This window comes from Miscanthus floridulus, chromosome 6 (assembly GCF_019320115.1).
Source record: "Miscanthus floridulus cultivar M001 chromosome 6, ASM1932011v1, whole genome shotgun sequence".
Lineage (NCBI taxonomy): Eukaryota > Viridiplantae > Streptophyta > Magnoliopsida > Poales > Poaceae > Miscanthus > Miscanthus floridulus.
The window spans coordinates 120,777,873-120,848,428 of NC_089585.1; the positions used below are offsets into that span (position 1 = coordinate 120,777,873).

General features: G+C 46.3%; 4 protein-coding genes and 1 pseudogene across 6 annotated transcripts; 2 read left to right on the forward strand and 3 right to left on the reverse strand.

The window, feature by feature from the left end:
* The first annotated feature begins 6,884 nt into the window (after positions 1-6,884).
* LOC136459352 (uncharacterized) lies at positions 6,885-14,292 on the forward strand. Of its 2 annotated transcripts, none has more exons than XM_066459217.1 (5): positions 6,885-7,155; positions 7,261-7,361; positions 7,822-8,069; positions 8,593-8,819; positions 12,594-14,292. In XM_066459217.1, the coding sequence occupies exons 3-5, from the start codon at positions 7,853-7,855 to the stop codon at positions 13,245-13,247; spliced, it is 1,098 nt and encodes a 365-aa protein (XP_066315314.1). In that variant the 5' UTR covers positions 6,885-7,155; positions 7,261-7,361; positions 7,822-7,852; the 3' UTR covers positions 13,248-14,292. The 2 variants fall into 2 exon arrangements, with proteins under 2 accessions (XP_066315314.1, XP_066315315.1); XM_066459218.1 differs by having other exon boundaries at positions 7,308-7,361.
* A 1,737-nt stretch (positions 14,293-16,029) lies between these two features.
* LOC136459353 (probable phytol kinase 2, chloroplastic) lies at positions 16,030-18,661 on the reverse strand. The gene is made up of 6 exons (XM_066459219.1): positions 18,242-18,661; positions 17,159-17,226; positions 16,955-17,086; positions 16,721-16,836; positions 16,377-16,491; positions 16,030-16,305 (listed from the first exon to the last, which is right to left on the reverse strand). Exons 1-6 carry the CDS (start codon positions 18,578-18,580, stop codon positions 16,128-16,130), a joined length of 948 nt encoding a protein of 315 aa, XP_066315316.1. The 5' UTR covers positions 18,581-18,661; the 3' UTR covers positions 16,030-16,127.
* Positions 18,662-20,880: 2,219 nt separating this feature from the next.
* LOC136456766 (selT-like protein) lies at positions 20,881-24,179 on the reverse strand. The gene is made up of 4 exons (XM_066456730.1): positions 23,927-24,179; positions 23,755-23,825; positions 22,136-22,451; positions 20,881-21,243 (listed from the first exon to the last, which is right to left on the reverse strand). Exons 1-4 carry the CDS (start codon positions 24,089-24,091, stop codon positions 21,091-21,093), a joined length of 705 nt encoding a protein of 234 aa, XP_066312827.1. The 5' UTR covers positions 24,092-24,179; the 3' UTR covers positions 20,881-21,090.
* Positions 24,180-34,670: 10,491 nt separating this feature from the next.
* Positions 34,671-42,385, forward strand: LOC136456767 (calcium-dependent protein kinase 3-like). 2 transcript variants are annotated; one of them, XM_066456732.1, is made up of 7 exons: positions 34,676-35,507; positions 38,450-38,593; positions 38,671-38,823; positions 39,543-39,658; positions 39,774-39,941; positions 41,637-41,867; positions 41,952-42,385. In XM_066456732.1, exons 1-7 carry the CDS (start codon positions 34,835-34,837, stop codon positions 42,099-42,101), a joined length of 1,635 nt encoding a protein of 544 aa, XP_066312829.1. In that variant the 5' UTR covers positions 34,676-34,834; the 3' UTR covers positions 42,102-42,385. The 2 variants fall into 2 exon arrangements, with proteins under 2 accessions (XP_066312828.1, XP_066312829.1); XM_066456731.1 differs by having other exon boundaries at positions 34,671-35,507; positions 41,637-42,385.
* Positions 42,386-45,735: 3,350 nt separating this feature from the next.
* On the reverse strand, positions 45,736-48,707 carry LOC136461136 (uncharacterized; annotated as a pseudogene).
* Between the last annotated feature and the right edge of the window lie 21,849 nt (positions 48,708-70,556).

Below are 70,556 nucleotides of genomic sequence, written 5' to 3' on the forward strand. Positions count from 1 at the left end.
CATTTGAGTTATTACACATGGATTTGTTTGGGCCAACTCAATACACTAGCATTGGTGGAAATAAATATGGCTTTGTGATAGTGGATGATTACACTAGATACACTTGGATATTCTTTTTATTAGACAAAAGTGATGTGTTTGCAACATTCAAATCATTTATCAAGGGCATTCACAATGAGTTTGAAACAACCATCAAGAGAGTTAGAAGTGACAATGGTAGTGAGTTCAAGAACACTAGAATTGATGAGTTGTGTGATGAATTTGGAATTAGACATCAATTCTTGGCTAAGTACACTCCACAGTCAAATGGTCTTGTTGAGAGGAAGAATAGAACACTCATTGATATGGCAAGGTCTGTGCTTAGTGAATACAATGCGAGTCAAACTTTTTGGGCCGAAGCTATCAACATAGCTTGCTATTATAGCAACCGCCTCTATCGTCACCCATTGAAAGAGAAGACACCATATGAGCTCTTGAATGGTAGAAAGCCCAACATTGCATATTTTTGGATCTTTGGTTGCAAATGCTATATCTTGAAGAAAGACACTAGACTGGGCAAGTTTGACAAGAAATGTGATGAATAATCCTACTTGGATACTCAACCACTAGCAAAGCATATAGAGTTTGGAATTTGGATAGTGGTACTCTTGAGAAAGTTCATGATGTTGAATTTGATGAAACCAAGGGTTCATAAGAAGAGAATAAGAACTTGGAAGATGTTAGAGGTATTCCACTTTCAAATACCATGAAGAACATGGATGTTGGTGAATTGAGGCCTAGACAAGTAAATGATGATGACGATGATCAAGTGCAAGTGCTCTCTAACTCAAATGTGCAAGATGATACAACTCAAGCTAGTACAAATGGCTCTCATGATAATAAACAAGATCAAGTGGCTAGTACATCATCTCAACCCAATGATCAAGCAAGTGTAAGCAATCAAGTTCTAATCCTCCAACCAACCAATATTGCAAGTGTAACAACCCAAAAATCCACACACCAAAAATCATAACTACAAAATTTTTGTTGTTACCCCATGCAATGTTGAGTGACATCTATAGGAGCCAACCCTAGGTGTTGCATTAGTTGTAAACCAACTAAACAATTTCATGAACATGACATGTCATTTGTTAATTATGTTTACTTAAATACTGACAAATACTAACATACGGTTTCCAGTAACTATGCCAATGAGCTAACAAATTATGAAGCATACAATTGATTTATTCTGGGATAAAAGAAGTGAAATGCATATGTTAACATACCATCTCCTCCATTCTCTCTTTCTCATAAAAAAATCTCCACAACGCTTGTCCGCTCGTCTCGGCGTGGGCGCGTGGGCACTCATCCACCTATCGCACTCTGCCCCGCCGCGCTCTCTTCCCCACCGCGTGTCTATCCTCCGCGCACACCGTTGCAAACTCTAGTTTGGTTTTGGTAAATTAATGAAACCCTAAGTGCTAACCTAGTTTATCAAAGTGATCATGAGATAGGTAGCACATTCTAAGTGGTGAAGCAAATGAAGATCATGACATGATGATGGCGATGCCATGGTGATGATCAAGTGCTTGGACTTAAAAAGAAAAAAGAGAAAAACAAAAGGCTCAAGACAAATGTATAAATGGTAGGAGCTATTTTATTTTGGTGATCGAGACACTTAGTGAGTGTGATCACATTTAGGATCGATAGCCATACTATTAAGGGGGGTGAAACTCGTATCGAAATGTGGTTATCAAAGTGCCACTAGATGCTCTAACTCATTGCATATGCATTTAGGATCTAATGGAGTGCTAACATCCTTGAAAATGTTTGTGAAAATATGCTAACATATGTGCACAAGGTGATACACTTGGTGGTTGACACATTTGAGCAAGGGTTAGGAACTTCACCGATGGAGTGTCCATCCATAGAGTGCGGACAGTCCGATGGTGCCACCGGTGCCCAATACAGAAAAGACAGGGTTTCATAGAGTGTAACAATCGTGTCCGGTGGCTAAACTTAGGTGAAAGTGGTCACTGTAAGTGATCGGACATTGGTCTCTGAAGGACCGACGTGTACGGTCAATGACAGCAGTGAGCGTGCGGTTTTGGTCTCATGACCGGACGCTGGTGCAAGAAATGATCGGACGCTCAGGGCCTGAGTCCGGTCTGTATGACGTATGGTGACGTTGAGTGACCGGACGCTGGGTGTATCTGGCTGTTTTACTTCTGGATGCTTACTGAAAACAACTGGACGCTGAGGTCCTACGTCCAGTCACTTTGAAGCAGTGTGTCTGATCACAACTTAAATGTGCTGATGACCGTTGAGATCGAGCGATTAGCATTTGAAGCAAGGGACACGTGGCACACATTGTGTGACTAGACATGGGGGTCTAGCATCCGGTCGATCTGACCTGCTCATCCGGTCGCCCCATGTTCAGTGCAGTGAGGAGCCCAACGGCTCTATTCGTGGGGGCTCTCTATTTAAGCCCCGTGACTAGCTCTAGCTCATCCTCTTGGTCATTTGCATTGACATAGCAACCTTGTGAGCTTAGCCAAAGCCCCCCCACTCATTTCCATCATAGATTCATCATCTCTACGAGATTGGGAGTGAATCTAAGTGCATTGCTTGAGTGTTTGCATCTAGAGGCACTTGGTGTTCGTGTTTCGCTGTGGGATTCACTTGTTACTCTTGGTGGTTGCCGCCACCTAGATGGCTTGGAGCAGCAAAGATCATCGAGCGGAGGTTGGTGATTGTCTCCGGCTCCGATCGTGGTGATTGTGAGGGTTTCTTGATCTTTCTCCGATGGAGAGCCAAAAGGTACTCTAGTGAATTGCTTGTGGCTTATGTGATCCTCATCTTGTGTTGGTTGTACGGCACCCTATTGAGGGTTTGGTGTGTGATGCCAATTAGCGCGTGAACCTCCAAGTGAGTGAATCATCACAACGAGGACTAGCTTGCCGACAAGCAAGTGAACCTCGATAAAAAATCATTGTGTCATCATTTGATTCCGAGGTAATTGGTCTTTATTGGTACTCATTCTTGTTATTGATTGGCTCCTTCCTCGACACAACGGTATAACCATCTTACTCACTCTCTTTACATTACCACAAACTAGTTATCAAGCTCTTTAGTGTAGCTAGTTGTGAGAGCTTGTTAGTTTTGTTAGTGTGGCTCTTTAGTTAGCATTTGAGAGCGCACTAACTTAGTGTAGTGACATAGCTATTGAGTGGATAGAAACTATATAAACTAGAATTGTTATAGTTGGCTTACAATTTTTAGTAGGCTAGCGCAACACTTGCTTTGTCTCATAATTGTCTAACCGGTTTGTTAAGTGTTGTTGTAGAAATTTTTAATAGGCTATTCACCCCCCTCTAGCCATTTAGACCTTTCAACCGTGCCCTTCCCCCTACCGTGCCACACCCTATCACCAGCCACGTCGCACCACCATCACCCATGCGCCACCAAGAGAAGGTTGTCACTGGTCTAGACTTCGTCTCCCACGACTGGCTGAAGATACCATCACAGGAAGAGTAGCCTACGCACGCTAGGTCATTTGCTCTCGACATTTCCCCTGGACTCGAGCTTGCTGGCTACCACAGTCCCCCACAAGGTAGGCTATGGGCGCCGCCGACGACGTGTTTCAAGTGTTTAATGCGTTTTAGACTTATGCTCCAAGTGTTTTATCTAAATGTTGCAAAAGTCGAACTGGGATGTTGTATATGTTGCAATGGCAATACACATATATTGCAAGCCTATGTTTTAATTATTTCATGTGTTTTAGACGTTTGTTTTAAATGTTTCATCTGAATGTTTCAAAAGTTGATCTGGTGTTACATATGTCGCAATGGCTATATACGCATGTTTCAAGCGCGTGTTTCAAGTATTCCATCTGTCTTCAAACGTATGTTACATATGTTTAATCTGAATATTTCAAAAGTAGATCGGGTGTTGTATGGCGCCGATGGATGGTGAAGAGCAGCCTGCCATAGGGTTTCGGCTTCTACCTCACACCTTCCTCATGGCATGCCTCGCCATCTCTTTTCCTCTCCCTCCCCTCGCTTCCCTCCCCTCTATCTCACCGTGGTAGTTCGAGCTTGACCTAAGCAGGATGGGCGTGGGGCGAGGGAGCCGCGTGCGTCGAATGTAAGCGCGGGAGCTCTGTTTGGACGGACGCCGCCTCCATGGGCATGGAGGGAACTACATGCGTCATGGTATGAAACAGGTGCAGGTGCGGACATTCTGGCGCAAGCATTACCATTTATTATTAGCTTTTTATAGAAATGAGATAGGTGATTGTTTGGAAAGCTAGAAAGTCGGCTTTGTTTCCTTTCATTTATTTCCTCGTGGGGGCATGCACCTTCTTTCTCCTTTCCTTCATTTTTGAACAAAGGATCTGTTTGGTTACGAAGGATTAGAGGCTAGTGAGCTTATTTTAGTCCCTTCTAGTCCCTAGTTTGCGAAACTGAAGGGACTTATGAGAGACTAATAGTCTCTAGTCCAGTAGTGCCTTGAGAGAAGTTATTTGGGACTTTTGGCCCAAAAAAGGATAGCCCATACCCCTCCCTCGCTCTCCTCCCTCGTGAAGACTAGAGGCCGGCCTTTTGGTCTTTATTCAGCAGCTTTAATGCCCTTTAATCTCTTTTATTAGTCCCTTGAACCAAATAGGCCAGCAGTACCTCTATTTGGGACAGCTCCACCAAGGTAAAAAATGAATCTGGATCTAGGATTCACCTAGATCCACGGTGGAGCAGTGGAGCTAGAGGTGTTTGGGATAGCTCCACCTTCATCTCTATTTCACTTCCATGTGGGTCCCACATGTTAGCCTTTGAAAGTGCAATCAAGCCCTAATTATGGGTTTTGGTGATAATGACCACGCAATTAGAGAACTAATGAGTTTTATCGAGATGATAGGCAAGGAATTTATGTTCGAGGATGCTACATGAAACGGAGGAGCCTTCAATTACAAATGCAGATGGCTTCAAACTCAAAGACGGTTTAAATTCTTTTATATTTTGAATTTAAGTATAGGAAAAGCCGCACTATAAAGGGGACACAATGCTTAGGCTAATATATGCTACCAAGTGCTCAAACATACACATGCATCCTTAGATTCACAGCCAAGACAGTCTACGCTCCACTCCTACCCTTGATGTCTTACGTGGTGCGGCACTGCCACATTTGAGCCGTGGCACTGCCATGACTTAAGTGACCATTGGAGGCTGGAGGGTATTTATACCCTTCCCCTTTCTCCGCAATGGCTCTCTGCCTCTTCTTTCTCACTTCAGCACGTCCAAAACAGAGCAAGAGCTCTCTCTCTCTCTCCCTCCATTGTAGACCTCAAGTCTCTAAGCAAATCCATTGATTTTTCCATCAATCCTTGAGGGAAAAGGATCAAAAACTCGATTAGAGAGCAACTCCATTGATCCTCCAACTCTAAAGAGCACTTGGTTCATGCTTTGGCCGATGGTTGTGTTTGTTACTCTTAGAGCTTGGCTCCTAGCTGGCTAGAGCATCGCTCGTGGAGCTTGCCAACTTGTGTGACAACCCTAGAAGATTTGTAACCATCTCTTGAAGTTAGTAAACTCATCTCTCATCTTAAGAGTCAAGTCTCTTGATTTGAGAATGAGGAAGGGTTGGAAAGCCTTAAGCCTTAGTGGCTAACCTCAACAATGTGGAGGTAGGCAAGCCTTGATGGCGAGCCAAACCACGGGATAAATTATTGTGTCACTTGTGTTTGATTTACATTACTTGCATGAAATATTATGGTTGAGGTGATTTCTAGGATTTCTAGTCGATCTACTTGTGTGTGGTGTTCCTACTATTTCTAGCTGTTGATCTGTGATTGTCATACCTGTAGTAAGTTAGGAAATTTCTCCGATCTAAGTTTTCGTTCATGGATTTTAAACCGTGGTTCGACGACAGTGCTGCCCTTTAGAGCGATAGTGCCGCAGTGTGAATTTGATAAAAGTTTGAGTGGTTGTTTTGACAGGCCTATTCACCCCTCTAGGCCAACCAGAGATCCTATAGCATTCATCCACTCTATCTTCCTCCTACGGATCGAATCAGAGCAAAGCATCGCACGTTGAGGCGGAGCAGAGCTCGCTGTCTGAGCTCATGGCCGGCGTCGGGGGGAGGGGGTAGGGCCGAAGGCCGTGGTCGGGGCGTCGACGTACTGCCGGAGCAGCGCCGCAACATGGCTGGGGTGAGGCTCGAGGAGAGACGCGTCGGAGCGGAACTTGCGGCCTAAGCTCGCAGCCGGCGTCAGGACCTCACGCGCGCCAGGGCGGGGCCGAAGACCGCAACGGGGGCGGGTGGGCGGCCTTCGGAGCTCTAGTGGCCGACCTTGGTGCGCAGCGCAGCGGGGCCGGAGGGCTCACGGGCGGGTGCGGCGAGGCCAACGGACGTCGTGACCGTCGCAGAGCTCGTGACCGGCCATGGCGCACGCGCCTGGGGAGCTCGCGGGCCGAAGGTGGCAGGTAGGTGCGGCGTGGTCTGGCAGAGGTCACGACTGTGTCGTGGCAGGGCTCAAGCGAGCGAGATGGCCACAGGCTGGTCTCTGGCGACCTCCGGACGGGGCTCCGGCACGGCCAGGCGCGGGGATGTGGGAGAGGAAGGGGCGCTCGCGACGGTAAACATAGGTAATTTCTCCTAACTTCACCAAAGCTAGATCCGGTGGAGCAACTCTTGAGGAGATCCACCAATTTCGTGATCTGGGCACCATCTGGTGGAGCATCTCTTGAGGAGATCCACCAATTTGGTGATCTAGGGTCAGATCCACCAATTTGGTGGAGCAGATCCACTAGTGTAGCGGTGTTTGGCAAAATTTTTTGAATCTAGATTTAAATTTGGTACATCTAAAGCTTTTAGTCTCTGTAGTAGTCTCCAGTCCATGAACCCAAACAGTCCCGAACTCCTTTCCTTTGTTGGCCGCGCCACAAACCACCGCCGCCGCGCCCTGAGCTCAGCTAACCCTAGAGCCGCCGCCCGTTCGCTCGCCGAGCACCTCCACGCCGCGCCCTGCGCCGTCGCACCGCCCTCACCGTGCCCCACGCGCGCCCTGCGTCGCCCGCCGCTCGTGCCTCTTCACGCGGTCGTGCACTCATGCGCGGTCGTCGTCCTCCTCGACTCCGGCATCTCTGCGGCGCGACCTGGCTGCTGCAGCTCCCCTCTAGGGTTTGTGCTCCCCCTGCAGCTTCTTTATCTCGTTCAAATTCAAATCATTCATGAGCCAAACCCTAGCATCTTTTCACCTGTCTCGGCACTCTGTTCTTCCTGCAGTGACTCGTGTGCTTGTTGTTGCTCATCCTGTGCCGTTCTTCCTGCAGTGACTCGTGTGCATGCTTGCTGTTGCTCTTCCCTGTGCCGTGCTCTTCCTCTTGGTAAGATAGCTATGCCCCTCGTTTCAATTCTTAACCAAATTGCTTGTTGTCTAGGATATTCGAAATCGAGCACCCAAACCCTAGCTTAAGCTATTTCTATTTGTATTCAGATCTGATGTAATCCAATTACTTAAGGGCTTGTTTGGATGCCCATGTATTTGCCTCAACCCACATGTGTTGAAGTGGAAATTAAACTATGTTCCACTCCAATCCACTCCAACACATGTGGATTGAGGTAGATACATGTGCATCCAAACAAGGCCTAAGTGTAGTATACATATCCTGTTCATAGAAACTTTGATTCTGTTTTCTTTTTTACAAATTATTGGGTGTACAAGTGTATACCCATGTCCTTTACTGTATCTGCCCGTGTATTATGGATACCAACTTCGTTTTTTGCTAACATTATCGGGCATACATCGGTGCCCTATACTGGGTCCACTCTTGTTGTGGCGGCCAGGTTTTGAAATCAGGTTAGATCTGCACGCGCGATGGAGACTGAGGCGGTCTCAAACGATTGCATGTTGGGTCCTGTCACTCTCAAAAAGAGAAGCAGCATGAAATTGAAGAATAGGATGATGATGAAGATGAAAAATCTATCCTTTCTCGATGAGGAGAAGTATGGCGAGGAAGATAACGAAATCATTATATTCCGTCAACACTGGGAAAGACGTTATGCCGATAGTTACGGTTCGTTTGAGAGCACTAGTAAGTCAATCAAACTCAGTCTAATTACAACTCAAATATTTAATAATATTGCCTATATTGATTTATTTAGTTGAGGGGTTTTCTAGTTTGATCTAAAGGTGACTTTATATTTATATTATACAAATGACATGTGCTATTTTCTATGTATATGTCGGGTCTAGAATGAAGGGCGGGCCTAGTGCAAGCGGTAGAGTCTTACCGCCTGTGGCCGGAAGGTCCCAGGTTCGAGTCGCGGTCTCCTCGCATTGCACAGGCGAGGGTAAGGCTTGTCACTGACACCCTTCCCCAGACCCCGCACAGAGCAGGAGCTCTGTGCACTAGGTACGCCCTTTTATGTCGGGTCTAGCATGGTTAAACTTATTTTTACAACATTGTGCTTGTGTTTCTGGGGTTCTCTACAAAATTTTCTTTTTGGCTAGAATATATTGTTGTATGCAGAATTAAACATCCGCCTTAAGTATAAGTGATATTTGATGCACCTTTTGTATCAACAGACCCTTAACTTATGGAATCCTTGTTGTAGCTGTTGTGCCCCCCATGCTCCACACATTTGGATCCGTCCCAAAATATGCTATCCCAGACAATGGAATGCAGATTTTCTATGTTAAAGTCGCCCAGATCAAAGAGGAAGAGGGTCTTCACTGGCCACGACATGTGTATGGCTTGATTGCCACCAGGGATTCTATCGATCCTAGACGCAATCTTATTTTCCACCGCACTAGGGATAACTGCCAAACTGTAACTGAAGAGGTATGTGCCATCTAAGTTTCCTTTTCTGCTTCTCAGTTTTATTGATTCTATTATATATTTTGTTTTGTTCACCTCTGTATGTATTTTGCTTGTTAATAATTGTCGCACTTTTTTCTTTGCATTTGTATTTGCATGAAATAATTCAACTGATTGAGCATGCACACAAGCGTCCACCCATGATCCGATCCGACTAGCGACTACAATTTTTTAAAAACCAGACTGCACGGACGTTGTGCCCACCATAGGCCGTGTTTTTTTTCCCAAGCCCTCACCACTAGTTGGTTTTAATTTTGGGATGGGTGGACGACGTGGAGTGGGCCATGGCTGCTAAACCGGAGAGAACATGCAGTTTAGGTTTTCTTAGTCAATGTAAAGATTGTTAGAGGTAGATAAGGCAACAAAAAGTAGTCAACTAGATTGTAAAGATGTCCAGCGCATATATAAATTACAAAGCAGATGCGTATTAATACACAGTATTCTAGTTAGTTGATGATATCCTAACAAGTATAGTATACGTTTCTTTATTCAGGGAAAAATATAATTGTTTCTGCCATGGGCCATGACATCAAGATTTATAGTTCCCTTTTTTTAAAAAGGACCTATAGTTTGAGTACTCATTTGTGAAAACAAAACAACTAGTCCAAAGGCATAAAAAGTAAATGAAGTGGTCTGATCACACAAAAAATAACATGTATGGGCACAAAAAATGATAGTTTGATCACAAATAATATTATGTGTCAGAAAAAGTTCTAAAAAAATTTGTCCATTCACAAATAATATCATGCCCGAGCACAGAAGGCTTTTTTCATTTTTATGTCCAGCACAACTATAAAAGGCTCTCTACGCAACCACAAATATTTGGATCTATCTATCCGTCTCCCCATAAAACCATACTCCAGGCCCAGGCACCAAAGCAGCCATGTGATTTCTCCATTCTAGCATATTACTGGTCTATGTTTCCATTTAGCAGATCAACCCTGAATGACTTTCTGTTGACACCATCAAATGTGCTAATTTAGCACCACACAAAACTTCCTGAAACTCAATATGAACAATCCATCACTATTCACTTCCTTTGGATCGACCTACCAGAACAAACATTGTTTATAGTTTATATACAAGAAAACAACCAAAAGCATAGGGGAATGTCAGAAGCATTATATAGATGAAACAGGGCATAATGTTCAGACAAACTTTGTGTCATGAACCATATTTTTTTTATGTCCAAAGTTTCAGAACATTTGGAACAACTAGGAAAGTATATTGATCCGGACATATTTTCTCATACACCAAATTATCATTCACCACAAGAATTCATTTTTAACCTACAAATTTGTTTTATTCTAACCATAAAGAAACATTTCTACAACACAAATCCTAGTGATCGAATTTATTTCTAACCACATAATTTTATTGCTTGAACAACAAATATTGTTTCTTGTCAAAGATACACATACTTGTGACTATGTGTATTGTTAACCATAAAAATTCAATTTTCAAACCACATTGATTCCTGAGTTTGATCCACAAATACTTATGCCCAAATTTATTCTTACCTTTAAAATTCATTTGTCAAACCACAAGTATAGATTCCATCCCAAAGAGTACTATCAAATAAGTAACGGTGTGCTTAGTGGCTGCTTATCTGATAGACTGATACTTGTATGGACCTCGTAAGGGAAGATATTACAACAACAACAACAAAGCTTTTTAGTCCCAAGCAAGTTGGGGTAGGCTAGAGTTGAAACCCAACATGAGCTCCTAGTCACGGTTCAGGCACGTCAATAGCTGTTTTTCAAGCACTCCTATCCAAACAAAGATCTCTAGGTATATCCCAACCCTTTAAATCTCTTTTAATTGCCTCCTCCCATGTCAGCTTCGGTCTTCCTCTACCTCTTCTCGCATTGATATCTTGACTTAGAACTCCACAACGCACTGGTGCTTCTAAAGGCCTCCTTTGGACATGGCCAAACCACCTCAACCGATGTTGGACAAACTTTTCTTCAATTGGTGCTACCCCTAGACGGTCACTTATATCATCGTTCCGAACTCGATCCATCCTTGTGTGACCACAAATCCATCGCAACATACGCATTTCCGCGACACTCAGTTGTTGGACATGTCTTTTTGTAGGCCAACATTCTGCTCCATACAACATAGCGGATCTAATCGCCGTTCTATAAAACTCGCCTTTCATCTTTTGTGGTACCCTCTTGTCACAGAGAATGCCAGATGCTTGGCGCCACTTCATCTCTGCATCAACATCTCCATCATTCTGCAGCATCGATCCTAGATAACGGAAGGAATCTTTCGTAGGCACCACTCGACCTTCCAAACTCACGTCTCCCTCCTCATGTGTAGCGTTGCCAAAGTCGCATCTCATGTATTCTGTTTTAGTTCGACTTACTCTAAAACCTTTGGACTCAAGGGTCTGCCGCCACAACTCCAGTTTCCTATTTACTCCTGCCTGGCTTTCATCAACTAGCACTACATCGTCTGCAAACAGCATACACCAAGGGATATCCCCTTGAATGTCCCTAGTCACTTTATCCATTACCAAGGCAAAGAGATACGGGCTCGACCCTTGATGACGTAAGGGAAGATATTGTTGTGCTGAAAATTTTGAATATCAAACCTGAAACAAAAAATAAATTTTTTTCCAGCCCCAGCTACCTGCTGCCTGCCTGTGATTATGCATGAGGTCGTAGGTAGAGTAGTACAATAACCAGCAAAAACTGCAACAAGCAGCATCTGGATAGGGCCCCGTTTAGATGCGAATTTTTTTGGCTTTTGGCTACTGTAGCATTTTCGTTTGTATTTGGTAAAAATTATCCAATTATGGACTATTTAGGCTTAAAAGATTCGTCTCGCCAATTACGGGCAAACTGTGCAATTAGTTATTCTTTTTACCTACATTTAATGCTCCATGCATGTGCCGCAAGATTTGACGTGACGGAGAATCTTGAAAAATTTTGGATTTTGGATGGAATCTAATCAGGGCCTAGGCCTCGACACAATATCAGTGGTTCTGCAACTTCTGCCATGAAATGTTTAGGATCTTATCAAGATAAGAACTGTACATGGTAGGCTCAGAAATAGGATAAGATATATCTTATATCTATAGGTCCATTGGTCCAGTTACAAAATATCATCTTTACTAGTGCGAAGTCAACAAAAATAGCAGTTCTAGTGGCCGTTTGGTGGGGATTCGCCAATAGCTCCTGAAGCTTTTTTTTGCCTCTTTACCTACCAAATGGCTCAAAACCTAATCTGCTCATCCCGTGAATCTCCTGAATGCACGGTGGCACAAGGCGGTGGCGTCTGACTGACGAAGCAAGAAAACAGATCCACCAGCTCACTCGACTCGCCTGCAAGCCAAATAAAGTTTTGCTGTCTCGCCGGTGCTGCAGCGGGGTGGCGGGGAGCGGAGCGTGTGCTGAGGCGAGGCGGCGACGGCAAGCGCGTTGTCCCGGTGCGCCACCCGGTGGCGACGAGTGGCACCCAGGGTGGGACCGGGCTGTGACATAACCTAATTAAAAGTGGTGCTTCTAGGAGCGGAACTGCTGGCACCCCAATGTGCCATAAAGGTATCTTCACATCATATGCTCCTTATTAGTTTATTCTTTGTATGGTCTACCAACTTTTTGTTTGTTTTTTCTTGGAATAAACAAAACATCGCTAGTTAGTACTTTTTGTAAGAACTTGCAGGAGTGCTAATTAAATTATTAGAGATGAGAGAGTTATCAACTGATTAATAATTGATGGTGCTTGCAGGTTCCCTTTTTGCAGTTAACTGGCCCATCCCGTGCAGTTGTGTTAATTGATCCAGTAAGGTTTGAAGTTCAACTGAAATCAAAGGGCAGGACTGAGTCTGAAGATAAAGTGATCTGCTTTGATATCTTGAATTCTCAGCATGCTTCTGGTTATGTGGGATATTGTCGTCCTAGGATATTTACAAGTCATTTACGCTGCAACCAAAGCAAACTTGAGTTTGCATTTGCAGTACTTGCTCGATCAGTTGAGGCTACCATCCGTGTTGAAATTGTTGATGGTGCTTGGCCAGAACATCTCGGGGGACGCGTAACAACTCGCACTACTAGTATCCATCATGAGGGTATTGTACTTGCAGATTCTGGAGGTGGAAGAATGCCTGTCAGTGGTTCTGGTGTGATTGAGCTTACAAGACGGGTTGTTTGTGTTGAATTAAGTGGAGAACTGGAAGTTGATGTTGTGGCCTTTCGAGTTGTTGATAACATTTACTCAGATGCTGCAAAAGATTCGGTTGTTTTCACGCCTAAAAGGGCCGCAATCAGTTATGACACATGTGACCTGGGCTTCTGTAAGCTGGGAGTCACCGTTGCTTGGTCTCTTCTCGCACAAATCGATGATATGCCATGGGGTCGCACTGCACGGGGCTGTAGCCATTAGCACGCTACTGTTTCATCCAAGTGCCCGTTCAGCTGGACCTAATCTATTTTTTTTGGTGGTCATAGGGACAAATAAATTTTCAGATGCCGACGAGCCCCGCCATGGACTGGAGCCCGACGAACGTGGCCGCCACTAGCTGCCACGCGTTGTCGGCGTTGTTCTGTTCAGCCACGCCGGCACCGCCGGGAGGTTGGGAATGTACGGCCCGGGCTCCGGTCGACGTGACGTGCATTTGGCTAGGGGGGCTAGTGTTCGAGCAAGCTTTCAAAGAGTACGTGAACAACGGCGCGCGAAATGACTGATAAAAGGAGATGGGCGTTTAATAACCATCGATTCCAAGCTGAGATGGCGAATTTAGGGCTAATGTGCGGGTTGAGTTTGATAATGTTGGGGCCAGCTCGGAGGCGAGCTCGTGAGACGTTATGCGCGCTCGGATCGGTGTATGGTGGGAACGAAATGTGCCGCAACATGGCAGCTCTGACGCGGACCTATTTCTTCCTCAAAACTTTTGCATTCGTTCGCTTGAGCTGTTCGTTTCGGCTGAATTGGCTTATAAGGTCATGGCTGAAGTACTGCTGGCTAGTTTGGTGTGAGAGAAAAATACTCTTGGCTGGCTGATAAGCAAGTCAGATACAGATAACAGGCTGAAAGACGTTGCTGCTGCAGCTAGAAGCTGCTGCTACAGTGATGATATACTGAAAGACATTGCAACCGTAGCTGTAGCAAAAGCTTTAGGCCTTAACCGGGTACTAGTCGGGGAGATGCAATTGGAGTCTCGACTCTGGAGTCTGAAGATTGGTACCTTTGGAGACGCAGCTGGAATATTCAGTAAATATATTCCACGTTCAAAGATCATCAGAACGGAGGCCTCATCTTTTTATCGTAAAAAGCATTGGAGTGTGTTAGGGTGAGCATGAAGAAACAGCTAGGGCCTAGGGATTGGCAGCTTGTTAGGCTGGGCTTATACGATCATATACGATCGTGGATTATAAGCTGCAACAGTATTTTTCTCTCACACCAAACCAACCAAACCAGCCAGCAGTAAATAATCCACGATCGTTTACGACGAAACGAACCGGCTGTGGATCTCATCCGGCACAGTATGTCACCATTATGTTTTTTTGTAACCACAACTTGGATTATGTGAACTATATGGTACACAAATGTAGGTTGTGCCGAAGTCCAAGGAATTAATTATGATAGGGTAATAATTTGATCCGCGATCCAACAGAAATATGCGAATGTAAAATTCCAACAAGCCAACATGGAGTTCTTAATTGATTAGCCAGTTTACTGAAATGCTGGTATGTATGTCTACCTTCGGTACAGCATTCCCGGATTAACAACCTACCAAGTTGAGATAAACGCCTGAGTCATCATCATAAGGGAACTGATTGCACCCATTAGTATCTCGCAGCATCCAGTTGAAAGAACCTTGTCACTTGAGAGTTGACAAAAACAAGAAACTAGATTTCTCGATGAGGGGAACAGATGATGGTTGACCAGAACGAGTGCCTAGAGAAGCAAGGATAACCTTGCCCTTTCATCAAGATACTTGGGCTTGTTTGCTTTAGTTCATTATAAGGTGAAATAAATACCTTTTTCAAACAAATGAAATAATCACCACTAATTACATCCTGACATTTATTTGGAGCAATGTGATGGGCTATAAGATGAAAAGAAAAGGACCTCAAAACTATGTGGGCAAGCTTGCCTGATTAACGAGAGAACTAATAAGATACCCAATATGACAAAGGATCATGCTCGCTCAGGGCTCCCATACAGGTCAGTATTACAGACAGCAACACGGCAACATGACCCTCAAAAGGCAACTCTGGTTGCTAATTTATTTGGTAAGATAGTTATACAAATGAATATAAGCAATCTAACTAATTAAAAAGAATGTAAGCAGTCAGTTTAAAAGTTTGACCGCATTTATGTCCAAAAGAAGACTCTGTGACTGGATATATTAAAACATTTACTCCCTCTGGAAGGGAATATAAGTCTGTTTATGAACGTCTTCAATATGACACCTCACTAGTTATTTCTATTAAGTTATACTTTTCTAAATAAAAAGAGTTTGTATTAAAAATCATGTAAATCAATTTACGACTTAATCCCTGTACATATAAACTTTTTTCCTTCCTTAATTGAGAGGCGGAGCTCCTGCCAGGTTAAAAAAAAGACTTAATCTACATAATTATTTATATACAATGGTAAAATTTGAAAAGTTTGACCACCACATATTCTAAAACCATAGTTATTAGGACCGGACCGGACACCGAGCCGCTCAAGCCCTCAGTTCACGGTTTGATTGGTCCAAGCTGGTTTAATCCGATTCAACTAGAATGAGTAACGCTACTAGAACACAAATGATATTATGGCGTAGTGGTGGACATTGAGCCGATGAAAACAGGCCGGCCTGGACCTATGCGTGGGTTTGCATCGTGAAATGGGGGGGGGGGGGGGGGGGGGGGGGGTGAGGAGGAGAGAAAATGAGGCAAAACTGTGTAAAAAGTGTGGCTGCAAGGAATTGAATACTGGTCCCTAAGGTTGGAGAGTGAGTTCACCACTACACCACAATATCATTTGTGTTTTAGTAGCGTTCCTCATTCTATTTGAACCGGATTAAACCGGCGGTTCAACCAGTTGGACCAATCAAACCGTGAACGAGGGCTTGAGCGGTTCGATGTCCGGTCCGGTCCTAGTAACTATGCCTAAAACTGACTTCTATTTACAATCCAAAGGAGTATAACACTGGATGATAAACAAAAGTGAACTCTAGGTACAGATTCTCACAATTATAGTATTATTTTAGTAACGTTTTACATAATTACAACAGAATGGAGAAACATCTCATATGTCCTTTGAGGCTATACATCAAAAGATGAGGCTACCAACTAGGAATGATGTTAAAGGAACAGTCAAATTGTCATCCAGTTCTGTGCTGATGGGGTGTGATTCAACGAGTGTTGCAGCTACAGAGACCATGAGGAAGCCTAAAGCCATGTACCATGTTTCCTCAATAAAACCAAAAGTGTGGAAGTAGTGCATATACCTGAATAAATGAGACTGAATGATTAAAAAAAAGTTGATGCAACTGTGAATTCAGTAAAGGTCAGACATTACCCAACTGAGGCCAGAAAACCAGCCACCGCCATTGCTATGCTTCCAGCATATGATTTGTTGGGATTGTATGGAAGCTTTTCTTTACCTAGGTGTCTCCCAACAACATCAGCTATACCTGGGAATGCATAAATCAACATCAGTATGGCAGGGCCAATCAATTAACTCTCATGTTTGTAGTATGAAACTATCTGGAATATGCAGAAAGAGAACGATTTTTTCCTTTGATAAAGGAAATAGGAGCAAATTAATGACATACAGTTTCCAGTAACTATGTCAAGGAACTAAAACATTCTGCTGGGTTTATTCTAGGATCAAAAGAGTGAAATGCAGATAAATGAACATACCATCCCCAGCACATAAGTTGCATATAAGTGCTATAGCAACAGGTGAGGTTCTCCATAATACAGACGTGGCTAAAGTTACAGTAGTAGCATAATACAGTGGGCCCTTGAGAAGTTCCCTGTGTTCAAAAGAAAATTCAGTTACCAGAGTGCCATGACCTGAAGCATCAAAGTAAGAACAGGAAATTTGAGCATAAGCAGTATCAAATGATCAAATATTGGTATATGCAAGTGAACCTGTAATCTCCAGAGCGGCTCATTGATTTAACCATAGCCTCATTTTTCATAAGTCCCAGCCCCAGTAGAAGCATCCTTATAATGTTAACCCCTGGTGCTAGCGCAGCAAGGAAAGGAGCATACCATCCAGAGCTGCAATAAATGTCAATATCTGACACCAAAATGATGATATACAATGACTGGGGCGTTTCAGAATCTTATTACCTAAAAAGAGGCCAAAAAAGCAAGAACACCAGCCCAACGCTTATATGAACAAGTTTCCTGCTGAGTTTCTGCACAGAAATAAAGTGCATTTTAAAATACAGGCACCCCTTTGACTTCAGCCTGGAATTGCTCATAAATTGAGTTACTCCGACAAATGTATTGTTCACAAATTTTTTTGCTAGAATGCACTATTTACTCTTTCTAAATGTATTGAATAACAGATGCTGAACTCTCACACATTTAAAATTCATTTCTCAGTATTGTTCAAACTGAAAATACATAGACCTAAACTCATAATTTGGCACTAAGCAATCTAAGATATTTATGTGGGATTTGGCTACTAGTTCATCAATCGTCACCAATTCCACCTAAAATATCCTATCTCACAGTAATAATGCAAAAAACACTTCTGAAAGGCACAGCTAATACTTAGCATTTGGCATCCTGTAGCTCCTCTCCTGTGTCACTTCAACACTAGTACTCACTTCATCCATAGCCATTGAAACACAGGAGTATACTGCAAATCTGCGATAATACCTCATTGCAGTGATCTCTAAACTTTGGAAGGAGCAAGGATAACTTTTGACTCACTTCATCCAAAGCCATCGAAACACTTTTGACAAGCACAGTTCACAGGATAGTACCGACTCCCAACTCATTATGCCACAATTCATAGATCAACCAATGCAACAGTGGCTTCCTTACTCCTAGAATTAGTTAGAGAAGATTCTGACGCTAGAACCGGTAGCACCTCATTGGACTGCTAGTGAGTAGTGATGTTGTGAATCGTAATACTCTCAGCTTCCGCAAGTGGGTTCAACAACAACGAGCGACCACAACATTGAGTAGTTTGAACATGCAAATTGTACTACAGACGAGCACATTTCATATGATAGAAACTATTCCCAACTCGTTTCTGTTACAATTCGTTCACCAGGGTAATGCAGCACTGGCTTCCTTAGTGCTAGTACTCTAGTGAAATTCTGACGCTACTACTAGTAGTCTCGTAGTCGCGCTAAATCGGCGAAGATAAGCGCAGAAGGAAGGGGCGACGCGATACACGAAGGGCGTAGCCGGTCTAACCTGCTCGAAGACGCCGCGCTTCGCGAGCTCCTCGAAGAATTTGAGGAGCGCGAGGGCGACACCAGCTGTGACGGCTGCGGACCCTAGGTCGTGGGCGAGGCCCCCGCCGGCCTCCAGCGAGATTGCCGCGGCCATGGTAGGCCTCCGGGTCCGCTCCGCTGCGAAACGGCTGCTCCTGCGGCGGAGGAAGCAGAGTGAGCGAGGCGCGCAGGACGCGGCCGCGGCGCTGGCGGGGGCAGTGGGTGCGGGAGAGAGTCGTTTGGATTGGAGTAGGGGAGCGTGGTATGTGGAGCAGGACAGCGGCGAGATGTGGGCGCCGAGAGGCCCGAGACTGAGCATCCCGCACTCGTGCTCGTGGTCTCGTTCTGACGAGTGGCGATGGCGACGACCCTGGTCCCTGGAGTTGCAGTCTTGTAGATGCGGACGGCGCTCAACTCCAGAGAACCAAAAGATGGGCGATCTCCGAATCTTGTCTTTGATGGAAAAATGGAGAGAAGGCCTGAAATGCACAGTACTCAACTCCAACTCCAACTCCAACTCCAACTCGCTTCTTTTCTAGTTGGAACAGTATTTTTCTCTCCCAACAAATCAGACATAACAGTGTTTTGCTTATTTTTTCAGCGAAGCGAACGAGGCCATACTTTTAGATATAGAAAACGGATTGGATTTATATTTATACGTAACGTAATTTTACATCCTTCCCGAGGAGAGAATTGAAAAATAGAAGAAACCTCGGAATGGAGGAAAAATATTGAAATTTTGAAGGAATCTAAATCCTATAGTAAAAATTCCTATAAGGTCCTTTAGAACAGAGGAATGTTTCCTAATAATTTTTTTAATTCCGATGGATTGGACCATTGCGAAAGAATTTTGGAGGAAACTAAACATGAGCTTCAACCTCATTGTTTTGTTTCCTGTGCTTTTTTCTACATTGCTTCTAAAGACATCTAAAACACCGTAGGATTTGAAGTGTTAGGACATTTCATTCCCACATTTTTCTATTTCTATATTTTGTAAATCCTTTGTTCCAAAGGGGCTTTAAAGGTTGGGAACCTGGCGTCGTGTGTGCGAACACATGGTGGAGATGTTCCCATGTGTGCGTTAAATGTTGAGTGATTGTTAGGAGATGATCAAGCTTTGATTTAGTGTGGAGAATAACCATTGCGTGAGTTGGTTTTGTACGATATGTCTCTTGTCTTGTGGTGTGCAGGTGTGGAGCACTGAGATCGATGGCAATGGGGAAGGTGTGCAAGTTCGTGCTAATGGACCGAGAGCAGTGAAGAACAGACGTGGTGGAGGCTTGGATCGAGGGACCGAGGGGGTGAACATACCGTGGATGGTTGTGTCTCAAACCTGGGACCAAGGCCCGGTTTCTCTCGGAGATATTTTGATTCGGCTCCCATTCACTCTCTCCTTGGTCACCAGCTCGGTCCTTCAATGTGGCCTACATGTGAGCGTAGATGTGCACATTCAACAAGTCCATGCATCCATTTATATGTTTTGCAACTTGTTGGACTAAAGTGGTGCCACCATACAAGTTGTTGTATGGGTGCGAAATAGCCATATTCGTCCTTAAACTTTTATCTAAAGCACAAATTTGTCCCTCAAGTATCAAAACAGCCGATTTAGTCCTTGAATTTGCAATTTCGGTTTCGATCTCATCCTTTGTCTGACACAGTAGCTCACTCCGTCAGCACAGTTATATTGGGAGACAAAAAGGTGATTGAAGACCTCACATCCATGAATCAAAGCTTGACACAGTTTGTATATGCATGCAGCCAGACAATGGGGTGATATGTATGGTGAAACAAACCTAAAATTACCTCATTTTCAGGATGTATGGGGTTCTTGCATATCGAATCAGTATTGACCAATGCAGCAAGCAGCAAGAGCTGCCATTGTTCGAGTGTTCTCACTTGCACTTATAGAATATACACAGTACACATAAGAAATTTACCAGCACCACACAGGTGGAGACCAACAAAAACGTGTGTACAAACAGCATGTTCCGGACTCGAACTCGTACGGCGTAAAACTTGTATTGTTTGACGAATATACTATACTGACGCGTTTCTTAACCGTAACTTTTGTACCATACCGTACGTACGGAGAGGCCCCTTGACCAGCCATCCAAACTTGCTCTATATATACACATCGCAACTTCAAAGAGTCCACACACTGCATTAGTGCATTGCATCGAACATGTCTGCCAATTTCGCCTTGTGCACCTGCAACGTTGAGCAATTGATCACTGTGATGATCAACAATGAAGACAACAAGGTGGTGAAGAAAGAAGAGTTGGAGAAGAGGAAGAGGAAGAAACCAGGATGGCTGACAAGACGAGTAAGAACCAAGGGCAATTGCTTCCTCTCCATCTTCCTATGCACCTGAAGATTTGAGAAAAATTGTTGTAATTCATATTCTCCATCAACCTGAGACAACGAATGTATAGACATTGATTTATTTCCCGACTTCATGTGATACTCCAGTTGTAGTTTGTCTTCGTTCAATAAATGACATGTGATCTGTACGCTGTCAGGACCTGGTTATCTCAACCGAGCTAGCACCTAGCACACTAGCATTTCTGTAGACAGTGCTAACCCCAGGTGTTATCGGAAGTACTATGGTGCAAGTCTGTATCCTCTTTAAGCAAATAATGAGCTATTGCAATCTGTGATAGTTCTGAGTTCACACGACTTCAACAGAAAATTTTGTTATTACATAGCTATGGTATAACTATGTACATACATAAGTGGGGAAAATAAAGTTTAAACTATAAGACAATGTGTGTTTGACAATTAAGTTGTGAAACTCTCAAGTTCTGTCTATTTAGTAACAAACAGGCAAAGCTAGTCTCTCATGGCATCATCAGAATCAGCATCATCTAACACCAGATCTTTTTCCAGATTTTCCAGAATCTGAGAATCCGGTATCCTGCTGCCAATGAGCTCCTGTAGCTCAAACTCACTAGGAAACCTCTGCTCAGACAGTTTGGAGAAAACCTGAAAAGTGGAGAAATTGCTAGCATAAGCAAGACAGATCCAGGTCGGCTGCATAAGAAATTCAGTTACGGAAAAGGAGAATCCAGGAATGGTTCAAACACTGCATGTGAAAAAGAGTAAGACTATAGTTCCACTTCAAAGAACTATGATTGTTCATCATATTTAGCATTTGCATAAATGGTCCATATGGACTGCATATATAAGAAAATAAGCTTTCTTGAAGCTTGTGATTCTATATGAATGGAAAGACCTAGATCCCAGGCTATTTTTACAAACACCAACCACTTGTCATTTTGGAATGGCCTACGCAGCATAGGCATCTACTATTACGGACTCAACAATTTCCCCTACTTGGTTTGTTGCATTTATAGTACCACTTTCAGTCTCATTGTTTGGCTATGGCTACAGTACTATGCAGCATAAGTACAACTAATACACACTTCAGTAATGATGACATAAGAAAGTTTGGACAGATTAGTACTTTGACTCCACCAAGAGAAAGAAAAGCACAGATGCCATACAAACAAACATAACAAACCCTGCTCTCTCATCTGTTCCAGAATAACTTGCTCTTTTTCCAAAGCTTTGCGACCAACAATTGATAGTTGTACCAACATATGAAGACATTGTAAGCATAAACATGACCTGACCTCCACATTTCAGTTTAGAGATCCAGGAAAAGGAACTAGTTTACCTCAGGTTCCAAAATGTTACTAGCTTCTATCAAGAGGAAATAAGAATAGCTCACTGAAGTAAAGCACAGGAAGCTTCAGTGCCCAGCAAAGTGCAAGCAGTTGACAAGAAATGATTCCGAGAAAATATAATATTGCAAATAAAAGTAAAGTACTGCAGAACGATATTGCAGTAAAATTATGTATTCATAGGAACCTACCAGTTGCCCATTGCAATAAACTTCAAAGGCACCAGAACTCTGTAGAAATGAATGGGCGAAATTGCCAAACAGCCAGATTGATGCCATGGTCCCAAATCTATTAGCACGAAGTGAGTAGTACCAAGGAGGTGGAACCATTCCAAATCTAGGGAAGATCTGATCACCAGCCATTAATGTTGCCATCGCTCCAAACTGAAGAAGGGGTACAGCTTTACTGAGTGCACGTTTGGGGAACGGTGGAGGATAATTTTCCAAGACAACATGAATCCCAGGAAATGATGTTTCCAGCACCCGTTTCATGGTCATTGCAGTCCCCCTACAAAATTTGACATGAAATCAGCAATCTCTCATACAATATATACACAGGGTCATTCTTTCAATAAGAAAGCATGGAAGTTTTCCTTATCTTGGAAGGAAAAGCATGATGATTGTAGAAAATGACAGCAGCATAAACACAAAAAGCATACTACTATACTCTACAAGATTTTTATTAAAGCATGTCAATAAAGAGGTTTTGCAGTTGAACTTGCACCAACATCTGTAGAGCTGTTTATAATACCAAAAGAAGGTTCAATGTTCTTTTTAAGGGATGGCATGAGAACATACGTTCATCACACATTGTAAACTTTTATCACATTTTATCTTAGCTACAGACAGAAGACAATTAGGCGACTAGAATGAACAAATGGCATACAAATGCATGTCCCCTCTTGTTTTTTAATCACTTTGTCTTTCCTAGCACAACCAGTATGCACCATCAAGGCCAAAAACCCCAACCAAAGTACATGAGGAAAAATCATTCTTGTTTTTTTTTCTGGAACAAGTAGTTGTGCATTGCTTTTACAGCCCATATAACCCATCAGCACAGTTGGATTAAGACCATGGAGGAGAGTTAGAACTAAGAAATATCCGATTGATCCATTCCCCAGAGAGCAGTCCATGCTGTGTAGACTCTGATGCTCGCACCAGACTAAAGAGCACAAACAAAAGAGTTAGAAACTAGTGTTTGAAAGATATGTTAGTTGAGGTGAATGCATTGAAATCAGTATCCTGGCTAGCTGGTAACCACTGGCAAAGTGGCAAGCTTGTCGTTTGCAGCCATACTGTACTGTTAGATTATCTTAAAAGAAAAACATGCAAAGGTAAGTTGGGATTAGAACCTCTCTTTTTGATCACCTACTTAAGAATTTTGGCTAGTCCCGTAGGCATGGTTATCTTACCCCCACCCCTCTTCTTCTTCCTCATCTCTCTGCCAACACCCGCCCAAGCTCATTCCAACAACGATAAAGCATTTAAGATCTTAGACCATCATATAACTCCAGCAAAGACAAGCTTAATTAGTTAATTGTCATGTTGTGTCATGGGTAACTGTACAATACAAATTCTAATAGTTCATCTTTGGGGGAATTGTACAATACAGAGGAGAAGTGGTAGATTTCAGCATGGTCAACAGCGTTACCCATGCTTGTGTACCTACACGACCTTCCAGCTTAGTAAATCAAGCAAAATTTCATGGATTTGACCACCCATTCAGTAACTAATACAAAGAATCGTCATCATTATCGGTTCCTCCAACTCCATGCCAATTAAGAAAGCCAACACTAAGTACACAGAATCACCTGTACGAGCATGAGGCGCAAAACTTCAAGTCGACGGTGGTGCCGGAGCCAGGTCCATCCACCTGCGGCTCCTGCGAAGGAGAAAGCCGAAGCAAAGCACAAGAATCGCCATCAGCTCAAACAGTTAGATCGGGCACCAAACCACTCAATCAGGAGCCGTACTAATACAAACCACGTGTGCGGAGGCGTCGGCGGCGGAGGCGTCGCCGGGCTGAAAAGCGTGGGGAGCCTTGTCGGGCTCGGGGGCCGCCGGCGGAAGAGGCGCGAAGAGGGTGACGACGTCGGAGCAGAAGAGGAGGATGGGGAGGCCCAGGAGCACGAGCTGGACGCGGTCCATCGCGGCTGCGCTGCTCCTCCTCGCTCCTCTTCGGGGGAAGGAGAGAGGTGCCCAAAGGGAAGGGGGGTTCGACGACGACGGACGACGACCACAGGAAGCTAGGAATTTTTTTTATGAGTCGGGCCGGGCTAAGCGGTGTGAGTGTGACACGGGAAGGCCGATGCTGGGCTGCTGGCGGCTTGCCGCGATCACTTCAGAGACTACCCAGTAGGCCACTAGGCCAGTACCTCGGCTTTGCTGGCTGGCCCAGCCCAAAATGGCAATGAGGCAGAGATGGATCGCCAATGCCAGTGATTTCACTTTCCGACATAGTACTGTCGCTGTCACGATAAGAGCAAGGCTAATGGATACGCCCGCTCGCCGGCTGCAAGAAGCTTCAGATCACCCGAGCTGCAGAGCAGTGGTGGCGGACTCCACCGATCTTTAATACTTCGCTGCGACGTGGAAGAACCGGAGTGGGGGAGCGGCAGCCACAGTGCATTTCGCCCGCTTTTTACCGACGTCTCGCGAGTCGCCCGCTTTCTTCTCTCTCCTGCTTTCTCTCTCCTACGTCGGATTTCGCCAGCTCTTCGCCGCTTATAATACTCGCTCTAAGTATATGGATAGGAGTTGAAAGTGGCGTTACAGCGAATTCCTAGCACCGAGAGATCACGTCGAACAGGGACACTACGGACGAACTTGTCCGACAAGCGTACGTACTTAGGAGTAGGTTCACAAGGGCTGGTGAGTGGTAACATTGCTACTACTCTCTCATGGTCATGGGCATTGGTACGTCCTATCGTCGTACAGGGTCACCTCGCGCAGGCAGCAACGCCCGTTTCGTTTCTCACCACTAGGCGATCGATGCAAGTCAGCAACAGAGCAACCCAATGATTCGAGCCCGGCCGCGCCCGGCGCCCCCACCCAGTCCAGTCCGACGGCGAGTGCGCGACGCAGCATTGCCACGAGCTCGCCCTGGAATTCAACTGCGAGGCATTCATTGCCTCTGCGTGCGAAGAATCGCCTGTAGCTGTAGGCCTGTACCGTGTGTGACGCACCCTGCCGGGCACGGACGGCAGGAACAGTGCTTCGTTGTACAGTTTCGCGCACATGGCGGGCTCCTGTTCCGGTGGACGAGCGAGCGCCGCTGGCCACTGCGGCGCCACACCACCCACCGCCTCGGGCCCCCCTGCTTTTAACCTTTCCGTTTCACGACGTCAGAACGGTACCGTAGGGGCTTTGATGCGCCTCCTCCTTGCCGTTTCCTCCATGGATTTGACTGTTTGATTGAGTTGCAACGGCACCTGCTTGTGTGTGAAGTGTGAACCTGAAGTGTGGCACGGCAGACGAGCGGAGGATACGATTTCGCTGCCACGCGGCATCGAAGAGGGCCAATGATTAGCCCCTGTTCGGTGGATCGTGAAGGATCTTGATTATAAGTCAAAACAATATTTTTCTTTCACATCAAACTAACTAACAGTAATAATCTACGATCGTTTCAGCCGAAACGAAACAGGCTGTACGAGGAGGAGACGTATTGGACACCCTCGACCTGGACTCCTGGTAGAGAAGGGAAGTAGGACAAGTACTAGTAGTGTACTGTAGAGCGAACAGGATTGTATACTTGCATGCATGGAGCATGATGGCATCCAAGGGAAAAGGGTACACCAAGTGGAGCCCCAGCCTGCTGCTTTTTAAGCAAAGGTTGGTGCACACCAGATAGGACTTCCCTCTCGCCGAGATCCAATTCCGCTAGTTAACGAGCCCACGACTAGTTCATTACTGGTTATTGGCTGTCACCTGCCGAGTCGCCAAGCAAGAACGGATCGCTTCCTCTCCTGCCTGGCTGCCCGGGGCCTGAGTGCCTGACCTGCCCCTGTACTGCTGCTGTACGTACACACATGCGACGGCGGCAGCAGGCCAGCAGCCAGCCTTGGCGTCTTGACTTCTCCACGATGGAGATGTGACTGCTGCCGCCGCCGCCGCCGCCGCCGAGGCTGGGTCCTGGTGACGCCTGTGGGCTGTGGCCATGGGCGGTCAGGCCAGTACGTAGCGTACCCAGAACAGCTGCCGCGCCGCGCCGCGCGGACCCGCACAATCTGCCTACGGATGCAGCCGATGATTTTAACCGGGACCGACGGCGATGTTTCCCTGCCGCTTTCGAGGATTTCACTGTGCCCCTCTACCCAAGATCGGCCTGCCTTCTTGCACTGCTTTCTGGTTCGTTTCAGCTAAAATGACAGTGGATTATAAGTCACAAGTATTATTGACTGGTTTGATGTGGAAAAAAAATACCGTTCCAGTTTATAATCCTCGTATAAGCCGAAACGAACGTGTTGTTTACCTGTAAGTTTCACGCGTCGCATCGTTATGGAAGCGCGGCGTGCTTTCGTCGGGCATTAGCTGTCTCTGTCGCCCTCTCCCCCTACTCCCCTAGCGTCGGGAGCATGGCATTGGCAATTTGGCATGGCTACTTCTCTGTCGGAGCTTGCAGCTGCGCTTACCTGGATCCCCAGGTAGGCTCTGGCTCTGATTGTCATGGGGAGTCCATGGGTATTGAAATATGACGCAAGACCGTATAATAATACATAATCTATCCGCTACCGATGGTGGTTGGAGAAAGTCCGTGGATTTGTTGGGATTTTGCCATTTTCAACAAAGGAGTTTGAATATATAGCATAGCATATCCACCGATTGAGTCAAGCGGTAGATAAACTAGAGGACGCCAAAGTTCAGGTTCAGGTGTGGTGCGCAAGTCACACACGGCATTTCATGATTTTTTTTGGTATCATATCTGAAAATACTATGGTGTGAATTGAAAATTTACCCCCTATGCATTTGAATAAGACCGCTAATTAGAAAGACAACGGATAGGGCAGCTTCTGCAAGACAACATCTGCAGACATCCATGGGATATTTAAACAAGCACCACGCTTTATTTATTTATTTATTTTTAAGAGGAGATCATGCGTGAGTTTTCCAACTTTTTTCGAGTAACGATTATCAGCCATCCAGTAGAAAAGCCAATAGCCTAAATTTACTACTTCTGCCCCTGCCGACACCACCCTGTGGTGCTAGCGCTAGTGCCACGCTATGCCTCTCCTAGTGTACATTTGCTTCTTCGATTGGACAATGGATGGGAATCAAAGAGAGGGTAATGGAGAAAAAAAAAAGGCAGAGGGAAACACAGAGAGAAACAAAGTTCCTTTTACATGAGAAGAAGTACATTTATATACCTAGCTAAATTGAATAAACCTAAAACCAAGTTTCACTCTAACTGACCCAAACAAACATTTCCAAAACACAATTTAACAAAAGCGACTGACTATAGTTAGCTTTTTTTTTAAAAAAAATCCTTCATAAACGTGTTTTATAAGAACCATTTACTTATCATGAGATGCTAAGTTTTTTTTTTAAAATATTTCCAAACTTAACTTAGAAAGGTTGAGTAGACACGATATAAATCAATGTATATTTAGAAAAAGGGATTTGCTATTTTCATATGCCTGAAAAATAGCATCTATTTAGGCAACAACGGTGAGCTTTTAGATGAAGATCTAACGGTGCTAGATTATGATCTAAATTCACACAACGACAATTAACAATAAAAAATTCATTAACAACAAATAATTGTTTCTATAGTAAGACAATTACAAAATTTTGATCTAAATCGATATAAAAACAATTAACAAGTAACACACTGAGTAGACACAATTCTTTAAGCATGATTGACGACCACACATGTTATCGGAACGAAAGCCTGATTTCAGGGCACTGTTCCTTAGCAAAAGTGTTAGAAAAACATTACTCTAGTGGACACGCCATTTTCCTATCGCCACGCCGTCCGAGCCAGGGCCCAAGTGAGCGTAGTCAAACTCCCCACCAGCCACCACGACGGCACCACCCACCCTGCTACTGCCATGGGCTCAGCCGCTCACGGCGTCGCAAAACCCCAAATCGCACCCAGAAACACACCCCAAACTGCGCAGCCCACAGGGCGGTGACCTGTCACGCACACGCCGAGATGCCACGTGAGAATGTTCCCCTCCGCCCTTCCCCGCCTTGTCCTCCTCCATTTTTTTTTTATTTTTAACACTTTTTTAAACTAATTTTAAATCTAATACTGTTTTATTTTTTTTTTCTAAAACTAACACTTCTGGTCGTGACGCGGCGAAATACTTGTGCTGCGCCGTGCATGATGGCGCGGCGAAGGGGATGACGCAGCGACGACCAGGACGCTGACCGGTGAAATGGCAGGTTCTGCCGCGCCACTGATCTTGGCGCGGCAGTGTCGCGCCATCCCTAACGGCGCAGCAGTCCCAGGTAAATATCATCCGCGAACCGCCCTCCCTCTGTCTGCCTGCCCGCCGCCGCGCACGCCCGCTCGCCCGTCCACCGACAGCGCCTGCCCGCTACGCTGGTCGCGTCACGCACAGCGGCGCGCCAGTCCCGCCGTGCCCGCACACGCCCACCAGCCACGCACATAGGTATTTGTAAAATTCAGCTAGTTTTTGTAAAATTCATATAGGTATTTGTTAGGGATATCAACAGCCTCGTGTGCAATGAATTATGCGTATACGTTTTGTTAAATTTCTTTTGTAAAATATATTCATCATCTTTCGTTTTAGAGTTGGCAAAGAAGCTTTTAGTATATATATTGTTATTGTGGGGCTATGGTTATTTTTCTATATTATTTGTATCTATTTTTATTTTAAAGTTAGCAAAAAAGCTTTTAGCATACTCAGCGGCACGAGACCATGGTTTTGTTTTCCTAAATTGTCCATAGATACGTTCACCCGCCCATAGATACATTCATCCGTTTTCGTATAGCAGTCAGTAACGTAACCTCTAGCATACTCATTAGCGCGGTGCCGTGAATAGCTTCCCGTATTATCCGTATTCATTTTTATTCTAAAGTTGACAAAAAGTTTTTAACGTACTCGCTAGCGCGAAGCCGTGGCTTTAATTTGTCTTTTCAAGTTGGACGTAAATGCTTAAACGTGAAGAGCGAGTGGGGAAAGGCCATCACTTCTGGTGGATGAAAACAGGCTATCATGAGAGGAAAGAAAGGAAAGCTATATAGCAAATGCAGTTATGATATCTCCCTAATTATAGATTGAGTAAATTATATACTTTAAACCAATAGTGCAATGAAAAAGAAAAGAAAGCTATATAGCAAATGCAGTTATGGCATCTTCTGGTTATCTTGTGTCTGAACAGCTATACATAGAAGTTGCTTATTTTTCTAGTGAAGTTGTTTAATATGTCTGTTAATGTTACTTTGAATATATACATGTGCTTTCATATTGTGTTCGTATTGCATAACAAGTAGTTCAAATTTTACAATGCTACATAATGTTAATTTGAATATTGTTAATTTGAATACTCTAACCTTTTGTTTATCAAATTGTAACAGGATGACCCTTCCCACGCAGCACCCGTTGTACCCCTTTCTTGAGGTGGAGTACGACGACCCGCACCGAGCGCACTTCTTGACTGACACCGATGCAGAGGTGCTCTTGCCTTCTTTGAGATCTCGCACGCACACCAGGGTGCACCAGTGGGACGAGCATTACGCGTCGTACATACGATATGCCGGCTTCCTCAAGCTTATCGGTGTTGTCAACTACGGTCTTCCGCCCATTGACCCAACACTACTTACTGCAGTTGTAGACAGGTGCGAGTGCCTTCATTGTATGTAAATATTCTTATAACAAATTTGAGGTAACTAATAGTCGTTCTATTTTTATAACAAGTGGAGGCCTGAGACCTATATGTTCCACCTACCTTACGGCTAGATGACCTTAACCATGCAGGACATGAAGGCTATCTTTGGCCTTTGGTTGGGGAGACTTCCAGTGACAGGTATAGTTGACAACGATCACTGGAGAGAGCTGGTGGCTCAGTTCACTGGCTTTCTTCCACCGGACGACGAGGTTTTCAAGAAAAATAAGGGAGCAATTCAAGTCTATTTAATACTTGCATTGCTTTTCTACAGCCATCGGGTCTTGTTTTCTTTGGTGAATTTCAGGAAAAGTTATGGTGTTTCATCGTCGTGGATCACAGAGCGCTTTGATTACTTGGACCCACAGGCTGATGAATCTCAGATTGATAGATTCACTAGAGTATGGCTCTGACACTTCTTTGGTGCTTTTCTATTCCCAGACGCCTCAGGCAACACCATCAGCTGGATCTTTCTTGACATTCTACAACAGCCGTTGAAAGCTCTAGTTTAGTTTTGGTAAATTAATAAAACCCTAAGTGTTAACCTAGTTTATCAAGTGATCATGAGATAGGTAGCACATTCTAAGTGGTGAAGCAAATGAAGATTATAACATGATGATGATACCATAATGATGATCAAGTGCTTGGACTTGGAAAGAAGAAAGAGAAAAATAAAAAGCTCAAGTCAAAGGTATAAACCATAGGAGCTATTTTGTTTTGGTGATCAAGACACTTAGAGAGTGTGATCACATTTAGGTTTGATTGTCGTACTATTAAGAAGGGTGAAACTCGTATCGGAATGCGGTTATCAAAGTGCCACTAGATGCTCTAACTCATTGTATATGCATTTAGGATCTAGTGAAATGCTAACATCCTTGAAAATATTTGTGAAAATATGCTAACACATGTGCACAAGGTGAGTCACTTAGTGGTTGGCATATTTGAGCAAGGGTAGAGAAGTTAGAAGTGAAAACGAGTAAGTGTCGCTGGTTATACAGTGACCGGACGCTAGACCTCTGAGGGACCGACGTGTCCGGTCATGTGTAACAGTGTGATGCTGGCGTCGATCAACTAACCGGACGCTGGGTCGCTCTACGACCGAACGCTGAAGGGTTGCGTCTGGTCGTGTTGTCGGTTAGCACAGTAAGAAGTCACAATATGACCGGACGCTGGCAGGGTCCGGTCAAGCTTGACCGGACGCATCTAGTCGGCAAAAACACATTTTGGACCCTTACTATAAACGATCGGACAATGAGGGTCCAATGTTCGATCAGCTCTGTTGGAGCATCCGGTCAACATGTCGACCATTGAGATCAAACATTCACCATTGAATGCAAGAGACACGTGGCCGCCATCGGACGACCAGACGCTGAGGAGCAGCGTCCGGTCAGTAGGACCGGAGCGTCCGGTCACCCCGATCAGTACCCAGTGAAAGGGTACAACGGCTCTATTTCGTGAGGGCTTCTATTTAAGCCCTATGATCGGCTGTAGCTCAGAACCTTTGGCCATTTTCATTGATATATCAACCTTGTGAGCTTAGCCAAAGCCCTTCCACCCATCTTCATCATTGATTCATCATCTTTGTGAGATTGAGAGAGAATCCAAGTGCATTGCTTGAGTGTTTGCATCTAGAGGCACTTGGTGTTTGTGTTTCACTATGGATTTTATTTGTTACTCTTGGTGGTTGCCACCACCTAGACGCCTTGGAGCAGCGAGGATCGTTAAGCGGAGGTTGGTGATTATCTCTGGCTCCGATCGTGGTGATTGTGAGGGGTTCTTGACCTTTCCTCGATAGAGCGTCAAAAGGTATTCTAGTGGATTGCTCGTGGCTTGTGTGATCCTTATCTTGTGTTGGTTGTGCGGCACTCTATTGAGGGTTTGGTGTGTGAAGCCAATTAGTGCATGAACCTCTAAGTGAGTGAATCGCCACAATAAGGACTAGCTTGCCAGCAAGCAAGTGAACCTCGATAAAAAATCATTATGTTCATCATTGATTCCGAGGTGATTGGTCTTCATTGTTATTCATCCTTGTGATTGATTGTTTTCTTATCTACACGGCGGTATAACCTTCTTGATCACTGTCTTTACTTTACCGTAAACTAGTTGATAAGTTCTTTAATGTAGCTAATTGTGAGAGCTTGCTTGCTTGGTTAGTGTGGCTCTTTAGTTAGCCTTTGAGAGCACACTAACATAAGGTAGTGTCATAGCTTTTGTGTAAATATACACTATCTAAACTAGAATTGTGGCAGGTGGCTTGTATTTTGAGTAGGCTAGCGCAACACTTGCTTCGCATCATAATTGTCTAACCATTTTATTAAGTGTTATTGTATAAATTTTTATTAGGCTATTCACCCCCTCTAGCCATTAGGACCTTTCAGTCGTGGGATAACATAGCGGCGTATAGTTGGGGCAGCACAGTCTTAACATGGATGTATCGACAGCTATACGTTTCCTGTCATCGCACCTCAAGGTATGCGAACCTTGGAGGTTGCTCCTTCCTACTCTAGGTTTTGGTATTGGAAACGATGGCCCGTTAGGAGGCCTCTTGTTACTGGTTTCCCTATAAGTGTTTCGGTTCACTATATTCTTCGAGGTAGTTACATATGATGAAATTATTAATGGCTAATTCATTACCGTATTCAATGCAGCATTGGAACGGGCAGGATACACTCCCTACAACTCTGTATATCTGGACGCAAGTAGAGTTAGTTAGAGGAAATGCGAGGCGTAAGTACAGGGAGTACACGGACTGTCTCAACGTCCTGACACAGCACCAAGTTACGCTATCTTTACTATCATACATGTGTCTTGTTCGATGTACACTATATCACAACCTAACTCAATTACGAAATATTTAGGTGCATCAGTGTCCTTAGGATGCTCCGGAGCTCCAGGACTATCTGAGTCCTGTCATTAGAGATGAGTCAGACGAGTATCGCTGCAACGTCCCTCTTATTTTTCTTCCACATGGTCGAGATTCACTTGCTCATCAGGGTGTGTAGGTAGTTTGAAAGAATGACAGGCTACCTAACACCGTTTTACTCCACCAACCAAAAATTACACGGGTGTGTTATCGATTAATAACAAAGCTACAATTCAAAGGTATGTATGGTACAACTAACAATTATTTTATTGCAGGTATGATCATAGAAAGAGGTACAAGACCAATGATTGGCGCGTGACACACAACGCGTACATCTAGTTGTGGCAGACCAGGGACCGGTAGTCGATCGATGTGAGTCCCCCACATGACCAACACACCTTCGACGAGTACCTGCGGTGGCTTCACAGGTCTACGAGGACACATATCAAGCCCCCGTACACTGAGGAGCCGATTAACGAGAACGACGAGGAAGATATGGTCGAAGATGTATACGACGTTGCTACTAGGGACGACACACAACTACAGAGAGCCCCGCTTCAAAGATACGTGGTAAGATACTCGAATGGTATAATTTGTTATCCATTTGGTATTAAGTATGCGTACTAAAATTATCCAACCGTGTTTTTGTACCTAGGCGACACAATTGTCAAGGCTGTCCAACGAAGCAGCGTTTCGGCTTCACGAGTCTAGAGGGCAGCGGCCAGACGTTCTCGAGGCTTTTGTGGAGGTAAACATAAACTTGTCCGTTCCAAAAATATTTCTTTAGTGTATATGCGTTTGGGAAATGCACTAACTTTAACATCTATTTATGCAGAAGATGAAGCGGAGCTGCAGGAAGCTAGCTCAGAAGTTGAGCTGCATGGACACTCCTTGGGTGGAACCTGATTACCCGACGTGGTCGGGTGGCACATCTTCTGGATCTTTGAGGACACCAGCTGGCTATTCTCAGCCAGTGACAGGTACCGCTTCCGCAGTGCGTACACCACCACATCATAGCGCTGGGAAGGACCCTGCAAACGAGGACGACGATGACAACGACGACCTCCTAGGCTTTCACATACAGCACCACCAGTGGGACGATTGGCAGCAGGACGGGATCGACATGTCTCAGCTACGTGGTGTCTCGCTTGGCCCAAGGAGCCTCACAAGTAGTAACAAAAGTAGTTTCTTTAAATACGTAGGCTCCATAAACTAACGATCATAAATATTATAAGTAATCGTGCATATCATATACTTGCAAGGGTACGAGCCGTTTGCACCGGCAACGCGACCACACCGACGTTGGCTACACTCCCAATGTGTTACCTATAAATCCGAAGAGGCAGAGGCGTCCGAGGATCCTTACACTCCTAGGACTTAGTTGGTTATGTCGAACTTATGTCGAACGAATATTGTCATCCGAAATTTGCAAACTTAGTTGGTTATGTCGAACTTATATTGAACCAATGAAAATGTTATGTGACAACTTGTCAACTTGCGCACGGACTTCATTTATTTACTTCATATTCGTTTCAATGCGTCGCGACATTTGTAGTTGTTCAGCTCCCGTTCAATTGCAATTGAGGCTGATTGGCTTTTGTTTGCGTCCATGTCCTACCGCGCCGTGGGCCTTGGCGCATCAGTGCCGCACCGTGGGCTATGGCATATCAGTGCCGTGCCAAGATCGGTGACGCGGCAGAACCTACCACGTCACCGGTCAGCGTTCCGGTCGTCGTCACGTCATCCCCTCGCCGCGCCACTATGAATGACGCGGCATAGGTGTTTCGCCGCGCCATGAAAATAGGCGCGCAAAAAATGTTAGTTTTGAAAAAAAAATAAAATAGTATTAGATTTAAAATTAGTTTTAAAAAGTGTTAAAAATAAAAAAAATTCTCCTCCTCGGCCTAAAGTCTACCGCCCGCGGATCCCCGGCTCCGCGTCCCCAGTTCGTCGTCCCCAGCACCTAATCCATACCGTTAGCCCGCACAGCAGTTTTTACTGCTCTGTAGGCTGTGTAGGCTCTGTGCTCTCCTCTACTTCCCCCTCTCCTCCGCCTTCTCTCTCTCCGCAGGCCGTATCCTTCCTGCCTCGGTTCCTCTCCTCTCCCCCTCCACCCCAGCGCCCCAAATGCCGCTCCAACCCTAGCGTCCCGCCCCGCCTTCTGATCTCGGGCGGCCATGGGCAACTGCTGCCGCTCGCCGGCCGCCGTCGCGCGGGAGGACGTCAGCTCCTCGCACTTCCCCGCATCCAACGCGAAGAAGAAGCAGCACCAAGCGCGGAACGGCTGCGCCGGCGGAGGAGGGGGAGGAGACGGCGTCGGCGGGCAGAAGCGGCTCTCGGTGCTGGGCGACGAGGGGTGCGAGGTCATCGGGATCGACGACAAGTACGTCCTGGACAGGGAGCTCGGCCGCGGGGAGTTCGGGGTGACGTACCTGTGCATGGATCGGGACACCAAGGAGCTGCTCGCCTGCAAGTCCATCTCCAAGCGCAAGCTGCGCACGGCCGTCGACGTCGAGGACGTGCGCCGGGAGGTGGCCATCATGCGCCACCTGCCCAAGAGCCCCAGCATCGTGTCCCTGCGGGAGGCGTGCGAGGACGAGGGCGCCGTCCACCTCGTCATGGAGCTCTGTGAGGGTGGCGAGCTCTTCGACCGCATCGTCGAGCGGGGCCACTACACCGAGCGTGCCGCCGCCAATGTCACCCGCACCATCGTCGAGGTCGTCCAGCTCTGCCACCGCCACGGCGTGATCCACCGCGACCTCAAGCCGGAGAACTTCCTCTTCGCCAATAAGAAGGAGACCTCACCGCTCAAGGCCATCGACTTCGGCCTCTCCATCTTCTTCAAGCCTGGTGAGTCACCCCAACCGAGATCCTTTCCCAATTTGGGAGAATTTTCTGCGCACTTCCGTGATTTCTGGTTTTAGTGGGGGTGGTCCGGAAGAAACTGGGCAGTAGAGCTCAGAGTAGCAAAATGTACTTTTTTTTTCTGCAATCCATAAAAAATGTGGTTATTACCAGCCCTGCAATCCGGAAAGAACTTGGTGGTTCTTTCATCGGTAATTGGCTATTACTAGCTGCAAGGCAGTATTTGGTAGTGGTCCGGTGGATACTGTTAACTCCCTTTTTTTCAGGATAATATCTAGCCGTACTGACGATAATTTTCAGGACATTGGTTCAACCGGGCTCTTTCTTCCTTCTTACAGAGCATCTTGGTTTGATGAAGAGTGAACATATCGTGGTGGGCTCAGTGGTTGCCTGGTTGGTACATCAAAGTGTTAGGATGTTTGTAGTGTGGCACACTATTATTGGGATTATGATGAACAATTCGTGGTGCATTAGTTGTGAAATTCATTTTATATCACATTCATTGTTATCGATACATTATTTCTTTGATACTAGCATGTGAATATGTCACAGCTCAGTTTCCGCTGCTGTGTAGAAGTTATATAGCACTGAATTGTTAGTATTTCGGAGTGGATGTGATGTACATTCTTACACTTGCAGAATTAAAATTCATGAAAAGTTTACTAGTATTTACTCTCGACAGAGTTCCCAAATACAGTATACAGTATTTGCTTGATTTACATCAACTTATCAAGTGAGCTTAGCAGTCAGGATTTGTGATATTGATAAGTAAGATAAAGTGGTTCTCTACTGTGATGCTGCTGTGGATGTTTTCTTTTGTGACAGCGAACTCTTTATAGAGGATTCCTGTCAGGTGCTTCTTTTCTTGAACATTCTCTGTGTGTTTTTGGTTTTGGACCCCCACTCCCCACACCCACCCACACAAACAGATCTAATTAAGAATAGCCCATGTGCCATTTTATCATTTGGATTTGCAACCTAAATTTTGATTCCTTTATGAAATAGTGTGTACACAAGGACAGTCCACTCTGACTTAACTTACTGACTCACTTGAGTACTCAGCTCATGGAACAGATTTATCTGTCACTGTGCAGACTTTGTTTTAAGGAAAAAAATGACCTTATGCTGCTGAAAAGTTGTCACTTAAGTTATATACCATAGAAAGAAATTGGTACACTCAAATACCATCCAAAGCCCTCTCAGTTTATGCTTTATTACTCACGTCAAGTTAGGGCTGATCCTGGTAACACTGATGGTTTGCCCTTCCACCCTTCCATGAGGCCATTCTCTGTCAGCATGATACCGCCCCCCCCCCCCCCCCCCCCCCCCCCCCTCCCCACCTCCATCGTCTCCCACAGTTTAACTGCTCGTAGTCCCCTGCTGTGGCCTGTGTGAGGCACCAGTTATGGTAACCTCCTTATAGCATTCAAATTTTGCCCCCAAATACTTGACATTCTCACTTCCTAATGCACATCTCTCTTTTCCCAGTACACTTTTCTCTTTTCCCGATACATCTCTATCTCTACTCCTTGAGGGTCATTTTGGTATTTTGGCTTCAGCGTTGGTTTCCATGCGAGATCACAAAACGTAATCTAATATGGAACGGAGGGAGTAGGTGTTTTCTGTTGCATGGGTCAAAAAAAGTTGTATTCTAATTTCTAAAGATTCCGTGTTGGCACGTTGTGCTTTTGGGGTCCAATTAAGGCCTTCTGTCTGTTGTTCTGCATTGGTAGCTGACTAGCTGTGGATATATTGTGTGCATGGCTCACTTGTTTAGGGGATTCGGACGGACTGCTTTGATCTTGCCAGAGATGCAGTTTGCCTAACTTCTATAATAGCAAGAGCAATTGATTGTATAAAATGGAAAGAATGATGTTTCAGTGATAGTTAAGTGTACAGATGTCTTTTGACAGTATGTAACTAAAGCGACGATCTTCTGGTTGCGTGAGACCAAACTTTCCTTTTTTGAATACCTATTATTGTCTGTCTGGTTACTTTTTGCTGTTACAGAATTAAGTTTTTCATATTCTATTTAAGAACTAAATTGTTCATCAATCCGCTAAGGTTCTCTTGGTATGGTTGCAGTTGGTACTATGATAGTTCATTCAATGCTGTTTTCTTGACAGGCGACTTCTTCATTCTTCTAAACCACTAATTCTTCTCTTCTAATAGAATTCAAAATGGAAACCTTTAGTTCAAAAATCTACTGTTCTACATTAGCTCTATGCCGTGATTTTAGTTGGCTTTCTACACGCTGTTCAACACTACTACCCTTAGATCTTAAGACGGCGACATCATACAAAATTACAAACTATAATGGCAAAACAACGTTGTGGAGTAGGAAGAAAAAAGAGTAGTAGTAAAGGGGCTGGCCCAGCCCATATGCCCTCCCCTTCCATGACGTGTACCATCTGCATAGAGGCTATCCTGATGAGTCATCCAGTGGCACCTCCCTCAGCAGCTTCCCTTCCCTCACTGCTCTGTGCCTTCATATCAACCACTGCCACTGCCCCCTTCCAGACCGTGCCGCAGCTGACCAGAGCCAGAGCCAACGGGGACGGCAGCGGCTGCAGCCCCTTGGCCTTGCTGGCCAACTCCCCTCCCACTCTTCATCTCTTCCTATCCTCTCCCTCCGCAACTCTCTTTTAAGGATGTTGTGGCAAGGCAACCGAGACACCCAGGCGTAATCACTAAATCACTAACCGAGATTCACGAGAAAGTGTTTCTTTTATCAAGTTTCCATGGAAGATTAGTATCTAGTATAAAAAATTTCCTTCTTAAGAAAGATGAAAAAAATACTGCATTTAAACCTCAGGACTGGCATTGTGACGTTGCTGATTTGCAATACTTGCAGGACAGGCATGCGTACTACACAAGTAAACTCTAGTTTTATCTGGCGTTTTCTCATCTTTTGTTCTACTTTTTAGGTGAAAAGTTTTCAGAAATTGTGGGAAGCCCCTATTATATGGCTCCTGAAGTATTGAAGAGAAACTATGGGCCAGAAATAGACATATGGAGTGCTGGAGTTATCCTATATATTTTATTATGTGGAGTTCCTCCATTTTGGGCTGGTAACTTCTTTATTGAACCTGTATTTTTTCATTAAATTTACTCTACTTCAGGAAACCTGACCTGGAAAAAACTGCAGAGACTGAACAAGGGGTGGCGCAGGCTATTCTTCGTGGAAATATCGATTTTAAGCGGGAACCCTGGCCTAATGTTTCGGTAAATGCAAAAGATTTAGTTCGACGCATGTTGGAGCCTGATCCAAAGCTCAGGTTAACTGCAAAGCAGGTTCTTGGTATGTCATCACTGATGCTAGAAAAAGTAGGCCTTAAAAATGTCACCTGCATAAAGCTTTTCACAACCTTTTTTTTTCACAACCTATTATATGACACCTGATCCAAAGCCCCTATTATATGACACCTGCCTATTTCCTTGAGGACTCTTAAAAATGTCAGTTGACCAGTCCCCGCATAAAGCTTTTCACAACCTTTTTTTTTCCATTCCTCCAACAGTAAAAAACAGTGATGGTGTCCAGTTTGATTTGGCATTCCTGCTGTATTTCCATTGCTGAGGTGGTCACTATGCTTAGTAAACACTACTGTTGTCCTATTGTTCTGGAGCATCTGATTGGGATATTTTCAGAGTTAAATTTTGGACAGTATGATTGAATGATTCTATTCTACTTTATCCCTAAAAGAAAGAGCTATTTCAATTCAATGAGGTGCCAAGCTATGTAAAAGATGAACCATGCTTAGAATCTGAAATTAGCTTTGAACCTCTACCTGTTTCTGAGACGGTGCAGTTTGTGACATATTTGGAGGCCAAATGCAGCAATGTTGTGCACTGTCATTGTTTTTAAATAGAGGTTCCATCAAGAAATGTTTGGATAATACTTTAGCATAATTCCTTTCCCCCCAAAAAAAGTCAAACCACCCCCCCCACCCCCTGTATAATCTTTTTTCACTTTGTCCTTTTTGATTGAGGAATGTTGACATTTTTCCCCAAAAAATACAGAACATCCTTGGCTTCAAAATGCGAAGAAGGCTCCTAACGTCCCTCTTGGAGATATTGTAAAGTCAAGGCTCAAACAATTTTCTAGGATGAATAGATTCAAAAGAAGGGCTCTAAGGGTCTGTATCTTGCTCTATTGAACCTTTTCATCCTGGTCTGATATTTTATTCTCCCTTATCTCTGCCATAGCAATTCAGGATTGACTGATAAGATTAGGTGTATGTGTTTGACTAGGTTATTGCTGATCATTTGTCTGCTGAGGAAGTTGAGGACATAAAGGAGATGTTCAAGACTATGGATACTGACAATGATGGGATTGTATCTTATGAAGAACTGAAGACCGGAATAGCAAAACTTGGTTCCCATCTTGCGGAATCAGAAGTACAGATGCTCATTGAAGCTGTAAGTATTCAAAGAATCCTCCTAGAAACAGATAAGATAGAGTTCTGTATTTACTATTTACTTAGAAGTCTTAGGTGGTTAACAAATCACCTGTTAATAGAAATGGTACAAGGAAGATGTGATGCATTGAAGGACAAACAATGGTAATTTTCATGGGAAGATACATTGAACCAACTTCATAATCTTAACCCTGTGTCTAGTACATCCCTTTTTATGCCTTGATGGCATTTTCCACTTTATATCCACATCAACCAAATGTTCCAAGCACCTGGGGCATTTAATGTGGCGCAGATTTTCCAGGGTGACTATTATTCATCTTTGATATATGCCCCAGTTATATTCCATTAGTGTCAAATAGCCATCTAGAAGGGCGGGCCTGGTGCAAGCGGTAGAATCTTACCGACTGTGACCGGAAGGTCCCGGGTTCGAGTCGCGGTCTCCTCGCATTGCACAGGCGAGGGTAAGGCTTGCCACCGACACCCTTCCCCATACCCCGCACAGAGCGGGAGCTCTCTGCACTGGGTACGCCCTTTTTAGTGTCAAATAGCCATCTGACCTGACCATACCCTAGTGAGGTCTAATAGACCAATTCGTTCAGTTAGACGTGTCCATTTTCCTTCTATTTGCTTAGGTGTTAACATATTGTTTCATTCCTGCTGTAGTTTAGACTATGCATGCCTGTGGGCAATGGAATATTGTGTGCTGTGTGTTAGGCACTCCTTTTGAATGACATGAAAATTCCCCTGCTGATCTCGGTTGTCCCTTCTAGCTCACAAGAGCTATGGTGCCATAATTGGGAATGCTTTTTCCTACACTGTATTAGGTAGTAATGCTGGTGCCCAATATATAGGAACTGAACCTCAACTAGGTGACTGCTTACTATCAGATTTGAGGCAATAATGGGATGATTTCATCAATGAAATGCACGCCCTTGTCTCATACCAGCAACGGAAAAAAGGTACTGTGTAGTGTAGCAGCAAAATAGGCCTGTTTGGCAGAGTTTCGAGAACAGCCTCTGGGCTGAATCAAGGAGGAGCTCTGCCAAGCCGTTTTCTTTAACAGAAAAGTGATTCTATGCTGATTCCATGAAGTGATTCTCTGAAATGAACTAGGAGGCTTGGAGTTGAAAAAGTAGCTTCTCTTGATTCACTCCACAAACAGAATCACCTTTTACATAGAATTTATCCTAAAGAATAAAAAATAATCACTTTCACCAACGTAACCACTTCTCTTGGAGAATCACTCCTCAGTCCTCACAGAACCAGGAGTGCAGGAGGAGCTCTAGTGCTCTACCAAACAGGCCTAATAAGAGAACGGAAGTTATGGGAGTAGTGTTGCCTACTTGTCTTACTCTCATTATTTACTTTTCTCCAATGCTCCTTGAGCGCCATTGTTTACTTGTTTTATTAGGAAGTTTCTTAAGTTTTTGTTGTCGTTGTTGCAAGTTTTGAGTTCTCTGATGGATTCAATTTGACCATAGATCCAAAGTGATCTGCGGTATCACATGAGGATCTTTGGCTTGTATCAGTAGGATAGTTTGCATTTATGTAGCTTGATCACAATGTGGCAAGAGGCAGCGAGAGCAGGCTGGATTATTGAATTGTGACTGATTTGTACTGTACACTCTGCTCATCTTCTATTGAGTTCTGTGCTCTGCAGTTTGCACATCTTTGATCAGTCCTGATTGGCATACAGGTGGATACAAATGGTAGGGGGGCACTAGATTACGGGGAATTTTTGGCTGTCTCCCTTCATTTGCAAAGGATGGCAAATGACGAGCATCTTCGCCGGGCCTTCCTATTTTTTGACAAGGATGGCAATGGTTTCATTGAACCTGAGGAACTTCGAGAGGCTCTAGTGGATGATGGAGCAGCTGATAGCATGGAAGTGGTGAATGACATATTGCAAGAAGTTGACACTGATAAGGTCATTATACTCTCCTATCTAATAGAATCGCTGTTTTGGTTCTCCAATCATCTGAATGAATATCTTCTCCATTTACATCTGCAGGATGGCAAGATTAGCTATGACGAATTTGTAGCAATGATGAAGACCGGTACAGATTGGAGAAAGGCATCCCGGCACTATTCAAGAGGAAGATTCAACAGCCTTAGCATGAAGCTTATAAAGGATGGGTCGGTAAAATTGGGCGTTGAGTGAAACCACACCCTCGTTCACATGTGTGCATGTAGTTAGGCCCTTGGCCCACTAAGCAGAAGAACTTTTGGCCTTTCCTTTTCCCCCCTCATGATTACCTTGCGTGGAAATTTAGATAGGTGGAAGAACCCTCTGATTGTCTTACCTGTGTAATTAGCTATCCCGGTTTCGCTGACAAGCACTGAACGAGCCAAACGATGTACCGAATGGTGTGCTCCAGCTTTCACCCGTTCTCTTTGATCCTGTGGCACCTGATGCCAAGTGTTGTACAATACAATGTTTTTGCAGTCTTGAAGTGCAGTTTGTTGACCTGCCGTGCTGCCCGGTGGCAAAGTTCGTTACGTGCTGCTTCTATTGGGAAACGCCGAATAATGTGTTCGGGAGTGGCATCCTACTCCTGCCTGCAATGTGATGCCAAAATAGGAGATATGATGCAATGTTCACCTAGTACATTAGGTGGGTGCAAGTGCAACGCAAACAAAATCGGATGCTGTTCTATCTGCCACGCAAATTGGTCTGACTCTGATGCTTTCGTGATCGAGAAGCCGGAGCGATACGATGGTACCAGCGTTCAACCACGTGAGGGAATTCCTCGGAGCAATACAATGCTTCTTCTTCAGCCATGGACTTGGATGCATCTGCTTCTGCTGGAGTGCACAAATAAAGACTGATGGCATCATCAGGCGTGGAGCATAAGTAGATCGATGAGGTTAATGTGGTCAAATTCCGAGGACAAGCTTAAGCCGGGAAGCATACGGCTCCATTTGACGAGCCTGAAGCATCTGGGCCGGGGGTGAAGTGAAAATCCCCCCCCCAAATCCGTTCTGCACCACCACTGGTGGCGGAATAAAAAACCCGTGTGCGCTCGATCACCGCTTTCCGCCACGGCATAGCATCATCATCATGTGCTGATGCTCGCTAGTACATAGCCAAAACGGACCTATGCCCGTGCACGCCGCTGCTGGTGCTGGGTACGTATGCCTGCCTACTCGAACCGCACCGTACCAATTATCCTGGAACATCTGCGCCAGCACGAGTATCTGGCTATCCGCTACTAGCCTACTACTACTACTACTGCCGTCGTAAAAAAAGCGGATGCGACTTACTGCAAGGTGAAGGTGGGCGGTTCTACGAGCCGGCCGGCACGCGCGCGCCAGAGAAGTGGCATGGTCAGCCATGTAATTGTAAAGTTGGCTCAGGTTGAAGTCACTCGTCACCGGTCTCCACCACTGGCACTACTAGTATACCTCAGCGCCACCACTCGCTCCACCCGTCAGCACTGCAGGTGCAGACAGCGCAACGTGGCCGCGCCGGCCGACGTCAAATCGGAGGGGGGGTGGAAAGGGAAAGGAAAGGAAAGGGAAGGGAAGCTCAACGCCGCAACGCAACGTGCGCCTGGAGGCCTGGAGCTGGCGTTGGCGCGATGCGTAGTTGGTGTTGGCAGCGAGCAACCGGCCCACCCCACTGGCCCTCCCGGCCTCTTCTACTCTACTACGCGAGCGTGCGTGCGGCGCGCCCGCCAAGACGCGCGCAAAAATTGGCCAGTGGGCGACTGAGGTCGTGGACCGTGGACGTACGCAGGGGTTGTCGGCAGCTAGCGCGCTCGTGCGCATTCCGTTCCCACCGCGACTGCGGCGCGCGTTGCGGCGCTACGCCTATTGGCTCCGCTCCCTGTTGGTGTTGCTGCTAGTGCAAGTGCTGCGCCGCCACTGGCTCTGCTGCAGGCAACGGCGGCGGCGGACGCCGCTTTCTTTGTAGCGCGAGGCCCGGAGCCACGCGGCGCGGCGTCGTCCGGTGGGTTACGATTTCCTCCGGACGTCACGAGAGCGTCGCGACACCGCACACATGTGGGACTGTTGTCTAGTATATCTTACTACAACATTGCGGCGCCCGCGCGGGAATATGTAAGATGCACCGTACCGCAAATGAGGTAGGGACCGGACCGGAGCTGAACGGGACGGATCGAGGCTAATCCATCAATCAATGCGGCTGCTGTCAGCTTTGCCGACAAATTAACATGGCGCCCGGGGGGTTCTGGTACATGCCATGTGGCGGGCTGATCTGAATTCTGATAGCATGCATGCAGTCCGGATCTCTATCTCCGCGGCGGTGATCGATGTCTATCTACATGCAGCTGCAGTTAGGAGTATGTCCATTGTCGGAACGTGATTTTCCTTAAAAAAAAAAATGTCGGAACGTGACGGATCGGGGCGGGACAGCATGGCTTCCTGCAGGCTCCAGCCTTCCATCCCCATGCTAGCTGGAGTACTAGCTTGTCGCGTTGAACGAGTTTAATGCATGCAATGCCAGACAAGATCGTCCCGGCCCCGATCGGATTTGTGTCCTTAATAACTGGCCCTTATTAATAACTGGACAGTGTGGAACCCATCTGATTTGTGCCAGCCTCTCGGGAAATGGTCGCACGAGGAGGAGCCGGAGCTACCATGCCGAACTTCCCTTTGTTCTCGGGTGGGCGGCAGCTGCACAGCATGTCATGCCTGCCGATGAGACAAACCAAGACCACTGGATCGAACGGTGCTCGATGGCCGGGAATCTTTGCCGATTTGATCATTCATTCATTCATTGATAGATACGTAGTAGATTAGATATGCTCAGGATTTCTGTTCGTCGGAACAACTTCGATCATCATCATGTCAAATTGTCAATTGCCAAGCAAAGCTGAATCAGGTTGCCGACGGCTAATTTTGTCTGATACTGATAGTATTAATAAGGTCTTTACAATTGCGGCGGCCGGACCATCGTGATAGGAATCATCAGGCTACGAATCTAGACCAGACAACTGAGAGTGAAGCAGCCGTAGTAGGCCCGTAGCACACAATGACCATGTTCGTTTGTTGGTTTGAGTCCAAACTTATCAGTCATGGTATAATATTTTTCTCTCACAGTAAATCAGCATCAGTCGAACTTATTAGCCCACCAACCAGCGAACAGTTTAAATTCCTGCATTGCAATGAACCGCGACACCCAGAAAAGTGACATCCACGTGTCGTCACGCCGCTGCTCCTGCTCTTCTCCGCCTCGTGCCTGGCTTCTGTCGTCTCACTCTTTATCCCAAAACTTCATTTGTCCTTTTAACATAAACGGATAAACCCCACAGGATCCGCCATTAAATTTGTCGACACTTGGCGCTTTGCACTACTCCCACCATGGTGTCGCCATCGGTTAAGAGCAAGGCTAATGGTTTAGCCCACTGCCGGCTGAGAGAAGCTGCTATGTCACTTACAGCTAATCATACAGTCAACCTGTACAGTGAGTTGGCTGAGAGATGTACTATAATAAAAATACAAGCATTTAATGTCAACATGTAGAAGCCCATGTATATGCCATCAGCTGTGATAGATATCTTTGTAGCCATTCACCAAACAATAATAATATGACGGAAACAGGTGGATAAATGAAAAATACTAAGACAAGACATGATTGTATACTGAAATGAGATCTACGGAACTTCAGAGAATTTTTTTCTCCAACTAGTGAAACAACATCAACCAAACCATACGAAATAAGTTCATTAACTAGCACATTGATAAGTTCAAGCAAGAGTTCGCCAGCACATAGATCTAGACGACGGAGATAGAAGCAACTTCGGTAGAATGGAACAGCCAGCACATTTGCATCAAGTGACAACACTGCAAACATAATAGTGTCAAAGTTAAACATATGGGTCCTAGAAATTAGCTAGAAAAGTTCAAGTTTGTGGACAAGTGTGGATCAAATACGTTCAAGACAACATGTTCAGAATTTTAGAGTGGATACCTGCAAGTAGCATCTGCAACATTCAGTACACCATGCCCAGTCTTGATTCCTGGAAAAATACATGTAAGACATCATGTTAGTTCTCACTATGAAGGGAAAAAACAACAGAAACATGCAGGTTTCATAATTCTACCATGACTAGTTACGTTGCCTATTTCCGAACTTGCGCCACATGTGCTCAATGAGATCATTTTTAAGCTGGGTATGCTGTGGACGATCTCGGATAGCAGCTTTTCTACGCATGACATCGGCAAAGCGTGGATTACGACTAGTGTTCACTTCAGGAGGTAGAGCAAAGGATGCCCCTGGATTCTCATTCAAGTCAATATGAATTTTAACATCCTCTCTTTCATCTTCCACTATCATATTGTGGAGAATCACACAAGCTAGCATGATCCTTCCAATACTCTTTCTCTTCCATAGGCGTGCAGGACGACGAACAATGGAAAAACGGGACTGCAATACCCCAAAAGCACGCTCCACATCTTTCCTTGCCCCTTCTTGATGCTCAGCAAACAACTGATGCTTCTCTGTTTGGGGAAGTGTTATTGACTTCATGAAGGCTGCCCATTCTGGATATATACCATCAGCTCGGCAACATGCTTTTCAAGGATTTTGGAAGGGGCTAGCTCATCAGAATCATCTGAGTATGAGTATGAATCTGACATGGTTTGGGCTGAGTAGGAAGATCAGAGAGCACGAGGAGAGAAACTCAGTTTTGCAGCCAGAATAGAAAGATGAGGGGATTATATAGAGTGTTCTGATACGTGTTGTAGTTCTGCACTGCATTGTAGTTACGTGCAATTTAATTGTAGTATGGTTATCTGGAGTATTGACTACGTGTATGGGTATCTGGACTGCATGCTAACAGTCCACATTTTCAGCATAGACTACATTAAGTGCAGCACATAAATCAGTAATCCATATTTTCAGCATAGACTACATTAAGTGCAGCACATAAATCAGTAATCCATATTTTCAGCATAGACTAGTGCAACACATAATTCAGTAATCCATATTTTCAGCATAGACTACATTAAGTGCAGCACATAATTCAATGATCCACATTTTCAGCATAGTAAAACATTCAGTAAATCGAACTTGTTTCAGCATAGTAATCATTCAGTATAATAAATGGAACCGTAAGGAATACCTTAGTCATTTTTTTTAAATAAGCTCTCCCTCAGGCACCTCAATGCCAACACATGCTCGGCTTTCACATCTTCATCCATTCCAGTTGTGTCTTGCGTTAGTAACGATCGATATGTTTCTAGCATAACTGCCTCCTTGTTTTCTTTTGCTGCAAGGTGAGCAAGCCTCCGAGATTCAAGCTTCTCACTAGACACACGCCTTTGTGTTTCTAACATCTCTGTACGCCCTTCATTTGCAGCTTTTTGAGCATCTAAAAAGCTGTGAAGCTCATCTTCGATATCTATTATAGAAGGCTGGTCCTTTTTCTTTTTCTTGCGCAGCTCTTTAGCTTTCCTGCCCCCCATTGGTCGTTCATCTCTAACATCATCCAGAGAGAACTGCTGCTCCACTTCCTCATCAACACTAAACTTTCTCTTCTCTGGTTCTAGATCTTTAAGGCGTTCCAAATAGGCTTCCCATTTTGGTTCCTTGGAAAGAACTTCCCAACAATGCCTATACGCAAATGGACCATCTTTTTTGTGATCTTCTTCGTAACTTGCCAGTGCCTTCTTCGTTACATCATCTTCTGATTCACCACTACCCCACATAGAATCAGCCTCCTTCCAGTTACCACAAAACCAACCAACCCTTAGCTTAATTCTCCACCAATGATCCTTTACTTGCTTAGCTGATCTGACTCGATTTTTTGGGATGGTTCTGTTAAAACCTTCAGCAACACCATTCCAGTACTGATCATTCTTCTTATAATTGGCTTGGATGGGATCATTTGAATTCATCAGCCAAGCACTAACCTGCAACATTATCAATAGATGTCAATTGATGTGTGTGCTAGCAATGTAACGCATAATGCCTTTTAATTAAAAGAACACTTACCAATTTAAGATCCTCCTCTTTTGTCCATGTCAAGCGCTTTTCAGACCTACTGTGATCAGCATCATTGTTGTCACCGTCAATATGGATTGCCTGTGATGCAGTCCTATTGCTTGCAACTTGTGGTGTGCTCTTCAACATATTAACAAAACCACCAGGAGGGTGAGAATCTAATCCCCTATAAAAAATAAATATGAATACTGAATTCTTGTGTACTAGATTAGCCCTGCCAAAAATAAATATAAACTAACTAATCTCTTGATCAGACCATGAGGGATCACACCACAAATATTGCTAGAAACAAATATGCATCATTTTTGTTGCAGAAGTCTCTCATATGAAATATAAGCCATCTAATTACAGAGCAAAATAGACTAGTACAAAATTAAATAACTAAGAATACTTAAAAGGGCCACAAAACAATATTAATCAAGAATGGATCACATACCATACTAGCACATCAGAATCTTCTTGACTGTCAGCCGTAGGCCAAGAATGCCTTGAGCCACCAATACCAGCAACAGCAGGTGTCCACCAAGCCCCTTGAGTTGACGAACCAGCCATGCCTGGTTGCTGAGCTGACGAACCTGCCACGCCTGGTTGCTGTATGCCGCCACCGAACTAGTATGGTGCGGATGTAGGAGGCAAACACTGCGGCGGGCGAGGCGGACACCACATGTCGGGTCCGAACATGGAAGGGATGGATGCTGGTTGAACGGGCTGAGTGCCCGGGGCGCCAACAGGCTGAACCACCGGCCGGGGAATCTCCATAGGTGCCGGCGCAGAGGTTCTCTTCGATTTCTTACTCATCTCGCACAGGCAACGGCGGTGGCCGGTCGGTGTGGTGTCTAGGGTTTGGGAGAGAGGTCGATTGGGGAGGAATTGAGGCTTAAATCGTTCGATTTGGTGCGCAAACAACCAATCTGGCGTGCGGGGAATAAATTTGGCTGGAGAGCATGCCGATTTGGCGCCGGGAGAGATGGTGTGGAGCACGGGATCAGGAAGGGGAGAGATGGGAGAGCGAAGCGTCGGCTTCTCGCCGATAGCGAGCTGGGAGACGGCTGCGAGAAATAAATTTTTTATCAGAGCAAGAGCTGCAGGCGGGCGAGATGGGAAACGCTCGCTCCGTAATCTCTCTCCGACGTGGCCCTTTTCCGTGTCGATGTGGACTCCTCCCAGCCGGCTAAAAAACGTTATTATACTTGCTCTAAGAGGCCAACCCTAATTAATGTCTTAGCCATCAGTCCATCACTCCATAACACCAATTAATATAACTGTCACTCTGCCCATGTGGCAACCGGCGAGAGGTTAGGGCAGTCCCAATGGTATATTAACGATGGTTTCTATCCTTATTAAATGACTTGTCACGTAGGCAAAACACTAATATGGCAACGTAATTAATGAAGAAAGAGAGCAAAAATCCTAGAAATGGTTTCCTCATGAAGAAATCAGGTATTCTCTTGACCCAATGCACCAAGAAACCATAAAATCACCATTGGGGAGAAACCACCAGTTTCCAGGGGGCTCGTGCCGTACTCCCATTGGAGAAAGAAGATAGAGTTGGGAGAGAGAAAGAGAAAATAATTATTACTCATAAAAACCATGGGTAGGAAAATAGTACTTTTTTGGTGCGGTATCCTATGTTATAGAAACTACTAGTTTCTTTCATTGGGACTGCCCTTAGGGTAGTTTTTATGTTTATTAATTTATATGGATATTATTATATATAGAAACTATATTCTACATAATATTTTTGTTTAATCAAATGCCTTCTCTCTCTCCATCATTTAACTAACACATCTCTTCATATTTAGTTCTCATGTAGACATAATTTCTTATCTAAGAAATAATTTCCTCGTCTCTCTTCTTTAATTGCAGTGATACATCGTCTCTTTGCTTAGTTGACACCCCAATTAATAAACATAGAAATCATCTGGTTTCATGGCTGAGAGTGCTCTTATTACCTGGCAACACGAGTGTGTGTAATCATCTCAGAAAATGGAAACGCTGGATATATGCCATGGCAAACCGGGCTCACACATGAAATCCTATCTAGTAGTGTAAACAAAGCCCACAAACACTAGATCTACTATCTTTTTTTAATAATGGAAAGATATATTCTGGTTTCAACCATCCTCTGATGAGGATGCATCGATCGCACAACAATTATTACATGTAGAAGTCACCCACAGTTATAACCAAAGCATGTGACCTAATGAGGAAATAGCCAAGACATCAAACACTAGGCATTGATGTACGCTAAAAACATACAAGAACAAAATCTCCAACATGATCATCATGTAGTCACCTCTTCCTAGCTTTTCTGTGGCATCAACTCTAGAAGAACCAATCTTGCCAACTAAAGCTTGAGTCAATCTTTCATATGTAAAGAACATCTATGCTTACTAACAAGAGAAATTGAACTAGCCTCATGGCGTCAAACAAGGGCGACACCAACTGCTATGGGAGACACTGTATACTAAAACCTAGCAACAACAAGAAACCATCAAGATCATCATTGTCGAATAATGCCAGGACGTCGGGATCCATCCAATGCGACATCTCTAACGAGAGAATGACATCCAAAAATGCCACTATCGCACAAACAAAGAAACCAGTGCTAGTTTTTCATGAATGGCATCCACATGCATCACAGCCAGTGAGAGTAGAGGCAAGTAACGACTAGTAAGAGCCGTTGCTATTACCCTCTAGCACCACCCACAACCAACACTATTACACTAAACAATCATCATTGAAGCACCTACGAGTAGGTGTCCACCATTAGACTCGTTTGAAAAGGGCTGCCACAATGCAGATCCAGTCAGAAAGAATGACCTCCACCATCGTACAGTAGTGCACTGACCGTCGAACCTAAAGACTGAGACTGGTAGGTGACCTTGACCACTAACATACGTCAACCCATGGCCTACTAGCCAGGCCATCACATTTGGCCACGACAACCCACGCTAGACAAGCCGTGGTCCACATGGATCTAAGCCTCCAATGCCCAAAGCTAGCCATCGACACACAAACATGACTTCCTAATTGTAGTCCATTTAGGTAGGTGTGGAATGGTGGGTAAGGCAAAAATGAATCACCGATTTCGTCGACATGACGGTAAAATGGATCTCATAGTGGTCACATTGACCTAGACCTATAGCGATGATGTAGCCATGACCTTCCAAGATTCGCTATGTGTCGGTGCGAAATGTGGCCAACAAGTAAATATTTATAGTTTTACCGTGCGTTGTGATCGATGTGGCCTAGCACACGACGAGACAGGATTTATACTGGTTCAGGCATGTGCCCTACATCCAGTTTCAGTCGGTCGGTGACTTTATTCCTGAGCCCAGGTGCTCGAAGTTTGCTGTGGGGTTACAAACGAGTGAAGAATGAGAGGGGGTGTTAGAGGCTCGGTCGGACTCTGAACCGAGTGGCCGAGAGTGATGGATGCTCAAACGTGCGCTAAGTATCAGAGCGTGTGCTCTGTGTGTCTGAGCTTATTAGCTATTGAGAGCATGTAGACTGTGTAGCTATCGGGCTCTAGAGCTGTTGAGCTATCGAGTCCTCGAGTCGTCCAGTCTTCGGGGGGTTCTTTTAGGAGAGAGCTCATCCCATTTTATAGTTGAAGGGGATGGCCTTACAAGTCAGAGAAAAAGAGATAGAGTGTATACGTGCACTGTCTAGTCTTGTTGCCCATGCCATCGGGTATGGGATGGCCGTCGGCGCCCATAATACTGTTTATGTTCAGACGCGTGTGGTAGGCTCTACCATGTTTGCCTGGTATGCAAACAACGGCGCCCATAATACTGTTTATGCTCTACTACTTCTGGCAGGCTCTACCGTGTTTGTTTGACATGCCCCGATGGCACCATCCTGTAGGTGCGCAGGGCATGGCAGGGTACAGTCCTTGGTATTACGGTTGACTTGAGCGCCTTATCTTATATGCTCTGCCTGCTCCCCGGGCCCACACCGAGCGGGCATCCCTAGTTAGTCGTTCCCAGTTGGCCCCGACTATGTCGGTCGAGAAAGAGCAGCGAGCAGAGGTCCAACGTATCCTCAGTCGGAGAAAGGAGGTCGAAGTCAGACTATGGTCCCACCTTGGTCATGCCTTCTGGTCGGGAACCAGATCATTGTCTTGGCCTGTCATTATGTATCTGGGCTGGCCTAGGCACGTGCTGTCGCTGCGTCGCCTGTCGGGTCAAGTTTTGCAGGGAAGCGAGTCCATTAGAGACCCCAGATTTATGAACCCGACAGGAGCCCCCGAGCCCCTTTGGGACTTCTGTGAAGCCATGAAGGGGCTATTCACACACGTTTCATGTGATATTGTAAAAGCCAGGGGCTTGTGTTTTTAGCTTAATGAAAGCTTGTATTCACTTTGTAATTCATGTACCCATTGTGCCGTGGAGGCGGGCTGTTATTAGAACTTTGGTGTTTTTCCTCCTCGATTTGTTGTACTGCGTAGGGTAACCGAGTAGGATTTAAGCTCCTAGCCTCCATGTGGAGGACTAGCAAAGGTCGTGGAGGTGCGTAGAGTGGATACGGGCACCCAGCCTCTGTGGGGAGGACTGGCGAAGGCCATAGAGGCGTGCTAGAGGGACATTGGCCCCGGTGGGTGTAGCCCCTAAGCCTACGACCGACTAGGGAGTCGGTCGGAGGTTGAGCACCTTGGTACTCTTTTTTGGGGCTACAGACTCTTGTGTCTCTTCCGATCAGGGTGTTTGCCCATGTCCGTTCTAACCGCAACCTGTGCGGTCGGTCGGGTTCCTGAGTCAGGACCTAGCAACTCAAGCCCCCAAGCCACTAGGGGTCCATCGGGGTTGGTCACATGATTTCCTGCATCACCCCATCCATGGTTTCCGCAACCAAAGGGGTTGAGCTGACGCCACTTGCCCCTATGGCTCGAGTGGCGAGCTTCGGTGAGCTTGCTAACGGGTATGTCCGAGTGGAATCCAGATCCATCATTTATGATGGGGTCAGCATAGCCCTCATGTGGCGCTCCACTTCTCCTTAACCTGCCTCTTGGTAGATGCCCGAGTAGTTTGAGAGAGTGACTCAGGTGGCCCGATGGCCTCCCCTCGATGGAGATTCTGTGGAAACGGCTCGAGACCAGGATCGAACGAGAAGGTTGAGATGACCATGTCCACTCTTGAGCGGGTCGAGCAAGGGCCGCTGGAGCTCATCTGTGTTTCCTCCCCTGGCTTTGTTTGACGCGAGGTGGCCTCGAGCCCTTCGTGGGCCAGCCTTTGAACCTCGATTGATCACCACTCATATCGAATGAGATGACTCCTGCTTTGTGACATGACGCGAAGCGTTGTGATGCATCAATTGCATATGCAATGCTTGGCTGTATGGGATGAATGTATGAATGAATATATGACTGAATGTATGAATGCATGCATGAGAATGTATGAATGTATGAATGCTTGCATGAGAATGGATGAATGTATGCTCATGCACTGGAAAAGTAAAATAGGGGTTAGTAAAGTTACCTCAATGGCTGGAGTTATGGGTTCGAGGAGCTCCTATCGAATATATCCGAGTGAAATCTAGGTCCATCATTCGTGACGGAGTCAGCATAACCCGCATGGGGCATCCCACAGCTCCTTACCTATCTCTTGGCAGCTGCCCGAGCTGTTCAATCGACTTAGGTGACCCACTAGCCTCTCCAAGATGGAGATTTCATCGGTGGGCCCCTTCAAACCCTGCCTAGGAAGGCGGAGGGTCGTTTCTGTGCTGTTGTGCCTCATTTACTGTGCTCGGGTTGCGGTAGTGGTAGGCCTCGCCCAGGCCACATCCTGTTAGCCAGGCGATGTTCCATTGGGTAGGCCGCATCTCGTTAGCCAGGGTCATGTCCCGCCGCACGCCTTTTCGCATTAAATAGGGGGAAGGGAGAGGATTTTCCTCCCATTCTTTCACCTTTCTTCGACCGCTGCCATTTCTCCTTCCTCCTTTTCACCAAGCTTGTTTGTGTGCCGTGACGGTTTCTAGGAGAGAGGAGGGCAGAGCGAGGGAGAGGAAAAACTCATAGATTTATTCATAAATCTGAGGTGTGATGTCAAACTAGAGGCCTTCCAATGTGGATGAGGTCATGCTGGCCAACTTTGCCATGAAGGGCCTGCTTTTGTCAAAGGAGGTGGTGCAATGGAGGGCTCCCATGCTAGGGGAGGTTGTTTCGTGACCACGGGATGACGAGGTCATCTCCTTCCTCGCCTTCCACAAGCGCGGGCTCGGGTACCCCACACATTGGTTTCTGCGCGGTCTCCTCAACAAGTGGGGCCTAGAGTTGCAACACCTTAATCCAACTGGGGTGATGCACATCGCTGGCTTCATCACCGTTGGCGAGGCCTTCCTCAGGATGGAGCCACATGTGGATCTATTCTGGTGAGTCTTCATCAGGCGAGCCCTGTCCGAGGGGAAACCGCCTAGAACCACACCGGTTGGGGGGTTTGCCCTATAGAAGAGGCCAAAGCCATTGGTCCCCTACCCCACGTACTCCCCTAGTGACTCCAACCGGGGGTGGCATGGCGAGTGGTTCTATATTAGGAACTCGGTGGAGGAACCGTTCCCGACGTTTACTGGAGGGAGGCCGAAGAAGAGGGAAAGTTGGACATAGGGTCCTTCCCATCAATAGAAAAAGCTAGCAATCATCGAGACAGAGCTTTAGAAGCTCGTGCGGAATGGCCATGATGGGTTGCGGGTCTTCCACACCTTCTTCCACCATTAGGTTGCCCCGCTAGGGGAAAGGACACGGTCGATGAGGGAATACTCTGGCCCGACGGATCCTGACCACGCATCGCTGGAGGAGTTGTCAAAAGATGAAGTCCGGGTTATCTTGGTCGGGCACTACAGTTGAGGCATGAAGACTCCCTCGAAGGGACGCTTGGACCCCTTTATACCGTGAAGCTGTCCAATTTGGTATGCTTTTTTTCCATGACCTTTTCCTTCTTGTTTTGATGTTTTGATTGATTTTTAGTTGCCCATTTTGAAGGGACTCACGGGCTATAAATCCTAGCCGCATCTTCCGAGAGGGCCGGAAGGCACGGTTCGGCAACCTACCTAGAGGGAGGCCACACTTGCCAAGAAGAAGAAGAAAGCCAAGAAGGTTCGGAGGAGGTTTGATAAGGACATGGAGATCAACCGATTGGGTCTAGGGTGGTGAGAGCTAGAGCAACATGGAGGTAGAGCTTGAGTCGAAGGAGTCCATAGAGATGGGTAATGACACGAGTGCCTTAGAGGATGAGGTAGACAGGGGCGCTGTCATGACCTTGGTGGAGCGCCATGAGCCTGGGGTCACGCCCATCGGCGGTGGGCGTGGTATGGAGACACGTTGCGATGTTCCTGAGTCAAGGAAGTGCACCGCAAGTGAAGACGCCATCCTCAAATGAGAGGTGAAGCAGGCGCGGTCACCGTGCCCTTCAGAGGCACCATCAGCTTCTTAGCCCCCTGCTCTGAGTGTGATGGAATACGCCGATCGATCAGGGGAGCAAGATCGTCTGCTCGTTCCCTCGGGGTCACCGCCTGTGCATGGCCCTCAACGGGGAGATGCCCTACCAATTGCTCCAGTGGTCTCACCACAAGCTAGTGGCTGTAACCGTTCATGAGTCGAATGGGGATCGACCGTGTCGTCCCTACCCTCTGTCGGTCCAAGGTGATGTAGACAAGGCCCGATCTTCCGAAAGGTATAATAGCGTCGATTGGTGGAGACTCGATGTTCTCAATCTAGGCTTCAAACCAAGACTGATTCGGACCCCCGCAACCATTACACCACTGCTCCATTGGTTATCAACCACGCGAACGCGATTGACCTCGCCGAGAAGGCTTTCCTGCAAGTGAATCGAGAACACAAGCAAGAACGAGATAAACATAATCTAAAATTACAAATAAATATGAGGCTTATGGTAATGAGAAAGAGTTCAAGTCTTTATTCGAAAGGACTAATCGCCACAGGCGAACAAGATCAAGAACTGGGGCCCTGGTTCACAGCAAGCGGCCTTGGCGACGACAGTTGTAGCAAAACGACGTTTGTTTCACGAGGAAATCAAGAACTAAACAAAACCCAAACCCTAAGGAGAGTGATGGCTACTATTTATAGAGTCTTGGGCATCACCCCCCTAGACGCGCCCCCTAATGAGCCCAAACACGATACACGGTCCAACGGACCAAAAGACGGTGTCGTAGCACCCTGACAGATTCTGGATGCTAAATTGTTTTGATGATTCCTGTTGATTCCTGAGGGATTTTAATGTGAAACTAATTGGGTTGGCTTCCTTATCAAATTAGTTTTCCAACCATATGTGGATCATCGAAAACGGAGTTCGGATGCGTCCTGGGTGACCAGTTTAAGTTAAACTGGTCCTGGAACCCGAGACAGACTCGAACTTGAGTTGCTTTGGGCCTCCACCTCGGGGACTCGAACCGAATTAGCCTTGGACCTCCTTCTTGCTTAGGACACCCTCACTGATCTCCTTGGTTTCCATATGGTTCTCCAAGCATGGTCATATGTATAGAGGTCATGTCCTCATCATCCTCCCTTTCTTGACGAAAAGCCGTCCTCGGCGTCGATTTTGTTTGAAGTTGATCCTGCACAACATGAGGACAAACGAGGTTTCCAAAATAATGGGAATGGACAATGTTGTGAGAAAGAATATGACCACATGTCCAGGTTTGTAGCTTGTCTTGTCCTACAGACATGTAGTCTGCTCGATTGAAATACACATGATCTTTGACAATACTATCATGCAAAAGATTAGTACTAACAAGAAATATATGCTCCCTTTATTTGGATTCCACTTGTGTTCAAAAAGCAAAACTAGAGGAATATGGCATAACAACAATGTTGATTTTAATGTCCTCTAGTTGATCATTAATTTGCACAACTAAAGGAGAATTTGGATTTGTACAAATGTAAACTCGTTGTATCAAATATTGCCCTTGGTTGTTATATTTACCAAAAACATGATATGTATGTCTAGAGAACCATGGCAAATTAGCATATGTATAAAGTTTTTCCTCTAAAGAACTAAGATTATACGGAACATCAAATTCAATGTAACCCAAAGTATTTAAAGAAGACAACAATTTCATCTCATCAACTTCACTAGCATTATGAATAACAAGTCTATTTTCAGCACAAGTGCTCATTTTTAGCACACATATAGCTTGATCATTCTTCAATGATTGTATGGGTATAACATAAATATCATCATGCAAGTCATCTTTGTCACAAGAAACATCAAGCAAATCGTCTTGTGACAAAGGTTAATCAAGCGAATGCTCCACTAAAATTTGCTCTATCAGAGCATGATTGGTGGAAAAATTCAGCACATCAAGAGAACTCTCACCTTCTATGAGTTTAGCATCATGGGCATTACCTTTGCTCTCATGTTCAGCAAGGGTAATAGTTGATGGTTCTAAATTTTCACATGAGACTGTGAGCTTCTCATTTGTTGTCACGTCATTCTCGCTCTTTTCTACATTATCTTGCAAAAGGTTAGGCATAGCAGGAAGAATAACAACAGACTCTTCCTCTAAATGGTGCACCTCATCATATGAAGTCAAAATAGAAGGTGGATTAACAAAGGTTTCTCGCATAAGAAGTTTCATATCATTCCAAGTTTGAGGCTTATCAGAAGGATCTAAAGACTCCCACCAAGATAAAGCAGAATGTCGCAAAACACTAACTGCATTTTTTACCTTCCTCCTTGGACACATAAAGCGAGTTGCAAATATGTTATCGATGGCAATTTCCCACTCCATGTACTCATCAGCACCTATACCATTATAAGTCGGTGGATACGAATAACCTGTCAATGTTAGAAGACAGCAAAAGACAATACAAAAGTATTATCCCTATCAACTACTTAGGTTATGGTCAAGGAAAAAAATAAGGCACTCAACTCTCAAGTGTCTTACCACGGTCTTATAAGTGTTCTTACCAAAGCAACAGGTGGTGCAATCGGTCAATGACTATGATACCGTTGTAGCTTGAGTGTAATAGTTGTAAGGCGAAACTGTACTTGATTAGAAGAAAGTGGAGCTTGGACAGGCACAATATAGTAGCAAGGAATAGTAAAATTCACAACTGAATAGCAAAGCTGAATAAATATCCCAAGTACTTGTCTTAGTTGCTGGCCTACTCACATTCCAAGTACCATATGTGAACAGCAAGAATATGATTAGAAACAAGACAAAAATCAGCACACGCAAACACAACTCAAATGACGCTCTCTATGTGCTCCTCTAGATATTGTTCCACTTTTGCCCCTCTCTTTTTTTCTCTATTTTTGGGCTGTCGTTGTTTTTTTTTTGGGAAATTTTGATTTTTTATTTTTATTTTTTTGATATTTTTTCTTCACTTAGGAGCACAAAAGAAGTAACCACAGAAAATATGAGCTTAAACAAGTGAAAGACGTGGCCTATAGAATTTTTAGAAGACGTGCTCGAATTCGACAAAGACCTTGTGACCACTTTTTGACCAAAATAAAAATCTCCGACCCCAACAAAGCGGGGGATGGACGGATCCAAATTTTTTTTCTGATCAATTTTGATATATGGAACATCGAAATCCGAGTTCGTATGCGAAAACTAGACCAATTTTACGAACGCACTCCGAATTAGAGGACAAAATGGGAATAATGTACGCAAAATTGGTCACGGCAGCAAGGATTTGATGGAAACAGTGAAGACAAGTGTAGGAAATTAGATGGCGTGGACTAGGGTTTGATGTATACAAAGGAAACTCAACAAGACTTGGAGATGTTCACGGATTATGATGAAAAATAAAGGGGAAAACACAAACTGGACTAAAAAACGATCTAAAACCAGCAACCAGAACTTGACCTAGGGCACAAACTCAACAACGCGAAACAAAGACGAAATTGCATGGCACAATGAGGCTATAGGACATGGAATATGTGACAATGCATATTTTTTTGGTTTTTTATGAACTATAGGTAATGCAAAAACAGTAACAATCTAAAGGGGAAAACAAAGTTATACCTAACGGGCAACAAGGTCTCTGATACCACTTGATGTAGACAAGGCCCAATCTTTCGAAAGGTATGATAGCGTCGATTGGTGGAGACTCAATGTTCACGATCTAGGCTTCGAACCAAGACTGATTCGGACCCCCGCAACCGTTACACCCCTGCTCCGTTGGTTATCAACCACGCGAACGCGATTGACCTCGCCGAGAAGGCTTTCCTGCAAGCGAATCAAGAACACAAGCAAGAACGAGATAAACGCAATCTAAAATTACAAATAAATATGAGGCTTATGGTAATGAGAAAGAGTTCAAGTCTTTATTTAAAAGGACTAATCGCCACAGGTGAACAAGATCAAGAACTGGGGCCCTGGTTCACAGCAAGCGGCCTTGGCGGCGACAGTTGCAGCAAAACGACGTTTGTTTCATGAGAAAATTAAGAACTAAACAAAACCCAAACCCTAAAGAGAGCGACGACTGCTATTTATAGAGTCTTGGGCGTCACCCCCCTGGACGTGCCCCCTAATGGGCCCAAACACGATACACGGTCCAACGAACCAAAAGACGGTGTCGCAGCACCCTGACAGATTCTGAATGCTAACTTGTTTCAATGATTCCTATTGATTCTGAAGGGATTTTAACGTGAAACAAATTGGGTTGGCTTCCTTATCAAATTAGCTTTCCAACCATATATGGATTGTCGAAAACGGAGTCCGAATGTGTCCTAGGTGACCAGTTTAAGGCAAACTGGTCCTAGAACCCGAGACAGACTCAAACTTGAGTTGCTTTGGGCCTCCACCTTAGGGACTCGAACCGAATTAGCCTTGGACCTCCTTCTTGCTTAGGACACCCTCGCTGATCTCCTTGGTATCCATATGGTTCTCCAAGCATGGTCATATGTATAGAGGTCATGTCCTCATCACAAGGGGCACGAACTGCGACCCCTGAGCGATCCTCATCCGGTCGGGTCATCGTCAGCTGGTCGAGGTTTCAAGGTTCTATCGCTTTCATCTGAGTATGTATTCATGCTTCCCTTTGCCCTCATAGTTCAGTTTTTGGGTGTGACTAACCTGCGCTTGTCCCCTTTTTTGCAACTGCCAGGAGCCGACAGAATTAGGGATCTCCCCACCTCCTGTGTGAGAAGAGTGGAGACCTAGCCTATGGTGGGTTATGATGAGCGAAGGGGGAAGCAGGCTGGTGGCAGCGCGACCTTCCTTAATGGGGGTTGCGTGTTCCCAATCGATCGTGAGCACGACGACAGTCATGATGGTGGCGATCCCTATGGTGATGGCGGAGGCCGGGTCGGAGGTGACTCTTGCGGTCCCTCCCCCACTAGTCGTGGAGGCGAAGAGGAGGGAAACTAGGCTCCCTATCTCGCCCGGTAGAGGAGCGCATGGTTTGCCCACCTAGGCAGAGCTGGAGGGGTCTGGAGGAGCCATGGCTAGGCCGGAGGTAGAGCAGCCACCGGTGAGCCGTGGAGTCCTGGTGGTGGACATCCGCTCCGACGGTGAGGAAGACACCGGGAGTTGGTGATGATCCGCTCATCGCTTGATACAGCGATGGCTGGATCTTCCTGTGGGTTGGGGGCAACCCGCGAGCTGCTGTGGTCTTGCCCCGACGAGCCAGGAAAGGCCCGGTTCATCCTTTGCGATGAAGAGGAGGTGAAGCTTTGGCACCTGCTCAGGGAGAGAGAACTATCGATGGAGTCCGATCTCGCCCTTACCAAGGCGAGGCTCAAGGAGGCCTAGGAGAGGGTTGAGCTCGTCCATCCGGCCATGACTATGGACCTACCATGCATTGTAGAGGTAAGTTTTGAGCGTTCCTGGTGTTGTTTTTGATTCCTTGGCATTTAAACGATTGTCTCAGCATGCCTGCTTCTTGTCTCGTAGGACCTAGAGATGATGTCGATCCACAAGTCCTGATTTCTTCAGGAGGAACACGGTCAGATGGAGCAAGAAGCAGTGGCGTCGTAGTGGGTCAACAAGCTCAGGCACTAGCTAGAGTCCGCCCACCATGAGTCCCAAGACTGGACAGTGGAGATGTGTGCGGTCGAGCGAGCAACTGCTGCCGAGCAGAAACTCGATGTGGCGAAGGCCCACTTGGTGGAGACTGAGGCGGTGCTCAGGAAGTCCCTAAAGGCTCTAGAAGCGGAGCGGAAGGCCTGGTCGGACGCCGAGCGGGAGGTCATCATGCTCTGAAGGTAGATGCTCGGGCAGAGGAGTCAAACACTCAGCTGCTCAAGAGGGTTACCCGGCAAGAGGAAGGGCTCTCCATTCTCAAAAGCGCCTAGCTCGGTACGTACCTGTTCTGCCCTCGGTTGATGCCTTGAAATTTTCTTTTCCTTGCTCCTGAATTTATCGTTTGTGTCTAGAACTAGGTGGAAAGATCGGCTCTCTAGAGCAAGAGCTGGAGACAGTCAAAGCAGCAGTCGATCAGGGTGCAGAGGCTCTAGCCCAGTCCTTTGAGGAGCGATGCGCTCTCTAGGGAGAGCTTGACTAGATTCGCAACATTGCACAGGTGGTGGTCTCCGAGGTGTTCGGGTCAGGACCGAGCACCAGTACGCCCGCCGTCTAGCTGGCAGAGGTCTCGAATGAAGTTCGGGTGCTCATCTCCGATGGCATGTTCTACGGGATGTCGGGGGTGCTGACCTCGGTGGCGACCCACTACCCCGATCTAGACTTCGTAGCCATCTATAGAGGATATGCCAATGGGTGGAGCATAGACAAGATCCATGCACTGGAGGAGAGTTTGGTGCTGCACGCACACGTCATCGCTGAGCAGGTCATCGCACAGTGGGTGATGGAGGCTTGTCGTTCGATCGTGGCCGCAGATGTGCGCCGGGAAGACATCGTCCAGCCTATGGAGGCAGTGGAGGCCAGGTCAGAGGCGAGCATCGTCTCGCCCCCATCCAAGAGGAACATCATCTCGATTGCAGCCGAGCTGAGTGCCGTCATCCCAACCATAACCGAGCTACCTTCATCCTCGCCAACCGCACCATCAACCGACGCCATCGGGGGCCACAATAGAGTTAGAGTAGAGATAGTCAGTTTATGTAAAAGATGAATTCGTGGGGAAGCCCCTGTGTGAATAGTTTTACTTTCATGAATATTTTAAGTTCATTTTGAGATGAAATCACTCGTGAGGGGAAGCTTGTCCCATCTACCCTTGTTTTTATCCTTGCGTAGCTTTGTTTTTTGTCCTTTCTTTTTCGCACCTGCCCGTTGACCCATAGGCTGCAACCTTAAGAACCCGAGAGTGGCCCGTGAGGCTCAGCTGCTCGTAACCGTAGGTCATGGTGGAGTGTGATCAGTTGGGAGGCTAAAAGCACAAGTTATGTAGGATAATCAAAGGAACGGAATGCCCTTTCGTTTGGGCGATGCCCTTTTGTTTGGACAAAAAGTGTCACTACATGATAGTAAAAAGGGGGTGGTATCGCACCCCTGTGGAGCCCCCGAGCAACCTAGGCCGAGAGTGCTTGAGCTGGGGCACTGTAGGAGCAAGCATTGAATGGAAATAAATGGTAAGACCGAGCTTTAGGGAAAAACGGCGTAACTGTTTGATGTTCGATGTGTTGGTGAGAATGTTGTTGTTGTCATCCTTTAGCCAATAGACGCCTAGTTAGATCACCTTGGCCACCGCATATGGTCCTTCCCATGGTAGAGAGAGCTTATATTTGTCCTTGGTTGACTGGGTTCTCCGAAGTACAAAATCACTGACATCGAGGATCCTCCGCCTGATTTTTGTTTCATGGTACCTGCGGAGAGTTTGCTGATAATGAGCGAAGTGGATGATGGTCATCTCATGAGCCTCCTTGAGTAGGTCAACCGCATCTTGGAGAGCCTCCACGGCTTGGTCTCGGTCGAAGGCCTTTACTCTTGGAGCGCCATGATCGAGGTTAGAGGGCAACACTGCTTTGGCTCCATATGCGAGGAAGAAAGGGGTAAACCCCGTAGACCGATTTGGGGTCATTCTTAGGCTCTAGAGGATCGCTAGGACCTCTGCAACCCAATGTTCAACATAGTTTTTGACTCGGTCAAAGATGCAGGGCTTGAGTCCTTGGAGGACCATGCCATTGGCCCGCTCGACCTGACCGTTAGTACATGGGTGTTCCGACCGAGGCCTAATCGATCCTGATGCCGTATCCATCACAAAAGTTCAGGAACTTCTTCCCGGTGTAGTTTGTTTCATGGTCAGTGATGATACTGTTAGGAACACCAAATCGATAGATGATGTCGAGGAAGAACTTGACCGCCTCTTCCGAGTGGATATTGGTGATGGGCTTTGCCTCTATCCACTTGGTGAACTTGTCCACCACCACGAGTAGGTGAGTGAAGCCACCCGAGGCCTTTTTGAGGGTTTCGACCTTGTCGAGGCCCCAGACCACGAATGGCCAGGTGATGGGGATGCTCTAAAGCTCTTGCGCTGGCAGATGAGTTTGCCAAGCATAGAATTGGCATCCTTCACACCTACAGACCACCTCCTCTATGTCTCACCACGCATTGGGCCAGTAAAAACCTTAGCAAAAGGCTTTCCTGACCAGCGACCTTGTGGCCATGTGATGTCCATAGATTCTGGCATGGACTTCGAGGAGAAGTTGTTTCCCCTGGTCAGTTAGGATGCACTTCATGAGCACTCCTGACGGACTTCGCTTGTAAAGTTCGTTACTAATGACGACAAACATCTTGGCATGTTGAGTGATTTGTCATGCTTTAGTCCTTTCCGATGGGAGAACCTCCTCGAGGAGGTAGGTGAGTAGTGGTGCTCTCTAGTCGGTAGGATCGAGTGTCATCACGGCAATGTCGCTGAGTGATGTTGCCATGGAGGCGCAAAGGTCTGAGCCCCCGAGCGCTCAGTCGGGGTCGGGGCATGTCGGGGGGTCGGAGCCCCTGAGTTCTAGACTGGTGTTAGAGCATGTCTTGGTTGGATCCTCTTGGGTGCGGGCAAACGACTCATGGAGGTCGTTTACAAAGACCCCATCGACGGGCAGTTCCTGTCTAGCTACCAATTTTGCGAGGAAGTCGATGACATCGTTGTCCTTTTGAGGGACATGACATAGTTTGATCCCTTGGAACGTGTCCTCGACAGATCACGTAGCAGAGCCTGCTCCCATCCGGGGAGATCAGAACCACTCTAGCCCCCGAGCCGGGTGCCATGACCGACCCATCGAGGTACATCATCAAGTACTCATGGGTGATGTCTGAGGTTAGGAGCTGCACTTCAGTCCATGAAGTCAGTAAGAGCCTAAGACTTAATAGTGGTCATGGCCCATGAGCTCGAGAGCCCACTTGGAGATTTGGCCAGTGGCGTTGTGGTTATAGATGACCTCCCTGAGTGGGTACGAGGTGACGACCATGATCTCATGGTCGGTGAAGTAGTATAGGAGCTTCTGGGTCACCATCAGCACAACATACCGAAGCTTCTGAACCTGGGGGTAGCAAATTTTGGCATCGATGAATACCTCACCGATGAAGTACACCGGTCATTGGACCTTCAGGGGGTGTCCTAGCTCCTCCCTCTCGATGATAAGGGCAGCGCTCACAACGTGGTTGGTTGCCGTGATATAGAGGAGGAGGGATTCTCCCTGTTTGAGAGCGACGAGGATTAGGGCTGATGTTAGTGATGCTTTGAGGTTTTCCAAAGCCTGATGTGCCTTCTTTGTCCAGATGAATGCGTTTGTCTTCTTGAGAAGTTTGTAGAGAGGCATCACCCGTTCGCCTAGTCGGGAGATGAACTGGCTCAGGGCAGCCAAATAGCCGATGAGCCTCTGTACGATTGTACACCCTTGACATTGCGTATAGGGCCCATGTTGGAGATGGTAGCGATTTTTTTGGGGTTGGCTTCGATGTTGCGCTTGGACACGATGTATTCGAGCAGCTTCCCCTTCGGAACCCCGAAAACACATTTTTTGGGATTCAATTTGACGTTGAACCTTTGGAGGTTCACGAATGTTGCGACCAAGTTTGCGATCAGGTCGCTAGCTTGAGCCATTTTCACTACTATGTCCTCCACATAGACTGTGATTATTGGTTTTGGCCGCTCGACTTGGTCTGGTTGGTCGGGCGGGTTGATTTGTTTGGCGAAGCATCGTTGCATGCGCCGTTGAAAGGTGGCACCAACATTCTTTAGACCGAAAGGCATGGTTATATAACAGTACGAACCATACAAGGTGATGAATGAAGTCGTGACCTAGTCAGACTCTTTCATCGTGATCGGTGGTAGCCTGAGTAGGCATCCAGAAAGGAGAGGATTTCGCATCTTGAGGTGGAGTCGACTATCTAATCTATGTGTGGTAAAGGAAAGTGATCCTTTAGACACACCTTATTGAGGCTAGTATAGACAACACACATTCTCCACTTCCTATTCTTCTTTTTCATAAGAATGAGATTAGCTAGCCAGATGGAGTGGTATACCTCTTTGACAAATCTGACCACCAGAAGTTGGCGATCTCCTCGCCTATGGCCCTGCGCCTCTCATTGTTAAAGTGACACAGGCATTGCTTGGTGGGGTTTGAGCCTAGAACGACACGTAGTGCATGCTCATCGACCTCCCTTGGTATGCCTGGCATATTAGAAGGCTCCCACATGAAGATATCATGATTTACGCGTAGGAAGTTGGTGAGCTTGCTTTCCTATTTGGCGGGGAGCTTAGTCACGACCCAAACCATCTTGGTTGGGTCGGTGGGGTCGATCTCCACCGCCTTGGTTTCCTTAGTTAGATGGAAGGCACTCGAGGAGGTCTACCCTTTGCAGTCGGAGACTGCTGGAGTCACCGAATTCCTAAGCTCTAGGAGCTCAGCGGATTTGATGATGGCAGTGGCGAGCTTGTAACGCTCAAGGTCACACATGTAGGCGTGCGAGAAGGTGCTACCTATGGTGCTGATGCCGTTCGACCTTGGCATCTTCAGCTTGAGGTTGGTGTAGTTGGGGATCACCATGAACTTGGCGTAGCATGGCCGCCCCAAGATGGCGTGGTAGGACCCTAGAAAGTCCACTACCTCAAAGGTTAGGACCTCTGAGCAGAAGTTGGCGTAGTCGCCAAACGTGATGGGTAGGTTGATCTACCCGAGTGGGTATGCCTGCGTCCCTGGGATCACACCGTGGAAGGGAGAGCTCACTGGGTGGAGCTCTGACCGAGGGATGCGCATGGCATCGACGTAGAGAATGTTAAGGCCGCTGCCTCCATCCATCAGCACCTTGGTGAGATGCTTCTTGTGGATGATGGGGTTGACGACGAGCGGGTAGCGACCTAGTCGGGCGACATGGAAAGGATGGTCTCTCTGATCAAAAGTGAACAGGGAGTCCGACCAGCTAAGGAAAGAGGGGATGGCCGACTCGATGGCGTACGCCTCTCTATAGCATACCTTGTGCTGGCGCTTGGAGTGGATAGCGTCAGATCCCCCAAAGATCATCAGGCATTCCTCAGAGTCGGGGGTGCCGTCTTCATCCTTGCCTGCCGCACCTCCTTTCTTGGCTGCCTCCTCCTTGTCTTTCCCTTCCTTTGGCTTGGCTATTTGCCATAGGAAGCGTTTGAGGAGCTCGCAGTCCTTGTAGAGGTGTTTGATAGGATAGGCATGGTTAGTGCATGGGCTCTACATGAGCTTGTTAAAGTGGTCAGGCTGGCCCTGTTGGGGCTGCTTGCTCGCTTGGTCGGCTGCAGCGACCAAAGCTAGGTTGTCCGATCGACGCCGGTCCTTCTTGTTCTTCTGCCCTTTTATGTGGAGGGGTAGTCTCCTTGGTCCTCGTGCTTGGCCTTGCCCTTGTCCCAACTGCCGCTGAAGACCGCCCTGACCGCCTCCTCGCTAGAGGCATGGTTGTGGCGATGTCGAGTAGGTCATGGGTGGTACAGGGCTTCACACAACCGAACTTGTGGATAAAGGACTTGCAGGTTGTCCCAGAGAGGAACACGCTGATGACATCTGCATCAACGACATCAGGAAGGGAGTTGTACTGCTTTGAGAACCTACGGATGTAATCCCGTAGGGACTCATTGGGCTCCTACTGGCAGCTCTTGTGGTCCCAGGAATTCCCAGGACAGACATACGTCCCCTAGAAATTTCTGACAAAGACCCTCTTGAGATCTGTCCAGTCACAGATGCTGTCGGGCAGAAGGAATTTGTGCCAAGCTTGAACATGCTCCCCTATGTAGATGGGGAGGTACTGGATGATGAAGTAGTCATCATCCACTCCTCTGGCTCGACAGGCGAGCCTGAAGTCTTCAAGCCACATACCGGGGTTTGTCTCCCTGGTGTACCTAGCGATGTTGGTGGGTGGTCGGAAGTGCTGTGGGAATGGTGCTTTCTGGATGCGATGACCAAAGGCCTATGGCCCTAGGCCATCTAGGCTAGGGCTCCAGTCGTTTGGTTGGCCATCATGATAGGGGTGTGTGTCCTCGCACTCCACAATGGTCAGGCCAGGGCCCGCGCCGCCTGCTCTTGCCACCATTTGATGGGCGTTATCATCGTGCTAGGCATGGCATCGATTGTTGATGACACTGCAAGCATCATGGTTCGGCCCAAGCCATTCGCGCACATGTGGTCGGTGTGCAGCGGGTGCCGAGTCGGGCTGCGGTGCAACCGTGGCTTCCTGCTCCATGCCTAGCAACTACTATGGTGAGTGGATGGAGCGATTTGACTAGGTGGCCCCAGTCCCCCTATTGGGCAAGAGGCCGCGAGCCGGTGTCACGACACGAAGCTGTCAGCCTGCTGAACGGTGCCAGTCTCCACCAGCGCCGAAGGTTCCGGTGGATTGCCTATTCCTGTGGGTCGGTAGGCTTGGGGAGGCCACGCAACGGCATCGCTGCAGCAGCGATGTTCTAGCCAGCCCGAGTGAAGTGAGGGGGGTCATCCCCTCCGTCTAGTATGTTACGCTGGACCTAACGGGAGTGTCGGTCATTGGGTTACGCGCATGTGGCGCAGCGTGATGCGTAGGGCGCCCCGGCACAGGTGGTGGCTGGCTCTGCTGCCTTTGCCGTAACTCCTCACCGTGCTGCTGCGCACGCGCTAGGGCATACGCACGAGGGTCTAGAGGGGTGTGGGTCTATAGAGGCTCCACTACCTCCGGTGCCTATCCTAGGGCGTCCGCCATAGCGCACTCCCGGGACAGAGGGTGGCCAGGTGCTATGACATTGCCGATGTTGGAGCCATCGCTTTCAACCTCATCATCGACGAGGTCGTGGAAGGAGGTAGGAGCATAGCCAGTCATCCCCACGAACTCAAACGTGAGAGGGGGTGGCGTCAGCTTCCTTCGGAGTCCCTACGCGCATGTGTCCACGAGGGACGCGAAGCTATAGGGGAACCGATCGCACGGTGGTCATGGTGGGGACAATGAGGTCCCTCCAGAGAGTTGGCGGAAGGTGTTAAATAGTGAGTAAAGAACAAAATGTACATCACTCACCGTGGGGTTTGAGCCCAGCATGGGCTCGAGGCGAAGCGCGGGTGTCTCGACGTTGAGGCCGTCGAGTGGCCTGAGGCCGGTGGAGGGCGCTCTTCCTCCAGTGGGCGCCGGGACAAGCGCCTCGCAGTGTATGCCGAGTTGGTCGACGACAAAGTCCAGACTCCAGAAAAGGATGGTCCAGAGTGGCTCAAAGATAGGAGGAGCCTACATCCTAGCAAGTGGGAGCGTGGGAAACTCCAGCCCGCCATGCCAAAGATGGTGGAAAGGTGGGCCATTCGATCACCAAAAGCATGAACGCACGGCTTTCTCCCCACGGACGACGCCAACCGTTGGTGCAAAATGTGGCCAACAAGTAAATATTTGTAGTTTTGCTGTATGTTGTGATCAGATGTGGCCTAGCACGTGATGACACATAATTTATACTGGTTCAGGCAACGTGCCCTATATCCAGTTTTAGTCGGCCAGTGACTTTATTCCTGAGCCTAGGTGCTCGAAGTTTGCTGTGGGGTTACAAATGAGTGAAGAATGAGAAGGGGGTGTTAGAGGCCCGGTCGGACTCTGAATTGAGTGGCCGAGAGTGATGGATGCTCAAATGTGCGCTAAGTATCGGAGCGTGTGCTCTATATGTCCAAGCTTATTAGCTGTTGAGAGCATGTAGACTGTGTAGCTGTCGAACTCTAGAGCTGTTGAGCTGTCGAGTCCTCGAGTCATCCCGTCTTCTGGGGGGTCTTTTAGGAGAGACCTCATCCCCTTTTATAGTTGAAGGGGGTGGCCTTACAAGTCAGAGAAAAAGAGAGAGAGTGTGTATACGTGTGCTACCTAGTCTTGTTGCCCACGCCATCGGGTATGGGATGGCCGTCGACACCCATAATACTGTTTATGTTCAGACGCGTGTGGCAGGCTCTACCATGTTTGCCTGGTACTGCAAACGACAGCGCCCACAATACTGTTTATGCTCTGATGCGTTTGGCAGGCTCTACCGTGTTCGCCTGACATGCCCCGATGGCACCGTCCTGTAGGTGCGTAGGGCATGATAGGGTACGGTTCTCAGTATTGTGGTTGACTTGAGCGCCTTACCTTATCTGCTCCGCCTGCTCCCTAGGCCCACACCGAGCGGGCGTCCCCGATCAGTCGGCCCCGACCGTGTCGGTCGGGAAAGAGCAGCGAGCAAAGGTCCAGCGTATCCTCGGTCAGAGAAATGGGGTCGGAGTCGGACTACGGTCCCACCTCGATCAGGCCTTCCGGTCGGGAACCGAATCATTGTCTTGGCCTATCATTATGTATCTGGGCTGGCCTAGGCACGTGCTGTCGCTACACGGGCCTACCGGGCTAGGTTTTGCAGGGAAGCGGGTCCATTGGGGACCCCGGGTTTTTTATCTCGACACTATGCGCACGATTGAGCCACCAAACTATGACCTAGATCCATCCGCTGCAGCAATACTGTGAGACAAGGCCTTGCTGCCACTGTCATCATACTCATTTGGTCTTTTTCGGCACCATTTCTAGTGGCGCCAAGAAAAAGAGAGAGGAGGCGGTGCTAGGGTTTAGGTGGCGGCTCTCCCTGGAGGACGTGACACAAGTGTGGAAATACCGTTCAAATATGCTATCTAATAGGGGTGTTTCTCGAAAGAAATTACTTTTTGGTTGAGACCTTGCTTATTTGTGTTGGTTTTTATATTCATAAGGTGGCTCCATAGGCTCTTGCTTGCTAGTAAAAACATAGCTTTTTAAAAAGCTAGAAATTTTGTCAGTGTGGATTAACTTCTATTTGTCTAAATTTTGAATATAGGTGAGAAGCCAAGAGCAAATAAAGCTAAAGGGTTGTTTGGTGTGACTCCGGCTAGCTACAACTTCTACTAGCAAAATACTCTAGTAGTATTCGTTTCAGAGCTATTTTTCTCTCGCCGAGTTAAAATGAACTAGGGAACACATGAAGCTGATGAAGCCAAGTTTTGGTGGCTTCATGGCTCTGTCTTCTGTGGACTACAACACTAGAGATGGAGTCCCTAAGAGCCTTGCCCAACAAGGCCTAAAACCAACATGTCTAAGCTATCCTAAAAATTAAATAGAGCGACAAGCATTCATTTAAGAGCAACAAATAAATGTTTTTAGCATTAAATTCATAACACATACATCAATTGCTCACTTATGGTGTGTAAGTATTTTAAATAGGCAAGATGGTTATGTTTTTTTACCACCAAAATATGTTTTCCAATAAGGATTTTAAAGGATAATCATAAAAATATCTTCAATTCGACCATACCAAATTACCAACCAAAGAAA

Bases quoted from the DNA above. Each gene is read 5' to 3' on its own strand.
- LOC136459352 (XM_066459217.1), top strand. From the start codon at position 7,853: ATGGAGACTGAGGCGGTCTCAAACGATTGCATGTTGGGTCCTGTCACT. The intron at 8,070-8,592 runs GTAAGTCAATCA...TCCTTGTTGTAG, and splicing joins CGGTTCGTTTGAGAGCACTA to CTGTTGTGCCCCCCATGCTC. The intron at 8,820-12,593 runs GTATGTGCCATC...TGGTGCTTGCAG, and splicing joins GCCAAACTGTAACTGAAGAG to GTTCCCTTTTTGCAGTTAAC.
- LOC136459353 (XM_066459219.1), bottom strand. From the start codon at position 18,580: ATGCTCAGTCTCGGGCCTCTCGGCGCCCACATCTCGCCGCTGTCCTGC. The intron at 17,087-17,158 runs GTAATAAGATTC...CATTTATTGCAG, and splicing joins CTTTTTTGGCCTCTTTTTAG to CTCTGGATGGTATGCTCCTT. The intron at 16,492-16,720 runs GTATGTTCATTT...ATGCATTCCCAG, and splicing joins CAACTTATGTGCTGGGGATG to GTATAGCTGATGTTGTTGGG.
- LOC136456766 (XM_066456730.1), bottom strand. From the start codon at position 24,091: ATGGACCGCGTCCAGCTCGTGCTCCTGGGCCTCCCCATCCTCCTCTTC. The intron at 23,826-23,926 runs GTTTGTATTAGT...TCTCCTTCGCAG, and splicing joins CCGACGCCTCCGCACACGTG to GAGCCGCAGGTGGATGGACC. The intron at 21,244-22,135 runs GTAGGTTCCTAT...TCCACTTTTCAG, and splicing joins TTTATTGCAATGGGCAACTG to GTTTTCTCCAAACTGTCTGA.
- LOC136456767 (XM_066456731.1), top strand. From the start codon at position 34,835: ATGGGCAACTGCTGCCGCTCGCCGGCCGCCGTCGCGCGGGAGGACGTC. The intron at 35,508-38,449 runs GTGAGTCACCCC...TCTACTTTTTAG, and splicing joins CTCCATCTTCTTCAAGCCTG to GTGAAAAGTTTTCAGAAATT. The intron at 39,942-41,636 runs GTAAGTATTCAA...ATTGGCATACAG, and splicing joins TACAGATGCTCATTGAAGCT to GTGGATACAAATGGTAGGGG.